Genomic DNA, 66,247 nt, shown 5'->3' with positions numbered 1-66,247 from the left:
TCACGGTGAAACTTGGAGAGGAGGCCCCAGCCACCTTCGCCGAGGTGCTCCAGAAGGCGAAGAAAGTCATCGATGGACATGAGCTCCTCCGAACCAAAACCGGCCGACCTGAACGAAAGATCGGCCGGGGCCGAAGTGGAAAAGACGAAAGGGCAGATCCCAAGTCCAAGGACAAGGGATCCTCTTCCAGCGGCCGAACTGAGTATCGAAGGGCGGAGAGCGGACCTACCAGGAGCCGACCTTACGAGCGCTTCACCCCGACCACGATTCCAATTTCTGAGATCCTAACGAACATCGAGGAGTCTAGAATGGAAAAACTACTCAAGCGTCCTGAGAAACTTCGGGGAGCCCCGGAGAGACGCAGCAAGGACAAGTATTGCCGCTTCCATCGGGAGCACGGCCACAACACGTCGGACTGCTGGGAATGAAGCGCCAAATTGTGGATCTAATTCAAGACGGCTACTTCAAGAAGTTTGTGGGAAAGCCCAGGTCTAGCTCAGCAGAGAAAAAGGAAGAGCGAAAGCGTTCAAGGATGCCACCCCGGCGCACCGACCGACCTGCGGTCATCAATACCATTTTTGGAGGGCCAAGCGGGGGTCAGTCCAGGCATAAAAGAAAGGAGTTAGCCCATGCAGCCAGGCGCGAGGTGTGCATCATCAGGGAGCGGGGGCCGACCTGCCCAATCACCTTCGGCGGTGCAGACTTGGAGGAGGTCCACCTGCCCCACAATGATGCACTTGTGATTGCTCCTTTGATTGATCATGTGGTGGTCAGGAGAGTGCTGGTAGACGGGGGCGCATCCGCTAACATCCTGTCCTTACCGACCTACCTCGCCTTGGGCTGGACGAAGTCGCAATTGAAGAGAAGCCCGACGCCGCTGTTTGGGTTCTCTGGAGAATCGGTCATCCCAGAGGGTTGCATCGACTTGCCGGTCACGCTAGGGCAGGACCAAACTCGGATCACTCAAATGGCCGAGTTCGTGGTAGTTGACGGTAGATCGGCCTATAACGCCATCTTTGGGAGACCCATCATCCACTCATTTCGGGCCATTCCTTCAACACTTCATCAAGTTTTGAAGTATCCCACCCCCAATGGCGTGGGCACGGTCCGAGGAGAACAGACCGCTTCGAGGGAGTGTTATGCCTCCGCACTCAAAGGCTCGTCGGTCTGCGCCCTCGAAACTCTCGCCGGTAGGGATGGGACGCTCGAGTTCGAGGCCGACCTGCCGAGGAAGGAGTTTGCCACACCCACTGAGGAGCTCGAGCTTGTTCCTCTGCTTAGTCCCGAGAAGCAGGTAAGCATAGGAACCAAGCTGGGGGCCACCGATAGAGAGGAGCTAATCCACTTCCTCAGATCCAACTTGGACGTCTTTGCGTGGTCCCATGAGGACATGCCTGGCATTGACCCGCGAACGCCTCAGCATAGATCCATCATTCCGACCTGTGAAACAAAAGAGAAGACCTATAAACAAGGAGAGGAGTGATGTAATTGTTGAGGAAGTTAACAAACTTTTGAAAGCTGAATACATAAGAGAAATTTCGTATCCCGAGTGGCTCTCCAATGTTGTATTAGTTAAAAAATCTAACGGCAAGTGGAGAATGTGCGTAGATTTTACGAACTTAAATAAGGCATGCCCGAAAGATTGCTTCCCACTGCCGAGGATTGATCAGCTCGTGGACGCCACAGCCGGGCACGAACTGCTCACCTTCATGGACGCCTACTCTAGGTACAACCAAATCAAGATGCATGTCCCAGATGAAGGTCATACCGCTTTCATAACGGACCAAGGTCTGTACTGCTGTAAGGTCATGCCCTTCGGGTTAAAGAACGCATGAGCGACCTACCAGAGAATGGTGAACAAAATGTTCGCCAAGCAGATCGGCCGGAATATGGAAGTGTATGTGGACGACATGCTTGTCAAGAGCAAGCAGTCTAAGTCGCATCTCTCCGACCTGGCCGAAGCCTTCGAGGTCTTGAGGACATATCAAATGAAGCTCAACCCGGCTAAATGTGCCTTTGGAGTCTCTTCGGGAAAATTCCTTGGCTTCATGGTGCACATCCGGGGAATCGAGGCCAACCCCGAAAAGATTAAAGCCGTGATCGAGATGGAGGCACCTAAAACGCTGAAGCAGCTTCAGTGCCTCAATGGCAGGATTGCGGCCCTGAACCGATTTGTTTCAAGGTCGACAGATAAGTGTCTTCCTTTCTTCAAAGTCCTACGAAAGAAAGGGCCGTTTGAATGGACAGCGGAATGCGAGCAAGCGTTTCAGCAATTGAAGAGCTACCTCTGTTCGGCGTCTTTGCTCGCCAAGCCCATGCCGGGGGACAAGCTCCAATTGTACTTAGCAGTGTCTGACAGTGCCGTCAGCTCGGCCCTAATCAGGCAAGAGGAAGCGCGGCAAAACCCGATCTACTACACAAGCAAGGCTATGGCCGAAGCCGAGACTAGATACCCTCAGTTGGAGAAGTTGGCTCTCGCTTTGGTCACCTCGGCCCGACGACTTAGACCATACTTCCAAGCCCATACGGAGGTGGTGCTCACTAACTTGCCCCTAAAAAGCATCTTCCATAAGCCAGAAGCTTCTGGACGCCTAATGAAGTGGGCAATAGAGCTAAGTGAGTACGACATCCAGTTCGAACCCAGAACTGCGTTGAAAGGACAAGCAGCGGCAGATTTCATACCCGAGCTCACACCACCTTCCGAGCTGAACGAGTCCGACCTACCTTGGACAGTCTATGTCGACGGATCCTCCAATGAGAAGGGGTGCAGAGCCGGGGTCCTCTTGCTCGGACCAGGGGGCGAGCGATTTGAGTATGCCTTGCGGTTCGGCTTCCGGACTTCTAACAACGAGGCTAAGTATGAAGCATTTATTGTCGGCCTGCGAATCGCTCGAGCATTGGGGGCCTCTTGTGTTAAGGTCTTCAGTGACTCCCAGCTGGTTGTGAGCCAGATCAAGGATGAGTACCAAGCCAAAGACACCCGAATGGAGAAGTATTTGGGCAATGTCAGATCGTACCTCGCCCAGTTTCGAACTTACGAAGTAAGCCGAATTCCGCGAGCAGAAAATTCTAACGCTGACGCCTTGGCCAAGTTAGCATCGGCGTACGAGACCGACCTGGCCAGGTCGGTCCCCGTCGAGATCCTAGATAACCCCTCGATCTTAGAGCCAGATCAGATGGAGATCAGCGCTCCAGAATCCTCATGAATGGACCCGATCGCGGACTTCATTAGGGGCAACTCACCACAAGACCCCAAGGAGAGCAGAAAGTTGGCAAGGCGGGCAGCTCGATTCGTGGTCCGAGATGGGGCACTGTACCGACGTGGCTTTTCCTGCCTCTATTGAGATGCCTAACCCCTGAAGAGGGCCTGTACGTCTTCAGAGAGATCCACGAAGGAGTGTGCGGCAATCACTCAGGCACCTGATCGCTGTCAGCCAAAGTGATCCGACAAGGATACTATTGGCCGACCCTCAGCCAGGACGCCAAGAAGTTCGTTAGAACTTGCGACAATTGCCAACGCTACGGAACCATAATCCACCAACCTCCCGAGCTGCTCACCCCCATCTCGGCCCCGTGGCCATTCGCGCAGTGGGGGTAGATATCATTGGTCCTTTCCCTTTGGGCAAGGGCCAGACCAAGTTCGCTGTGGTTGCTGTGGATTACTTCACCAAGTGGGCTGAGGCCGAAGCGCTCTCCCACATAACGGAATCCAGAGTCACGTCCTTCGTATGGACGAATATCGTATGTCGCTTTGGTATACCGCAGGCCATAGTGACAGACAATGGGAAGCAGTTTGACAACGCCAAATTCAGAGACTTTTGCAGCAAACTTGGCATAAGTCATCTCAGTTCGTCCCCCGCACATCCGCAAGCAAATGGGCAGGTGGAGGCAGTCAACAAGATCATTAAGCGGGACATCAAACTTAGACTGGACACCAAGAAAGGCAGGTGGGCCGAGGAGCTACCAGAGGTTCTATGGTCGTACCGGACCACCCAACGAGAATCGACGGGTGAGACCCCGTTCTCCCTAGCCTTCGACTCCGAAGCTGTAGTCCCGGTTGAGATCGGCATGCCATCTGACAGAGTAGAGCATTACGAGCCTACGACAAATGAGGAAGAGCTGCTCCTCAACCTCGACTTGTTGGAAGAAAGAAGAGCAATGGCCCAGCTACGCCTGGCGGAATATCAGGGCAGAATGGCCAGACATTACAATGCCCGCGTTCGACCTCGGGCCTTTCAGGTTGGACATCTGGTCTTAAGGAGGGTCCAAACGCATGTAGGTGCCCTTGATCCGGCATGGGAGGGCCCGTTTGAGATCAAAGGCATAGTCCGACCTGGGACGTACACGTTGGCCGATCTGAAAGGAGACGTCCTCGTGCACCCGTGGAACGCGGAGCACCTGAAGCGTTATTATCCTTGAGATGCCAAAAGGATTTTCAATGAATCTGTAAAGACTGTTCCAAAAGAATTATGATCGGAATAAATGTGATGATTTAATTTCATGCTTCCGAGTTCGACCAGAAATTAAATGGGGGCCGCGGACTCCCACGCGATCGCATTCCAGCAGTTGGTTCAAATTCAATCCTCCGAAGCCTAAGGGTACGAGGTGCGATGCCAAAGCCACTGACGAACTTAAAATTCAAAACCTTCAAGGCAAAGGGGCGATGTGAAAAGTTCAAAATGATCAAGCCTCCGAACTTGGGGGTACGAGGAATGATATGAAGAATAGCTACGGACTTGAAGAATAGCTACGGACTTAGGATTTTAGCCTTGTTACCTTTTTTAAGTTAAGGGTGAAATGTTAAAAATCCAGAGTTGATGCAATGCATTGAATGCTAGACAGAGATTCAAATTCAAACTTTCAAATTATTTTAATTAAAGGCGCGACCTCAAAAGTAAGAGGTGCGAGGTGACATTAGCTGCAGTTCAAAGGAAAAGCAAAGAAAAGAGGTTGCCAACAACAGAGTAGAAGCAAATGGGAGTCTCTTTATTGAATGAAGAGCAGAGCCAAGGCTTATAGACCTTGCAGCTCTGCCCTGACACTTACAAAACCAAAGAAAAGGGAGGAAGATCAGCGAAAAGCCTCGTGAAGGGTGGTCGCCTAAGAGCCCGCTTGAGGAACGCCCTCTTGAGTGGGGCCGACCTGGTCCTCTTCGGGATCGGAGTAGTCAGAGTCCAGATCTCTGATATACTGATCTACCAACGCTTGGGGGCCAGGGGTGCCGCCAGGACCAGACGCCCACTTCTCGGCATACCTTTTTTTCAGACCGCTGAGATCGATCTGAAGGTCGGGCATGTCGGAAGCAATGCCCTTCATGAGGAACTTGAAGCCCGCGTCAGAAAAGTCCTTGGCAAATCCATCGAAGTCAGGATGTTGCCTAAACGATTCCTCCAATAGGACTCCATTGCTGAGGCGCTCATTCGCCGTCTCCAGTTCGGCAGTCGCGTGCTCCAGCTCCTTGTCTTTCGCTTCAAGCACCTGGAGCATGTCGTCCTTCTCCTTCAGGAGCTAGAACTTCTCCCTCTCCAAGCCCCTGGTGATAGCGTGGGCACCTCGGAGTTGGGCCTTGCGCCTGTCCTCTTCCTTCTTCAGCAGCTCGGCCTGGGACTCCACCTCGGCCTTCAAAGCCTCCACCTCAGAGTGAGCCTTCAGCAGCTCATCCTTCATGGTGGAGGAAGCAGCCTCCAAGGCAGCGGAGAACTCCTCTTTCTCCCTTGCTGCCAGAACTTCCCTTCCATCCAGCTCGGCCTTGACAGCCAGAGCCGATTGAATGGAAGCCACGAACGCCTGAGAAATGGTACAAGGAAAAAGTTAGATCGGAATACCTGTTGGGCGAAATCAAGCAAAAATGGGGCACTAGTCTTACCTCGGCGGCGTAGTTGATGGTCCTCTGCAGAACGGACCCAGGGTCGCTCACAAATTTGGACGCCCTCCTTAGGCAGCGGTCCAAACTTGCAGCTGAGATGCGGGACACCTGGTCCCTCACCCCGGAACTTGACGGCTCAATTCTGAACCGTGCCGTCACGTCGGACGTCCCGCCCATCCTGGCCGCAGGATCGTCCACCCGATCTGCGAAACTTGCAGGTAAGACCCTGCAAGCTCCGACCTCCGAGGGGGAGATCGCCTTCTTTTTCTTCCTTCTTCGCTTCAGAGGGGCTTCCTCCCTCACCTCCTCGCCCAAAGGCGGGGCGTCCACCGCCTCGGTTTGGGCGTCCACCGTCTCGGTCTGATCCCTGGGGCGCTTCTCCCTTGAGGGACCCCCAGAAGACTCCAGCTCGATCACCGGGGCTGGATCTTCCGAGGCAGGCCCTGCCACGGCAAGGGTGGCAGGTTTCGAACTCTAGGCGGCCTCAAGAGCATGGGCTCGGCCCTTAGACTTGCGCTTCACGCCGCTTGCAAATCCGCAAACCATGGTTGCAAAATAAAAACAGGGGTCAGCACAAGGTTAGAAGAAAAAGGGGGGAGGCAAGCTCGGCATACCAAGTTCAGAGTTCGGCCTTGAGGATTCAATGGGACGAACTGCGGGGTTGTAATATAGCAGCCCGGACTCAAGCAGTAGTTCGTCGGTTACCAGGGTTCCGACCTTCCTACCCCTCGGAAAGCGCTCCTTGTAGTGTTTCAGCGTATCGAAGGAGGCTTGCGTAGGCTCGGGGACTGGTCGGATTGAAACTGCACGAGGACAAAAACCGAGTTAGACCTGAATGACAGAAGAGAAAACTACGAAAAGCAAGAACTACTCCGTACCTAGGTTCCCAAACCTAGTGGGGACGTCAAAGAAGGAACGACCTGACTCGTCCTTTGCGAGCCATTTCCCGGAAGCGTAGAACCACTTCCTCACCCATCCCTTGATGGAGGTCGGCCCCTTAACTATACCGCCTGCGCCTTTCCTTGCGCACATATAGAACCGACCAGACTTCTTAGCTATCCTTTTCGCCTCGAAGCACGCGAGGAGCTGGTCTACGTCCAACAGCTCGGCCTCCTCACTATCCCGAGCTCGTAGCCAAAAGAGGATGACCAAAGCGAAAATGCCACCCCACCCATTGGGGGCCACTTGAGCCGGAGCCAACCCAGTCCGGAAGAGAAATTCTTGGACAAAAGGGTGAAGGGGAAGTCTGAGGCCGTACTCAAACATTTTGAAGTAGAGAGTGACCCATCCCTCCGGAGGATTGTCAGCTCTCTCCCCCTCCTCCGGAAGCCTGAGGAGGATGTTCTCAGGGATAGCGAACGCCCTACGAAGGGATCCGAGGTAGTGCTCAGGTATCCTAGAAGGGTATTCCAAACCCTGACCTGAAGTGGAGGCGTCACTATCCTCCCCGTCATCGGAGATTCTAAAGTTTTCTATCTCCTCGAGCTCGGACTCTAACCTAAGAGCTAAATCGGATCCCAGGTTGCTGCTAATAGAGGACGACATGGCGATTACGTTCGAAAGAGAGAGGGAAGAGACCGACCTACCAAGGGTTCGAGCTGCCTTCAGATCGAACTCCAAGAATTCAAGGAACGTAAGGTATGATCTGAAGGATTGGGGGCATTTATAGCCCGTCGGAAGAATTTCCCCACCGTACACGTGTAATCAACGAGCGGCTAGGATCCTCTCTGAGATCCGAAGCGTCGGAATATTTGAATATTCCGACGATAAATCTTCCGCGACGGTTGTATTTTCCCACGAATAGGAAGTCGCCACGTGTCCAAAGCAGGTCGAATGAACTTCTCTGCCAGGTCGAGATCGGACCAGACAGAGAGGGGGCCAATGTTTGGGGAAGGGAATACCCTGGACACGTGGAGGACCCCTATTGGTGCTCCAAGATGGCTCATGAGTCATGCCCAGCTCGGATAGCCGAGATGGCCGCCACCAACGCCGACAAATGCTAAGTATGAGGGCCGAGGTGAACCAGGCCCAGGTCTGACCTACCGGGGAGCTCGGTAGGGGCCGATGTGAGCAACTGTCTACGGCGTGATTATCGGGCGTAACCGTCGGTCCCGAGATTACCGAATGTAACCGTCACTAGATTAGCGGGACCACCACCCATAAGTAGAGGACCTCACTCCCCGATCAGGTACGATGATTTCTGGCCTCGAACTAAACTCGGAATCCGACCTATACTGACTTGATCGTCGGAGTACTCACCTTTTTGTGCAGGTCCGCCCAAGTGTTCAGGTCGATCCGGAGGCCGAGTTCGAGCTACAATCAGGAACACAATGTTGTGCATATCCTTGCACAAACAAACTATATTTGTTGTCTGTATGCTTTAATCTTGTAATTAATTTAGGGAGGTGATCAAAGCATTAGTATTTCCACTTAAAATTATAATTTAAATACTTTAAAAAATAAATAATAAATAAATAACATTTTTTAACTATTTAGTTCTTGTGTATTTAAAAGTTATATTGTGGGTATTTATTCTATAATTAAAATTGGGGTTAAGATATGAGTGTCATTTTAATTTCAGTTTTTGTTCATTGATCATGGTCCTTTTAAGATATTTATTTTAGTCAATATACTTTTAATTTAATTTATTTTAGTCCGGACTCTTTTAAGTGGTTGTTTTGGTCCCTATAATTATAAAAAGTAGTCATTTTTGTCTCTTGGTTTATTTTTTAATCTCATTTTTTACTATCACAATTTCACCATGGCGTTACACTCAATATTTTTTTTGAAATGTAACCATAACTTTATACTATAAGTCATAAGATTTCCGTTACGTGTAGCATTTGTGTTAAAATTTTGAAGATATGAATCAAAATGGTCACTTCTAAAAAAGTATATGGACTGAAAAGAACATTTTGAAAGTACATGGCCAAAATATAACAAAATTATAAGTACATGGATTAAAATAACTATTTTGAAAGTACAATGACCCGAATGAATCAAACCTGAACCAAAGTATTTTAACTCTAAAATTAATTTACTACTGTTTTTATTGTGAACGAGAAGTAATTTAGTGTGATAAATTATTTGTGAGTGATTCCAGATGTATATATATATATATATATATATTGGACTTTGACTATTGACCAGCCAAAACAATTCGTCACATTGAATTTTTACCATTTTAGTTCTTCCGTTTGAATAGGTGCATTAAACTTCATGCACTTATTAAAAAACCTTAAAAGTTAGGCACCAAATTTTTTTTTCTTTTGTTAATTAAACAATTATAAGGAATGAATGATCAAACCGTTGAATTTAAAATAGTAATATATATGTCAAAACTAACCTAACTAAACGATAATTGACATATATCTTAAACCAAGAGATTGTGAGTTTGATCCCACCCCACATGTTGTATTAAAAAAGAAAAAAAGAAAAAAAAAATGGTAGTACATGTCGTATCTATCTACAGGTGTTGATGTAGAAATTTGGTCCCCTGAGATCTCGCCAAATTGACACCAGTCTTTTAAGTATGGAAGGGATCGATGTGACCTGCAAAACAGAATAGCACTAGAACTGGTGTGGCTTTGGGCACACGGGCTCTGATGCTTAAGTTAGCATTGGGGAAGTCGAGTGAGGAGAAGAGTAGGAGGTTTCAACATACCTTTTAGGTGTGACCCCTTTCCTTATTTACAGTTTTTCCTCCCTCCTAGGGTTTAATTATTCGAACCTTAGGTCATTCACATCATCGGGCTTCTTGGGTTGTGAGATGCTTCGTTGTTGTGGGCTCCAACATCGGAACTGGGTCGAGGTTTTACAAACACAAGTTGACCGAGCAGGGACCGAGAGAGAAGTCGAGAGGTGTTCTCGACCCGTAGCCGAAAACACCTCGGCGCCTCAACACCGAGGTCGGGTCGGCCGTTGAGTGGGTTGGCCCTTAGGTTTTGGGTCGACCCCAGTTGGTAGTTGTTTCGGGGTTCTTCCTTCTTCTTCCCGGTCCGATTCTCATTCTCGTTTGGACTGTTTTACTTCCGATAACAATAGCTTCAACTCTCAAAATAGAAGCTGATGAGCGTAAGTAAAATGTTAAGACTTCTATATTTGAGAGTACTTGTTGCTCAGTCGTTCCATGAGTGACTGTTTTTGTGGAACAGCCCCTCGTACCATCTCGTCTGGGTTAATTGTCGTTTCATGGGTTGGCCTTTTTAGCCCTCATACCCTTTTTGTCATAGTCTGTCATGGTCAAGCCTCTTGGGCTTTGTCATACAATTAATTTTAACTGTTTAGGTCTTTTAGGATACAACTTTTAGCTGGGCTAGCTGTACCCCATTGAGTTAACCTGTTTGGATTTTGCCTAAGGTTTTATATCTAGGGTTCACTCTTGGGTTTCTAACCTATTTGGTTTTTGTTAATCGCTTCATACCCTGAGTCCAGTCGATATCATTTTGTCACTGTCAATTATCGTTTTTTGGGCTGGCTGTCATAGCCCCTATTCTCTTTCATTGTAATCGGTTGCAATCAAATCTCTTAGGCACTGCTATACGGTTAGTTTCTACCGTTTAGATTTTGGCATTGGGATCTAACTTCTCAGCAGGGCTAGTAGTACTCCATTTGGATTTCTAACCTGTTTAGCTTTTGCCCATGCCTTATACCCCAGGGTTCACTCTCGAGTTTCTAACCTATTTGGCTTTTGCCAATGATTTTTATACCCTGAGTTTAGTTGACACCCTTGGGTGTCTTAACATATTTGGCTTCTGCCGGTTTTTAACTCAAGTTCAATCAACACCCTCGGGTTTCTAACTTATTATGGCTTTTGCCAAATGGTTTTCTACCCGTGGGTTTCATTAACCGGTTTAGGCTTGCCTGCTTTTTGTTTTGACCTTGCTGGGCAGTATGCCTACCTTTTTCAGCACCTTAGGATTTTCTTCCCTGGTTTCACTGATTGGCTTCTAGCTTATCTACCTGCTTCTAGGTCTATCCCAGCTCGAGTTCCTTGACCATTGTTACTCACTAGCCCCCACTTGAGGAGGTTTTGTTTAAAGTATCAAATGAAAACTTTTTCAAGTACCTCAAGCCTTGTTGTTCTCTCCTGTGTTGCTTTCTTCTAACTACTCGTGTAGACTAAGTGACTTCTCCTTGCCAGCACAAATTTTTGGAAACCGGGTCGGCTTTCCAGGCAGTTCTTGTACTACGTGCTACTGACTTTTACTGTCGTGTAGTTATCTGGATCTGGTCAGCGGAAGAGACATAGTCGGTAGAAGATGCCTGATCGGTGGAATAGGTCTGGTCAACAGAATAAGCCTGGTCGATAGAAGATACCTGGTCGATAACAGAGACTTAGTTGGCAAAAGACATCTAGTCGGTAGAGACTTGCTCGGCCGAGACCTGGTCATGCCTTGGAACCGATCGTGCCCTAGAGTCTGGTCATGACCAGTTATATAGTTCGCTTGTTAGGTCTTTACAGTGGCTTTGTTCTTCCACGGACCTCAGACAGGCATAGGTTGCCTTTTCTTTTGTTGCTTGAGTTTTTAAAAATGAGGGTTGTGTTCTTGACACACTCCCTTGACTTTTCACAACAGCCAGTTTGTCTTTTGGATGCCTTAGAACTTCATCAAGTTGCTTTCTCCATTATGGGATTTGTTGATCGTTTCTCCCGAAACCTATTTTAGAATCCATCGATTTGCCTCATCCAGGATCTGTCTTGAAACTCGTCGATTTGCTTGCTCTGGGTCCTGCCCCAGAACTTGTAGACTTGCTTTGCCCTAGACTTCATCGGGTCTGAGCAGTCATTCTCTTCTTCTTCTTCTTCTGATGGGTTGACTTATCTTATCCAGGATCTGTCCTGGAATTTGTTGATTCGTTAGTTCTAGGTCCTATCCAGAACTTGTTGATTTACTTTTCCCTCGACTATCTCAAAAAAGGGCAGCCCCCATAATCCATGTCGATTTGTTTAACCCAAGATTTCCTCGGATCCGAGGTGTTCTGGGCTAATTCGTTGCTCTTCGGATGTTTAAAGGGATCGATTATGATTCTCCAGCAGGTTTTCCCTAACTCGGGTGGATGATTCCATGTGATGACTAGGGCTCGGGTCGGCCTTTTCATCGCAGTCGATTGTGTCGTTATCTGTCGAGGGTATCAAACTAGTTGCGTGATCTAATCTCATGGTGTGACTTGTTCCCATTCTTCTGGTGGTTAAGTGGTCACCTTGTTGACCTACCAGCATGATATATTCTCATTTTACAGTCAAGACCTAGTCGTTCATCTCGTTAATCTGATTAGGGTTCTGGGCATGTTGCTTTTCCTATCTTGAAACTCGTGGGCTTATCTCTTTCGAAATTTCATCGCATAGGACCTGCCCTCGCTCATCCCTCTTCTCGGATGACAATCGTAGTCGGAACATCGTTGATCTCTCCAGAGTTCATATTGTTGGCTTTTAGACCTTATTCGAGGCAAGGGAAAAGGGTCTTTTGGTCGAGCCTTATTTAGGTCGGTAAAGTCGATGCTCATTTTCCATTTGCCATTTGGCTTCTTTACCAGCACCGTGTCAGATATCCCTTAGGGATAATGCACTTCTCGAATGAAGCTTGCTTTCTATAGCTCATCTACCTATTCAGCTATAATCTCGTTCCTTTCTTGGTTGAATGCACGGGGCTTCTGTTTCTCTAGTTTACAGCTCCCGTCGACTAGTCGGTGTACCATGACTCATCGATTGATTTCTGGCATATCTTCATGCGACCACGCGAACACGCATTGCTTATGAGGAAGTCTATAGGTCTCTTTCTTTCTTCAATTCCCAATTGTTGATTCGTCGATCCTCGGACGTCAAATGAATAGATTCCATCTCCTCAGCTGGTTCTTCCCTATCAAAGGTGGTTGAATTTAGTCGATGACCAGTGCTCGAATTTGCTTCCCTCGGGTGGTCGGCAACCTCGTTTGGGCTTTTCTTTCCGAAACATTGTCGTCTTCCACCAGGGATTGTGTCGACTTGCTCCATGTTACCCTCATCGGATTAGGATTTCGTCTCGGCTCCCTCATTGGATTAGGATTTCGTCTAGGCTCCCTCCTCGGATTAGGATTTTGTCTCGGCTAAGTTTGCTCGAACTGCATCGTCCCCACAGACGACGTCAATTGTTGATGCATAAATTTGGCCTCCTAAGATCTCACCAAATTTGCACCAATTTTCTAAGTATGGAATGGATCGATGCGACCTGCAAAACAGAATAGCACTAGGACCGATGGCTTTGGCCACACGGGCTCCGATGCTTAAATTAGCATCGGGGAAGTCGAGTGAGGAGAGTAGGAGAAGAGTAGGAGGTTTCAACGTACCTTTTAGGTGTGACCCCTTTCCTTATTTATAGGTTTTCCTCCCTCCTAGGATTTAATTATTCAAACCCTAGGTCATTCACATCATCGGGCTTCTTGGGCCGTGAAATGCTTCGTTGTTACGGGCTCCAACATCAGAATTGGCTCGAGGTTCTACAAACACAAGTCGATCGAGAGAGAAGTCGAGAGGTGTTCTTGACTCGTAGCCAAGAACAACTCGGTGCCTCGGCGTCGAGCATAGCACCTCGACGCCGAGGCGGTCGGCCCCGGTTGGTAGTTGTTTCGGGGTTTTTCCTTCTTCTTCCCGGTTCGATTCTCATTTTCGTTTGGACTGTTTTACTTCCTATAACAACATATATGATTTGATTCTCGATACCAAACTTACAATTTAACCCATAAACAATAATGAAATGCTGAGAAGTATAACCTTTTTTTTCTCCAACTTCGTCAAACGTTCTTAATGAGATGTCCAATTGTCCATGTGTCGAATTCAATGTTTTTCATCTTTGCTAATCTAAGCTGGTTTAGGCCATCTAGATATTTTTCTTGGAAAAAATTTGGCTCGAGGAAATTCTCCAACACAATTAAACTCGTGACTTTTTTAATCTTTAATTTATTGTTTTTTCTATTGAAGCATTTCTCTGTCTGTCGAATATTTAATGACGTTAGCCAAGTATTTCCCTTTCTAAAAAAGTGCTCTTTTTCATATTTCCAGAAGTACCCTTTCATTTCACAATCCAAAAACCACAATATTTTGGAAGCAACTTTTTAAAATTACCCTAATACGCCAAAAACCAGTGGTATCTCGAGGCTCGCCAATGTCTTCTCATGAATGTCAATAATTCTAGTTTGAGAAAATATTATACTGTTCTTCGGAACAGAAGATTCATTAGATCAATTCCAGAAAGTAATCCTCCATCCCATTCGCTTTCGAAAGCCCGTTGATCAATCGAAGCAAAGAGGGAAAGAAAGCTTCACACATCGCCGCCGACCATTTTCCGATGCATCGCCGCCGGTGCGTGTCGTCGAGAGCCGTTTCGGACACGGAGAGCGAGTCCGACCACGACGTGATGAAGTGCTTGTCGTGCCTGGAGGATTACCGGTCACGCGACGCCGGGACCTGCAAGGAGTGCTACGAGGAAGCTAACGAGACTGAGGAAGAGCTCAAGCGGGAGATCGAAGACTTGAAAGCGAAGGTCGCTTTCCTCAGGTTCTGGTCCCCTCTCGATCATCTTCACAATAGGTCGAATGCTCCTTGCTTTACGGATGTTGTTTTGATCGCCTCCGGTGATGGGCCTGAGAGATACGCCGTGCCCCTGCCGGCTCATAAAGCTGTCTTGGTTAGTACGAATTTTACAGGCTTAACTTGGTTATCCACTCATGTTACTCTATTTTGTTGTTTTGATTTGATCTCGGTCTGGCTTTGTGTAGCTGTAAATTCCCAGTTGTTTTTTAGAATCCAAGTGGCCATCTATTTTAGCTATAAATTGCTTATAAGTAAGATTTAACTGTCAAATCCATCAACATCGGTGTAGTGAGCTTGAAATTTGGCGTACAAATATGATCCTCGAGCTAAAAGGGTCACATGTATATATATTAAAAAAGAAAAAGAAACCAAGCTTTTCTTTGGTTAAAATGGAAGAATACACGTATTGGAATCATCTACAGTTTGCAGATGACACGCTCATTTTCTCAAAAGATGATAACTTGCTCCTTTCGAACCTGAAGGAAATGGTGTGTTGTTTTGAAGATATCTCAGGCTTCAAAATCAACATGGCCAAGTCTCAAGTGGCTGGTGTGAATATTCCAGATGAGCTGCTTGCTTTTATTGCAAACAGCTGGGTGTGAAGTAGGAAAATGGCCTCTGTTCTATTTGGGCATGCCTCTGGGAGGGAATCACAGAAGGAAGGCGTTTTGGCAACCTATTGAAGAGAAAGTGGAAAGACGTTTGGCCAAGTGGAAGTCTCTTTGTCTCTCGAGGGGGGGCAGACTTACTATGGTAAATTTGGTGCTCACTAGCATTCCGCATTACCACTTTTCGATGTTTAAATGCCCGAGGCAAACTATTATGCATCTTGAGCAGCTCATTCGAAACTTCTTCTGGAAAGCGAATGATGAGGGGGCTGGCCCTAACCTGATTCGTTGGGAGTTGGTCACTGAATCTGAACCAAAAGGAGGTCTGGGCATTGGTAAGTTAGCAAACAAAAACCATCCCTTGCTTGCTAAGTGGGGCTGGAGATTCATGACGGAGACAGAGGCCCTTTGGAGAAGGATGATTGCGAGTAAATACCAACTCCATGATAAAGAATGGTGGCTAGATCTGACGGGAGCGATGGAGTTCAAGGGCCCGTGGGTTGATATTACCGTTTCTTGTAAAAAAGCTGATGGGCTTTACACGCTGAAGGTGGGAAAAGGGGATAGAACTCTCTTTTGGAAGGATCCATGGTTGATAAGCGAGCCCAAGTTCAAAGCCTATCCAAGACTGTATCGAGTGACTGCCTCAAAGGAGTTGTCTGTTGACCAATGCTGGGTTGAAGAGAGTAATGGATGGGACCTAGTCTTTAGAAGGAACCTTTCAGACCCGAAAATTAAAGCATAGGCTGATTTATCTAATGCCTTGGCTAGCTTTCATCCCTCTACCGTATGTGATAGGAAGGTTTGGTCTCTTGATAATAGTGGAATGTTCTCGATCAAGTCATTCATGGTTATCCTCTCACAAGAGACCTCAAGGGCGGATTACTTTAAAGGAAACTTTATATGGAAGCTCGAGGTCCCTAAGAAGGTCAAGATTCGCTTGTGGTTGAATGCATGAAAGGCTAAAAACTTGCTCTAGAGTTCAAAAGGTGATGTCGAATATGTGCCTTTCCCCCAGTTGGTGTGTGTTGTGCAAGAATAGTGAAGAAGATCAATGGCACCTGGTCCTCAACTGCCCCTTTGCCTCAACCTATTGGATAGATCTCTTCCAGATGTTTAACATGAGTTGGTGCTTCCCCAACAATGTCGCTGATACATTTCTGCAGTTGTTTAAAGTAACGTTCTTTAAAGGAAAAGCGAGTCTCCTCTGGTCGTTTGGTATATTGCTGGGTTGGTTTGGAAACTTTGGTTCGAAAGGAATAGAAGATGCTTTTTGGGGTAAGAGACCGAGAGAGGGATTTTCTGGGAGAATGTTAGAATTTGTCTCTTCGTGGGCTGCTAGTCATAAAGCCTTTTGTAATTATGGTGTCTCTCAAATTTTTGCCAATTGGGAAGGTTTTTTTGTAATTCCTTGGCAAGTGGGGATAGCTCATCTCCCCCCCTTTTTTTGTAAATCTCCTTTGATAATGAAAGTCTAGTTTCTTATAAAAAAAAAAAAAGGAAGAATACATGAGAGACATACAAAAAAAAACGAACTTGACAAAAAGGGGACCAATTTGTAAGAAGGGACTCAAATCCAAAAGAATAACACTTAACTTATAATTGCAAAAAACCTTCGTAACCAGTATCACATAGAGGTATTTTTATTTATTTTTTGATAAGAAACAAGGGACAGAGATATTAAATCTAACAATCTCCTAAATATTCTCTGAAGACCTCTCTACAGTCAAACCTCCTTAAAAATTCTATTGTTCCTCTCAAGTCACATACCCCACAAAATAACAAAAGGATAAGCTTGCCACAAAAGAATTCCTCCATCCTTAAAAAAAGGGGACAACACCTCCTTCATCATCGCCCTACACTCCCTATTACAAGTCGAGAAAACCCCAAAATCCTCCTGAAATCGACCCTGGATAAACTGAACGAACTGGTCTCTCCATAGAATCTGGACAAGGTCTTTAGAGACTTTTTTTTTTTGGAAGAGAAACGATTTCATTAATGTAATGAAATGATAAAGATATAATAGAGGGGAGAAATTCCAAACCAAAGGTGTTACAAAAAGGCTCTCCAATTGGTTAAAAGAGGGACAAAGCTATAGTGTTTAAAGATAGGGAACATTTGCACCAAGATACTCAAAATTTTCTCTAGCTAGTAGACAAATTTGATTTCAAGCCTTCCCTTTTATGAAGTTCAAATATTTTCTTTCATTCCTTCTCTGATGGTATTTTGATAATCAAGTATGACTAAGTTAACAAAGAGGAGGTTTTCATTAATGTTTATGGTTTTGTATGCATTTTATAATACCTATATCCTGGAAACATGTGGAAGGGATCGGGAGTCTTTAGAAGCTTCTGCGTTACTAGTTCTTTTGTCAGAGGTGTCTGTCCATTATGGGAGGCAGGATGTGTGGGTGTGGACCCCCAACCCCTCGAAAGGTTTTTCTTGCAGCTCTTATTTCAATATCTTGATTTCCCCTTTTTCTTCTTCCCCTTCGACCCATTGGTTTAACTCTCTTTGGAAGATTTAGATTTCGACGAAGATCAAGTTCTTTGGGTGACAAGTTTTACTTGAGAAAGTCAGTACTTTAGATCGCATTCAGAGGATTTCCTCCTTTTGTATGGGCCCGCAATGGTGCGTTCTTTGTAGAAATGCTTCGGAAGATTTGGAGCATTTGTTGTGGACTTGTCAGTTTGCGCAGGATGTTTGGCTCCGTTTCTTGAAATGCTTTGGGATGTCTTGGGTCAGCTCAAGGGAGTGCAGGGCGATGATGGAGGAAGTACTGTCACACCCCCCTTTCGAGACAGGGGTCACTTTTTGTGGCAGGCTTGTTTCATGGCTACTATTTGGGGCATTTGGATAGAGAGAAATCATAGAATGTTTAGGGGTGTGGAGAAATCTGTAGATTATGTTTCGGATCTCATTAGATTTAATACTTCTTTATGGGGTTCAGTTTCTAAGGCCTTTTGTAATTATCCGTTAGGTCTCATTCTTTTGGATTGAAGTTCTTTTCTTTAAGGGGCTCTTTCTCTCAGGGCTGTTTTTGTTCTTCTGGTATCTCTTTTCATTTTTCTCAATGAAAGTGTTGTTTCTTATAAAAAAAGAAACATGTGGAAGGGATGAAACTATGAACTCTTGCTTGAATATAGTTGAATTCTTCTGCTAGTTTACTATAAAATCTATTTTTATTGCTAATCAGTGATGAGGTTGTGGAGTAGCTTAGATGTTGAAGAAATAGAAATTTCCGTTGAAAAGGGTTGGAAATAAAGGGAGTAGGACCCTTTGTTGATTAGGCTACAATTTTTATGGCATGGGAGTTGGTGGCCAGTGGCCATGGTCTTGGAAATCTAAGGATAAAGAACATAGTCCTCACGTGAAATGACTTTGGGTTTCTAGGGAGTCTTTTTTATCATTCCTAGTAAGTACGGGTTGATTGCAATAGATAAAGCATTTGAGTGGTGGAGAGAGCTTGCAATTAAAGCTCTCGGATTTTCAACTCTAGAATGGTTTATCAATTAAATCCTTCGGTAACCTAAATTTGGGTAATGGTGAAATAATCATGCCTTGTAAAGCCACATGGTTGGGGGATTTTGTGCTGGTTTTTTAGTTCTATTGTGTAATGTTCTAGCATCTCTTTGACTATTAGATACAACACATCTGTTTGAAAGCAAATCTGAAATTTAGAAGAAATATAAATGATTGGGATGCAGAGGATGGGCCTCAATACTTTTTTTCTTTGAGGGAAATATCTACCATTTCCAACTCTGATACTAACCTACAACATTCTCTTGGAAACTTTTACCTAGAGAAACTTTTGAGGGCTAACAAACAAAGTTGCCCCCACCTCCTTTATGTTCCCGATTGTGATGATAATAGTTCCATGGGAAATTTGATTCTCTATCCCTATTTTCTTTTTTAGTACAAGAAATGTGGGAGTGTGGAGATTAGGTCGGCTTCTCTACCCCCGTTAAAAATTCAATACTTGTGGGTGATTTGATAGGCATACAATTCAGTATATGCATTTCTTGACTACATTCTCACTTTCATGACTGTAGGCCCCACCATGGTCCTTTGTTCCTCGTCACCCACCAAGGATGTGACTCGTTAGCCATCAAGGATAGTGGCCAAATGAGGAATAAAGAATCATGGAAGGGCCTACAATTGCGAAATCCAGAATGTGGTTAAGAAATAGGTGACAGCTGATGAGCGATGTTGCATGGGAGGTGAGGAAATAGTGGGCAGTTGGGGATGGTGCTATTTTTTTTCTTGTATTCAGAAGAGTAGTGTTCTGAATTTTAGGAAATCATTTTGATGCATTTGGTGAAATTTGGAAAAAGTGATAAGAGAATCAAAGTGGGGCCAATGATTTTTTTGTTGGTAGGAGGAGATTGACTTTGGTTTGATCAATTTTGAGCAGTATACCACTTATTCTTGTAGTTCATTTTTCTCTCTTTTGTGTGGTTTTTCCTGCCCCTTGCCTTGGAAGGTTAGACTCTTTAAGAAGGTTAAATTCTTCATTTGGTTAGTCATGCACGAGAGGATTAACACTATTGACCATATTCAAGGGTTCTCTTCTTTGCTTCGGGGTCTTAATGGTATATTAATGGTAAGGATAGTCGGAGGATATGGAGCATGTTTTGTGGGGTTATAGTTTGCTATATTTTTTAGAGGCTTTTGGGTGTAGTTGGTTCAACATTGATCATGCTGGTCTATGGAGGAGGAGGTGTTTCACCCTTCATTATGAGACAAGGGGAGTGCCCTTTGGCGTGATATTTGGCTTGAGAGGAATAGTAGAGTTTTTAGAGACTTGAGGAGGTTTGTGCCTTGGTTAGGTTCAATGGCTCTCTTTGGGTTTCTAACCTAAGAATTTTGGAATTATCTTTCTCCCTTATTCTCAATAATTGTAGTACTTTTTATAACTTTCTGTTTGTTGCCTACTCCTCTGAAAGGTGGATGTATGTCTTGGTTAGTACTGTTAGTGGGGAGTTGATTTGTAGCCCTATCTTTGGAGGAGGCTTGGGTGTTGGTAACCATGTCAAAAGCAAAATTAATTTAATAAGAAAATAATTATTGATTGACTTTTGTCTTTTCAGTTTCTTTTGCCATTTGATCACTGGAAAAAAAAAGTGTTAAGTGACATTAGGTGAGGTTCCAGTCTTACTTTGTAGGGGCTCCCACGTGATTCCTTGAAAAATTATGTCTTGCGGTTTGTTTTGATTTTCTAACTTCATCTCCTCTGGTCTGTTGACCGAGTTGAAAATATAGGTTGTTCGGTGATAGGTGAGTTTCTCTCTTGTTCTTGCCCCTTTTTTTAATGTCTTTATCATTTCTTCTAGTATCATTAAATATTTTTCTCTCTCTTTCTGTTGATTACTCCTATTAATGTTTAGCATTTTAACTTCCTTAGGAATTTTGGTGATAGGGAATTCTTTACTCTCAGTTTAACTCATCCTTTATCTCCTTTAGTGGGGCTTTTTCTTTTTCTTTTTTCTTTCATCGAAGAAAGACCCTTAGGGTAATCGAGCATATCTCATTAATTGTTTGCTTTCCTCTATAGAGGTTTTGGATTTCGCTCCAGTTAGAACAAATTGTCTGGCAAGAGTCCCTAGAGAAGTTCTAATTTTTCTTTTCCTTTTCCAGGGACTGCACATCTATTTTTCATGCGGTTGAAGTAGGAAGGATATAGTTAATTGTTTTGCAATTGTCATTTTCCTAAACACGTTTGAAATAAATTGTTGTGTCATTTTTTAATCTACCTTTTTGTCGAAGCAATTGGTTTTGTTTTGTCATAGAATAAGAGAGAGAGCTCTTTTTATTGTTGTACTTTGGTGTATTTGGATGGGAAGAAATAACAGGAGTTCTGAGATAAAATAAAGAAGAGAAGACGTGTGTGGGGCTGAAAACTTAGTTTTTGACCTATGTGTGGCATTTTTTTATTAGTATTATTTTGATGAAATCCCTCTATTTCTAATTTTTGAGAACTAGATGTCCTGCTTTAGTTTGTAATTTTGTGTTTTATTTTGTCACGCTAAAGTTCATGGTTGTATTAGTTTGTAAATGAACATTTGTAAATAATTTACTTTCCATGCTACCTGAAGACTCGGTTTTCTCAGAACCAAAAGGCTTGAAACAAGGCAACAAAGTGATACTTCATATAAAATTTGAAATTGCATTGATTATTTTGTTATTGTGGCCAAGGTCAATACATCTTCCACTTCTGATATTGCTAGACTTCTTTGTCTAGATATCTTTTGCTTTGTGGGAATCTGGAGCGAGGAAAAAATATCTATCACCCTCAGTGGCTGAAATTATTTTTCCATGCAAAGTAACTGCACATTAAATCTTATATTCTTTTGTTTGTTTTTCATTTCATCTTTTCTCTTCTGTCTATCTTTTTTTCCCCTCCCAAGCAGAGACCGTTTCCTTCTTAGACATAATGTAGACCATTATCTACAATGGAAAACGATTATATTTTCTTTTGGACGTATATAATTTAACCTTTTGAAATTAAATATTCTGAGCAACATTTTGATTTCATCGAGTGGGAACATTGGGATGACACGTTACATATGCGCTCGTGCCTGTACATCCCTGAACGTGACTTTCTCATCTGTATGTGATATACTTTACTTTCTTTTTAACCTTAGAACTCTTTTATTAAAATTTTGGAAGTGACGTGTTCTATTGCCATATAGCTTATGCTTCATTGAATCAGTTGAGTTTTATTATCTTAACCACATCAACATATTACACTAGCAACTTAAAATTCGTAAATGCGGGATTATCAGTTTCACGAATCAAATTTCCCTTTTCACCCCCTAAGAAATGGTTTTATATTATGAGGCATCTTTCACTCAAATTACCTATTTAGATGTCTCTCCCTATCTGCTCGAAGGCATTCTAACTGAGAGATGAGAGGCCCTCAGAATCTCAGATCCTCTCTTTCTGACTGCAGATCAAACACAAGCGAGAGAAAACAGAAGGTCGGAAGATTTACAGATGAAAATCTTAACATGATTGCAAAATTTGGTGTGATTACTAGATGGCAGAAAACAGGGAATGGGATAGGAGCATATTAATATTAACAACTTGGTTTGTGATTAGGCACTAAGAACTTAGTTAGGAGACGTGTTATCACTTTCATTTACTCCGAATCACGTTTTTTCTTTTTCATTGCAAATGTGAAAGTGGATACTGTTTCAGCTGAGTTCCACATACATTTGCGTATAAGTTTGCCTAGCTACTCGGGTTGTTAGTTTGGAGTATTGTTTTAGTATGGAGACAGGAGCCTGCCATCCCTTTTTTCCTTTCCATCATAAATCAATGTTCTCGTTTATTCTTCAGGTGAGTCGCTCCCCAGTTTTCAAAGCTATGCTCGAGAACGAAATGGAGGAAAGCCGAAGCGGTACCATAAAGATCAGTGACGTTTCGTTTGATGCCCTCCGTGCCTTTGTCAACTATTTGTACACAGCAGAAGCCTGTCTAGATGAGCAAATGGCTTATGACCTTTTAGTTTTGGCTGAAAAGTACCAAGTAAAGCATCTCAAGGCACATTGTGAGAAGTTCCTAATTTCAAGACTGAACTGGGACAACTCAATTATGAACTACACCTTTGCCCACCAGCACAATGGCCAGCATATGATCGACGCAGCACTGTCGGTGATTATCGACAACATGGACAAGCTTACCAAAAGGGAGGAGTACATGGAGCTTGTCGAGAAGGATCCACGGCTCGTCGTGGAAATCTATGAAGCGTACATGTCTAAACAGGTAAATACTGCTGCTTGCAAGGATTGTTCTGTGAAATAAAACTCAAGTAAGGTCATTATGATATTTGTTTTGTGTGCTAGCTAGAAAGGACTTTTTGGTAATTTGGCTATAAGAAGAGCATTCAGTTCAATCATTCCCAGAATGTATCTTGTTAAAAGAAAACTTGAACGTAAACAGAATTTAATTCAATGATGTAAAGGTACTTTGTTTGGCTGAGAATTTTTGTCCCCATATTTCCTACATCAATCTACATGCTCTATGCCTGTGCTTTTAGGGGCTGCTTGTCAGTTTTAGAGTGAAAATTCTTTGTGTTTCTCAAGATATAAAAAAAATTAGTGAAAGTATGTTTCACTCTTTCTATTTATTTATTTTCTTAGTTTGTTCTTAGTGATGTGCTAGAAGCCTAGAACAATAAAGGGGTTCTAGATCTAATCAAACTTGACTTTTCTTGAGTTAAATTTTTTTCTTTCAATTTCTACAAATGTTTGGTATAATAATAATGAAAAAAGTCTATATTCTTATTTACTGTTTTAATATAGTAAACAATGAATTTGAGCCAAATTTGATGTAGTATAGCGCAATTGAAGGTAGTTCTGAAAGCCAAAATTAATTCAATTCTATACGAGTTAGTTTAGTTGCATCTAAATCAAAACTAGTCAACCTAAAGAACCTATTAATTCTATCATATCTAAAGGGGTTTATTTTTTCACTAAGATTTAAAAAGAGTTTTGAACAAAGTGAAGCACCTAAATTTGCTTTCTAGAAAATAATTTATGGGTGGTGCGAAAAAACAAAATGTAACAGATGAGGTGTTATTTTAGTCCAACAATGATAAGATAGGGAATCGAACCATGGATGTTAATATGCATCTTATCTAATTTCTCTCACTAATTATCTACATTCATATAGTTTTATTTAGGGAAAGATACATTTTTTGTCACTGAGATATGAGATTAGTATCTACTTCAAAACGAACACTTTGTCTCTTTAGAGTAAGTGTCTATTTGGTGCCTAAAGTTTTTCATTGTTCCAAATCCGTCTCCCTTTCAATCAATCTTGTAATTCAAGGTATATATATAAAAAAAAAAATTGAATGCTGAGCTAAAGAAAATAAGAGATAAGGGAAGAGAGATGAAGAAGAGAATTATACTCTATTTTCATAGAACTTTATTCAAACTTTATCCAAGTATGTTTGACAAGTACACATTTTTAGTTTATCTACTAATGGTATCCCGAAAGGATGATATTGGCCATTCCACATCACAATGATGGTGCAAACACAAGTTCTACAAATATAAGTGCATTTAATGACTACAAATATATAATTATATGTTGTTTTATTTAAACATCAAAACTTCTCAAATTCATAACAAATTATTTGGAAAGAATTAAAATCATACAAAAAATGCAAAATTAAGAGGAAAACCACAATGATATAAGGATATTTTGAATATGCAAAGACAAAGAATTTTAGGTACTCAAGAGTAAACCCCCAAAATCCAAAAAGATACAAAAACCAATAAACTAAGTTTAAAATCCACAAAACTTAAAGAAAATGACCTTTAAAATGACTTTTAATGAGGTGATTTTTTTTCTAAACCCCTTCGAAGATACCTCTTATCTCGGAAACAATGAGGTAGACCCTTTTACGTCAGGATTACGTGGCATTTAACGAGTGAAATGGATACAAAAGGGCTCCATTCAAGTGATACAAACTCAAATATACTATTCAAACTAAATTTAGAGAAAATAGTAGATACAAACTCAATTTCTATGAGTGAAATGGATATATATATGAAATCATTAACTTGCAAAAGTTGTAAAGAGCTTAGTGATTTCCACCACATTAAACCAAAAAGTACTCAAAAGTTGTAGAAGCTGAATCCCAAGTGGGTTCAATAGAACAAAAGGGCTCCAATAACAAGTTGTGTCCTTCTCTTTTATATTTCGTCGCTGAATGCTAATAATATTACTTTACTTCTTAAATTTCCGTAAATTTATTTAAAAAATTCCACATCTTAATAAATAAAACCATATTTTGAATAAAGATTACAATTTTGAATTTCAAAAAAATTTATCAAATCTATTTTGAAATTCAAAATTGATTTTTTAGGTCATAACCATTTTGTTTTTAGTTTTTAGTTTTTAAAAAATAAGGTGGTTTGATAACCAATTCAATTTTTTATTTTTTGTTTTTAATAATCATTTTGAAATTCTATATAAATTTCAAAAACAAAAAAAAATAGTTTTAAAAAACAGGTTCCTATTTTTCAAAATTTGATTTTTTACTTCTAATACTCAATTTTTTTCTTTCTCATATTTATCTCAAAAAATTTATTTCTCTCTAACAGTTTTTTTTCTTAAATTTCTCTCTACAAAATTTATTTTTTCTCTCTCTAAAATTTTCATATTTTGAATATTTATTATTATTTGTATCTCTTCAAAATTTTTTGTATTTTTATTTTGTATTTTTCTTTTCTAACACATCAATCTCATTTCTCTCTAAAATTTTAATATTTTTCATAATTTTTTTCTCTCTAAAATTTCATGTTTTATAACTTTTCCATATTTTATCGTTCAATTTTCATTCATTATAACTTTTATTTATCTCTGTATTTATTTATTTTTAAAAAAAATTATATTTTGAATCTGGTTTTTTTTTCTAAATTTGTTTCCACTATAATTTTTCTTTTTCTTTATAATTTCTCTTTTTTGCTTTCACATATCTTTTCCTCTCTTTCTCTAAAATTTTAATTTTCTTTCACTAACTTGTATTTTCATGTCTATACAGATCACAAAAATTTCTGCATGGTCGGCCCGAAAAATAGGAAATTCATATCCTGATCCGTCTCCGATTCTAATTTTTAAATAATTAATATATATTTATTACACCTTTTATACTTAAATTCTAAAAATAATTAAAAACAATTATAAAACCGATAATTTTCTCGAGAACATCTCTCAATAAAAATTTTTAGAATGGGGATAGCATCCCCACTCGCACCTTACATCATTGTCATCTTTAATTTACATAGAATTTTCTTTCTCTAATATATATTTTCAAGTTGCTAACATTTTAAAAACAAAAAACTAAAAAAATGCACTTACCACAAACATGTTTGGAAAAGTAAAAACTAAAAACTAAAAACAAGAAAAACCAAAACCAAAAACCGAAATGATTATGAAACGGGCCCTTAAATATTGAATCATTCCCCTTTTTTTTTTTTATTTCAAACGAGTGATTAAAAGTTAAAAGTTTTTTTTAAGCTGTTAAATCCAAAATTTCTATCCAAGTTAGTTACTAGTTAGAATTAGGATTTATAGATCTGGATTTTATGCCCAGCAACTTCCCTACATACCAAAATAAAAAATCTAATACCGTATACCTGGTTCTAAATATCAATCGACATTTCTATCATAGTATAAAAAAATCGACAAAATATGAAAAATATCAACAAAATGTCACTAATATATAAATAAGAAATTATTTTTTAATATATTTAGAAATATGAAAATGTTTATTTGTTAATTTAAATATTTTTTACATTTTTTAATTTCTATAACTTTTACAAAAATATCTATCGACATTGACATTTGTATTGATATTTCCATGAAATTGAGATCTCGACATTTCCATCGACATCGACATTTAAAATCTTAATCGTGTATAAATGTTAGTCTGTCGCATCGCTCCGAAGTTGAATTTGATCGTTTTTTTTCACCCGTGTACTAATATACTTCACCCCAAAATTAGTGTCTTTAAATTTGTAGGATTTTTTATTTATTTATTTTAAGTTTGACAATTACGAAAGTGTGGAATAAATTGTCAATTTTTTTTTCCTAGAAGAAGAAATAGACTTGAACTATGGACTTAAAAAGGATGGTAGGTAAAAGATAGGTAAAAAGTGTTGTATCCACCTAGCAAATTTGCAATTGGAAAATTTTGTAAGAATTTAATTTGATAAAAAAGAAAGAAATTAAAATACTACGGCCTAAATTCTTGTAAATTTGTTAAAAAATTCCACATCTAATTAATAAATAAAGAAATGAGAAAAGAAGTTGCATTAAATAGGGATATAAATCTTATATTTGAATAAAGAAAGACCACTGCTCTACTACCATACCAGTTCTTGTTTTCGTTTTGGTAATTAATCAGCAAGATAAGTAAAAAAGAAAAATAAAATTAGAATGAAGATGATGAGTGTTTTGGAAGAGTAATATTATTATTCAAAATGGGAGGTGAATATACAAATTTTGATTATTCATACCAGAAATGGATTTTTAATTATTTTCCTTTTCTTTTCATTTTATTGCATTTTCATTCATTTTCTTCCTGATTTTTAATAAAAAGATATATATATATATATATATATATATATAATTATGAAAAGTATTATTATTATTATTTTAATTTTAAAAAATTCTTTAGTCAACTACTTCAACAATGTTTTTGTTTCTCCTGTCTTTATCATTTAACTTGGTTTTCACGTTAGTCACCTATTCTAGTCCCTTTTTAATTAAAAAAAAAATCATATTTTTGCATGCACCATTTCATAAGTCCATATTCATAAAATTTCAACATTTTCCCCAATTTAGAATTCAATGTTGCATAACATCATATCATACATCAATTTCTATTTTGTTAAAAAAAAAAATTTGTTCTGCATTATTCACTGCATCATCAATATCTTGGGAATATATAACTCAACAACTACATATTTATGTAAGATATGTTGAATTCTGCTAACCTTCAAAAGGAGAGAGATAGAAGAAGAATTTTATTCAAACTCTAGACTTGCCGAACTACGTTTGAAAAATTTTAGTCCATAAATACCTTTTTTAATAAATTTTAGATTCAAATTCCCAAAACATAATCGCCACCACAATTATCATAAATTTCAGTTACAAATAATTATGTTTAAGGTTTATATATTATATATATGTATATACGTAACAAATAGGGGACACAAAGAACATGTTAGGCCGGGCTTTAACCAGTTATGTTAAAATATAAAGTAATAATAAAAATGAATAAAATTTATGAACATGAATTTAGTTTAGCCGTTAAAACATCACACACTATATCTCTAGATGTCGGATTTTCAATTTCTAATTTTGACATTTATACTAAAAAAAAATAAAGTAAAACCAAATTTATAACCACCCATGATACCGGAAAATCTTCTTTTTATCAAGAACTCTAATCTACCATAAATTAGAAAAATTTTATCCATAAAGAATTATACTCTTCTTCATGTATAACTTCAACCATCTTTTCAAAGCAGTTAGTTCTCATTCTTCACTTTATCGGTATTGAAGAACCACATCCCAACTTGACGACAAATCTCGAACTTTTTGGCCGATTATGCATATACTTTGCATTTAAAGACTTCTATCATTCGAAAGTTGTATTTAAATTTCCTTATCTACGAGCCATAGACCTCATCGAGATTAATGTTCTTTGTTCAGAACTTCAATTTTAACTATAGATAAATCAAAGTAAAAGAAAACAAAAAATGATAAGTATCAAAAGAGTATTCCAATTACATACCTCAAGATCAATCTTATTCGTTCCAATAAAGAAATCTAAAATTAATATTCAAATTTTATAATCTTAAAGAATGTTAGGTCGATTGATTTGAACTCTTCAACTTAGAAAAAGAAAAAAAAAGTCAAAGGTACATTCTTCTAGCCTCTCCAACACATTCTCAACCTCCTCGCAACAAATAAATTCATTGCGATTTCCATCCAACACTTGCAAACGTATTCAAAAAATCGCTCTCAATTTTCTCTTTCATGTCTTTGGCTATTTTTCTTCCCTAAACGTTTTGCTGCTCATAATTGTGTCATTCAGAATCATGATTCTTTAATCTTTGATGGTACTAATTTTAAGAACATCTATATGAGTTCCTATTTTGATCCTTGCACTTTTCTTCACATGTGGCTGATAGGTTTTAGTGTTGAAGGAATAATTGGAAATCGATAGATGATTCTAGGTACGTATGTCTTCTTTCTTTTCCAGAAGAAAATAAAATTTTGGGTCTCCTATCACTTCTGTCCGATGTCATGAGCAATGACTGCACTACATAGTTGTAGATACAAACCCCGTGTAAATAGTTTCACATACGGGGTGTAAGCGCATCCGACCTTAAATATATGGACAAGTACTATATGTTTATCTTTATCTACTCAATCTTGTATTGTGTGTTTTTCAATATTAATATTTATAACCTACCCTATTGGGTGAGTAATATTGTCACGGTATTGATTGTTACTCCATCCATATTTTCATTCTAATTTTTCTATATAATTTCAATCACATTACTGCAACTTAATTTAGTTTTGATAGTTGTTTATATATATATATATATATGTTTTTTCTATTTTCAGAGTCTACAGAACTAATTTTATAAGTTTGATTTTTTTTCCAAATCTCGAAGTTCAAAGAATGTAATCCTCTAGTTTTTTATCCTTAAATCTACAAATTTCAAATAATAAAAAATTAAATTCTGTAAGGTTATTGGTATATTTGTCACAAAGAATAAAGGCAATTATAAGATAACATTTCCAATTTATTTTAAGGGTATTTTTGTCCAATTTAAATGGTAGGATTAAACGACAAGGACGAGTTAGTCATTTTTAGATAATTTTGGCTATTTTTCAAATCACTCTATTATATACGTAACCAATACCCATATTTATATTAAAAAATAAAATAAAATTTATGAGCAACGATGACAATAATGACAATTTCTTTTTATCAAAAACTCTACTATCATAAATTCAAAATTTTCAGAATTAAGTATAACTTAGATTAATCTTGTTGATCAAGAACTTGGATTAGTAACTAAAGATAAATTAAAGTAAAAGAATACATACTTCAAGATCAATTTTCAGAACTTACATCCCAATAAAGAATGAATATTCAGATTTTACAATCTTAAACAATGTATAGTACATTGATTTGAACTCTCAAATTAAATACATGGAGAATTGGAAGCAGAGAGCATTATGTTCTTGAACTCCTGAAAATCAAGCCGTCCATCGAAATTTGTATCGAATGCGCCAATCATGCTGCTGCAATCGCGGCCGCAGCGCTCATCCCACAGCCCTAGCCTCGCCAGCACATTCCGAAGCTCCTCGCAACAAATAAATCCATCGCGATTTTGATCGAACACTTGGAACGCATTCAAAAGATCGCTCTCAATTTCCTCTTCCGCGCCTGCTCTGTTTCTCTCCGATATGGATTTGTATAGAGACAAGAATTCTTCAAAATCAAGCTTGCATTTGCCGATCAACGACTCGAGATCGTCGCAGATTTGGCCATCCCCGATGCTGTCGAGCAGGCGATTGAGCTCCTCCACGCTCAAGAATCCGTCGCCATTACTGTCGAGCGTCTCGAAGATCCTCTGCAAATCGGAGGCGGTTAATGGAGACATCGCCTCAGGATTCAACATCGACGGTAGAGCTTTTGTACGTGGAAATGTGTTGTTTATATAATTCCAGTTGGGTGGATTTATACTCAAATTGGAGAACGCAGAGAGAGATGTAGGTACGGAATGTGGAAGCTCGTAAGAAAGTTCGGCTATGGCGGTTTGCGATAATTTAAGTTTCCATTGAACCTTCGCACGTAAATACGGTACTCCTAGCTTTTGACGTTGATGAAAATGTTGAGATTTCAAATTTCACGGAAATATGGATATAAAAGTTAGAAAAATTTTAAAATAGTAAAAAATAAATAAATTAACAAATACACATTTTTCTATTTCTAAATGAGTTTAAAATAATCAATGTTAACATTATGTATATATTAGTGACATTTTGTTGATATTTTTCATAATTGTTAGTTATTTTGTACTACGGATGAAAATATCGATTTATCCTTCATGTTAATATCGAACACATAGAAACATGTATATCGATGGAAATATCAACATGTCAATGTATATTTAGAACCATGGTTTCATCTTTTTATATATATATAGAAAAATCTTTAGCATTAAAAATGATTTTAATTTTTTTATTTTGTCCGAGAATGATTTGAAATTAATTAATTAAATATTTGTTAGAAATGAAAAGGTTAAAAATTTTATGCATATGACAACGTTAAATAGGTAACTTTAGATTATGCAAAATTTGGCCATTTTAATCCGGAAATTTTTTTTTTATGTAAAAACAAGAATTGAAATCAAGTAAGATTTCAAATCATTAAAAATCCGGTGGCACCAAAGAGCATAATCCATTTTAAATCCATTATGATTTTGAAATCCTTCGTATTCCAAACAGAGTATTAAATTTACTAGTTCCATTCATATTTCGGTACATTATTAATTAATATATTATTTTATTTAATAGGATCTACATTATTATTAAATACTATTTTTATGACCAACAATGAATGAAAGTAGTAAGTGACAACAATATTTGACAAGTCATTATTTTTTAAAAAATTATATGTTTTTACATTCCTCTCCCTCTTTAATTGTGAAAGATTCAATGATGATCAACATAAGATAGATCTTTATTGATAAGGGCCTAAGTATTTTTCCATGTTATGTAATTTCAAAATGTGAACTCTAATCCATTTTGTTTCTGTACTAGAACAGCTACCATTTCCCTATGGGATTTTTTTATTTGAAGGTGAATTTTTATTAGTTTTTTAAAATGATAAAATAAATTTTGGTTTGAAAAAATATTTAGGTTCCGATTAGTGAAGACCTATTTTTATGTCGACCACCCCACTAATAAATTGATAGTTCGTTGTTTTTTTTTTTTAATTCTCAACTTTTGCATTTTTATCTTTTAGTTGTAAAACATTTAATAGTGGAGATAGATATTTGTCAATAACGATTTGAGTATTTCTTTTCCATCTCGAGTTTGATATAGATGAAGAGATTTGCTATTTATTTATTCATTTTATGACTACAACAATATATATGGGGTTATCTTTTGACAAAGATATATGCTTCCCAACAACTATACAATTCGAATCGGCTACCACTATAAAGACCACTCGAGTTCTTGAGACCGAGGAGGGGCACCTCGAGTGCTGGGCCAATTGACATATCTCTCATTTTTCACAATGTGTACCTACTACTTCTAATTGACACCCTTTTGAATGTGACTAAAACAAAATTCTATTTTATAACTCACCACCCCGTCATATGAACTTTCTTTTGTTGGGAATGACAAAGAAAAAGTATGTTTTAAATAGCAAATTGGTTATTTTGAAGACTACATTTTGTGATTTAACAACAATTATTTTTAATTAAACATTTTGTTTTCGTGACATTAATTTATAACTGTTATAAATAAATGAATTGAGTCAACTAATAACGATTAATTCTTTTTATAACAGTTTTCTTCTCACCCATGTATATGAGTTTGTTGGTTTTGAAGAAGAGAAATATATATAATTACAAAAGGTTATTTCCAGACGATGGCTAATGTTTTTTACTCTCTTAGTTCTTTACAAAAATTTTGAGCTAGTTTTCAATTCCCATCCGCTCTGATGAGTGCATATCCGAGTTGGATGTTGTGTTAACTTTGGAGAGCAACCGACGTACCTACGATTTAGTACCGTGATCATGCGGTAATTGTTTTCAAGACAGTGATTCAACCATGATACAACAATCATTTCTTTTAGTCTTCTCTTCTAGTACCAACACCTTCTAAATGAAAAAGTTAATGAAATTCTTGTTAATGGAACTTTTGAAATAATGACATAATTATAATTTATCTAAAAGTTCAAGGCATAATTGAAACTAATTATATCCACGTGTACATCATTTTCTTACAATGCACCGCTATGTCACATTTTCCTCTTCTTTTTTTATTTCTTTAATAAAACAGTTGAGAGAAGGATATTCAACTTTAAAGATGGAGATGGAGAGTAGAATAAATTAAACTTTTGAAATGATCTATAATTAAAGTCAAAGCGAATGAGAAAAAGACAAATCAATTTAAAATGTATTAAGTTGGAAAGCTCCATCCAATTTTTGTCACACCTACCTTTATAGTACACGGTTGACCCTACCTTCTATTGTGCGAAATCACCATTTATTAGTATAATTCAAACATATAAAAATTAAATTGTTTTTTCAAAAGTTTATATTAAATTACAAATTTCAATTTTTAAAAGTTTTAAGTTGTGTTTAATAGATTTTAAAACTTTTAAAAATATCTAATAAATCGGATGTTGTCTAATAGATTTAATAAACTTTAAAATATGTCTAACAAACTTCTGAATTCTCAAATTTTTATCTCATAGATATTTGAATTTCAAAAATTGTCTTATGTGTATAATAAATTCTTAAGTTTTAGATACAAAATTGAAAGTTCAGAAACTTAATAGATACAACATCCAAAATATTCAAGGGACACATTAAACATTTTTCTAAAGTTCAAAGACGTTAAACATAACTCTAAAAGTTTAGAACCGAACTCTAAGTGTCCGTTTGGTAACGTTCCTGTTTTTTGTTTCCATTTCTTTTATTTTTAATGAAGAAAAATGTATTGCATGTTCAACCTCTAAGAATTCAAGTATGTTAGAACGATCTTTTTATTTATATTTTGGAACAAATTGAAAATGAGAATAAAAAAAGAGAAATTTGTTTTGGTTGTTTCTAAGGTTTAGAATTCTATACAAGAAATTAAAAGTTATAAACAAGAAACAAGAACGTTATCCAATGGACCTTAAATTTAACTTGAAATTTACGTCCTATTCAAAATTTTAAATATAGTGCTGATGTCTCAGTTTTGTGAAAGATATCACTAAAAATACGAATAAAATGAAATAGTTCATAAAAAGTATTTAAATTAAGAAAGAATCTTCACCCTTTTTTTAATAAATTAAAAATTCGTATTATTAATATTACATCTATTTCTTATTATATTTTTTACATTTCGTTCTTACTTTTTTTTTTAATTAGTACGAAAGTCATTCTTTATAATTGTCGGACAATTTATAGGTAGAGGGGGTGGTTGGAGTTTGTTAGTTTTATAATGAATGCAAAGAAATGACGAAAACTTTATGACGCAATTTTGATGACGCTACGCTGAAAGTCATATCCATTAATCAATTTTTTGGCTGATGGCTTTTCCAAAAGAAATAATGTTTATAATATTTGTAGAAAGAATCGAATCGAAAATTGCAAATTAACGGTGAGCATTTTGACGTTCAAGTTAGTTTTAGGCAGATCTATTTGTATATAAATTTTAACTAGATTCACGCGTATACTTAAGAGTAGAACACCTCTTATATTTATAAGTGTTGCACGGTCATAATCGCTTTTCATCATGTTGCACGTTGTGTAAAAGTATAGAGGGAATCTCGTACTAATTGGTAGTAGGAAGTTGAGGTAACCAATTCTTCGATTATTCTCGACCTTTGATTCATCAGTAGCTTGATCCTCGATTAGAGCCCTTGATCGGTATTTATGGTAAAATTTTATTTAATTTAGACACTTAGGAGGCATTAAGAGATATTTTGACACGTGGCGTGTTATTATTTTGCCCTCAAACAATTTTGATGTGTTAAATACAATTTAATTCCTATAAACTTTAGTATATACAATTTAGTTTTTATAATTTTAAATTTATAGTCGCTTAATCATTTGATAATATGCCAAAACGACAAAAGAAAATTACGATGGTATGAGTTCGAATTCATGACCTCTTGATTAAAGATACGTGTCATGACCACTTTGAGGTATGCTCGATTTAAGAAAGGTGAGAAGGCAGAAGTCTTTCCTTCGATGAGAGAGGTGGAGAATAAACGAAGAAAGGTAAAAGAAGAAACGGGTAGAAAAATTATTTCAAAGGGTACTTTATGCTAGGAAGGTTAGAAAAACAAGTTTTTAAAAAATAAAAGGAAAAACTTTAAAGTACAAAAATTGTCATTTCTTATTTGTTGGTTATTTTTTTTTTGTCACTACAAGACAACAAAGAGTTTTTTTTCTCTCTCTCTTTTTTACTTTTTTTTTTTTTACGATTTCACACTATTTTTAAATGCTACTAACCTAGTTAACAATGAATATTAGAATATTTTTTTTAGTATAAATGGGAAAACTTTCACACTATTGTAATACTATAATTTTCATGTATAAAAATTTTATACATCATAGTCATTTCAGATTACTACTTGTTATTTCTCCAAAATCCAGTTGGATTTTGGAACAACATGTTGAATTTGATTCCCTTCAAGCTGTGGAGATGATCAATGGAAACCATTCATCGATGTTTGAAGCTGGGACTTGGGTTGAGGATATCAGAGTTTTGGTCGGAAATTTTGAGAAAATCCAATTTGTACATGCTAGTCGGAGATCAAATCAAGTTGATCACAACCTTGCCACGAATGCTTGCCAATCAGGAGAGAATTTTCTTTAGAATCAAAATTTTGCCCCCTAGATTTTAGATGATGTCCGAAAGGACCTCTGTAATCTCCTCCACACATGGAGGCTCCTAATTCTCGTTAAAATTGAGAAAAAAAATTTACTACTTGTTATTTCAATCAGTGAGTTAAATCCACATGTAAAACAACGATAAAGATTTGTTAAAATAAAAATGAAATTTAAATTTGATTTTGTATACCATATTTATTATGTATTTTAAAATTAAAAAATGATAAAATAATAGGTTTTGAAAAAAATAAAAATAGAAAAAGAAAACTACAAATTTAATTTCATTGTTTCCGAATTTCTACCCAATTTTTAATTTTCATTCTTAAAAATTTAAAACGAAAAATAGAGGTAGATATTAAAAAAAAAGGGAATATTTGTATTAGTCGCAAATTTCCCACAAAGCCCCTATATATAATTTAGCAGTAGCCAGTAGGGGCAAACGGCAAAGTGGCGGGAGCAGAGGAAGAACATCGTGAAGCGGAACAGACACCCGAATCGCGGAAGACGAAGGTGATTAGGGCACAAATCTGAAACAAAGATTCCACTGGGAAACGCCGAACGGACTTCTCTGCGCCGAGGAGGAAGAAGATTGCGAGCCGAAGACATCTAATGGGTACGATAGTTGTTCTATCTTCTTTGAAATCTCCAAGTTAGTGGGAGAATCAAGAATGTATGTTCTGTAGGGACGAGGAAACGAAGCTATATCGTTTTCTTAGGCGATCATTCTGCTGTAAAAGAGAGTCCTTTGGGTTTTTGATACAATGGTTGGCAAGATTACTGCTGTTCATTCACTCGATGCGCGGTTGGATAGGCGATTGAAGAGAAGGGTAGTTGCCAATCAACGATGTAAGAGATCTTGTCGCAAAATTGCGAAGAAGCATGTGAAGGAGGGAGGTTGTGGTCTGGAGGATGAGGATTATTGGGAATTCTTGAATAGTTTGCCAGAGTTTGTGGAGGACAGTGGTGGGATTGTTGAGGCCAAAGTTGTGGATTTTGGGCGTAATAATAATGATAATGGCACGCTTTCACGGTGTGAATGGTTGGATGGAGATGTTGATCCTGTTTATAAGATGTTCTTTGAACATTTGACAAAAGAGGGAAAATCTTATAAGCTCGAAGTTCCATCAGTTAATGGGATGGAAGTGTGTGTTAAGTATGAGGAAGAAGAACATCTGTCTGATGGCCCACAATCGAGTTTGAAAAATTATCAGAAGGGGCAAAAAACTGGAACTATCAGAGTATTGAGGAGTGCTTCGAGGAAATCGAAAATAGAGAGCACAGAAAAATCATGCGAGGTTTTTGGACATGAAAAGAAACCTAAGGGTTTAAATGCATTTTCAAGGGCAATCGAAGATAGCCCTTTAAGTGATAGTCCAGCTAAAGAAAGCATGGTTCCTTTGGTTGAGGAAAAGTTCAATCTGGATTGTGCAAAGCCTATTTCTCCTGGGCTGAATAGTTCATCAAACACAATGACTGTTACAGGGCTTCTTCGTTCAGCTAAGTGTCCTTCCCTATTGGATTCTAAGTCAGATGTGATAGACGAAGACTACAAGATATTTTTGACAGATTTTCTTTATGATGATTATGATCATAGATTGGTATATACACCAGTAGATGGTAGGTCAGTTGTATACGAGGATGAAGAGAGTACATCTGATTCGGAAGTGGTGATGATGGACACTAATCCATGTAAGCCAGGCCATGCTTCATTTAGGGGAAAATCATTTCATACTGCTGTGAGTATCTATTTCTGGGGCCGTAATCTCTCTGTAGTTTCTGTTTTATGTCCATGTTAGTTGTTCTATGTTGTATATCGATAGATTTCTTTACTTTGCAGATGGATGTAGATAGTGGGAAGTGTCTTCAGTGTCCCGGTACATGTAAAAGTTCCAATTTCAGGGAGAGACTCATGAAATATCTTAGAAGACCATATGACCAGAATGAGTACAATTGTTTACTCGAGGAAGCAAGTTTCTGTAGGGAACGTCTCCGCTGGAGAGAGTTACGTAATGGAGTACTAAAATCATATTCATTGGGCTCTCGCACAAAATCATATCTGGATCTCTACGATGGTGAGTATGTTCAATCCCAGTGTAATTTTATATTAGAACTACATTGATTGGATATTTGTTATCGTTCTTCTTCAACTAAGAGATTCCTCCGCGAATACCACTTCCTGGAAGGTTCATCTTAAGAGAGAATCTTCTAACCCCAATCTGATATTTTATCAGATTCTTATTTCACAAAGTGCCCCAATTTTATTTCTTAAGATATTCATATATCACTGTTCTGTTTTTTCAAAGAACTAACTAATAAGTGTTAAAGGAACCTTTGGACATTTAAGTGTTGTTTGTGAAATTTTTTTGCAAGTAAGTTGCCTTTTTCTGTGCCATTACTTTCTTCGCTTAGATTTTCAAATTTATTTGCATGATGCTTCTTATTATCAGCAAGATTCTATATATTGAGTATATCTTCTCTGTTTTATTATTATTATTATTCTTTTCTTTTCAGAGCTTGCTATGAAAATTGGCGACACACCATATGATTGCCCCAGAATTTTGAACCTACTGCGTGGCTTCTTCTACTGGTTGCAGGTAGCTTTTATATTATTTGTGGAACATTTTTCTTCAATAGACATCTTCGGCAATTATGATTAGCTCAATTAATGCCTTAATGATCATTATTCAAATTATTTAGATTGCAGAAACAGTTTTGGATGATAATAAATAATTCTGGTAGTTGATTGTGTGCATGCATCATCATGAACTTTCACATTCTAAGTTGACTTATCAATCCTGTTTGATTTTTAAGGGTGTGCAAAAGAAATTATAAAATGATTTTCATCTCTCTCTTTCCCCTGGTCAATGCTATAACTGTTATTGAATAGGAACTTAATGAAATTGTGTGAAAAAAAAAGTGGTAAATATATTATTGAGTTATAATAATGGAACTAAATAACCCAGGTAAAAGGAAATAAAATTCTCCCCTCTACTACTCTTTGTTGAAAGCTCCTGAAGGGGTTATCAAAATTATGGTAAAGTATGTTAGAGATTTCTTCTGGGACGAAGGTTGTTTCTACCCTTGTAGCCACTTAGTTAAATGGGAGTGGACTTCTCTCCCTCTCACGCTTGGGTTTAGGTATTGGTTCTTTCAAACAACAAAACAACACACTCCTCTTAAAGTGGCTTTGGAGATTTTCTCAAGAGGAAAAAGCCCTCTGGCGCTGAATTATGGAAGATCCAACCTCACGGTTGGACGACTGCTATCCCTAAAGGTGCAGCCAAAGGTCGGCCGTGGTATGATATTGCTAAAAATACCAGACCTTTTCCTCAACTTTCTGTCTTTCAAAGCTAATAATGGGTAGCAAATAAGGTTCTGGAAGGACTTGTGGATAGGGGATTAACCTTTGGAGAAGGCTTTCCCTGATCTCTACAAGAAAGGAGGACACGTTGACAGTTGCTGGACAAGGACCAACAAGACTGGGATTTGGAATTCAAAAGGGGCCTTTTTGACAGAGAATTCAACAGTTGGTTGGGGCGGATAAAACAGTTAGATATGGTGTGGCTGGGGGACTCCAAAGACTGGGTGAAGTGGAGTTTGATGCTTCCGGAGTCTTTATGACAAAATCCACTTTTGTGAGATTGTTAAAGCCCTGCCAAGTGATCCAAACTCCTCTGTCTCTCCTTTGACCTTTTCTGCCATCTGGAAGTTTAGATTCCAAAGAAGATAAAAATCTTCCTTTGGTCATTGGCTCACAGAGGCATAAACACCCACAATCGCCTACAGAAGAAGTGCAAAAGTTGGTCTCTTTCCCCCTCATCTGCTCCCTCTGCACAAGTGAAGCGGAGTCTCTAAATCAGCTTTCCTCCACTATCCTCTTGCATACAATTGCTGGTCACAAGTTTTTGGCATCTTTGACATTAACCTCTGCATCCCTAAGAATATCGATGACTGGTTAACCCAAGGCCTAGTTGGTGGCTATTTCAATGTTCAAAAAAGCGAAAAAAAACCTGTGGAACTTTGCTATGGCTGCGGTTTTGTGGAATTTATGGTTAGAAAGAAGTCGCAGAAGCCAGAACTTTTGAGGATGCTTCTTTTGATCTACCTATTTTGTAGAGTAATGTACAGTTTACTACTACTAGTTGGTGCTACACTTCCAACAAATTCTTTTGTAACTATTTTCCTTTGCTTGATCCTTCACAATTGGGAGGCGTTCATGACTTATTTCCTTGGGGAGGGGTTTCTTCTAAGTTTCCTATTAAAAAAATAAGGTTAACAAAAAGAGAGGCAACGTTGGGAAACAAATAAATGAAAAAATATGTTCAAAATTTTCCCATTCAAGACGCTCATGACTTATTTCCTTGGGGAGGGGTTTCCTCTAACTTTCCTGTAAAAAAAGGTTAACAAAAAGATAGGCAACATAGGGAAACAAATAAATGAAAAAATATGTTTAAAATTTTCCCATTCGAGTCGAGATTACTATTGATTTCTCATACTTTACTGTAGTGAGTTTAAAGATAAATGTTATTTCTAACCTCGTAATAATAGGTTGGAAGTTTTCTTACTGAGAATGTTTCCAGTAGTCTATTGCAGATTTTGAGGGTTTTCATTTTTGGTCACTCTCTAGCATTTTCTTCCCGGAAGGGGATAAATGACATATTTGGATGTATCATGTCACATTGGATGTGAATGATGGTTACTTTGTACCCCTAATAGACTGCCTTTTGTAGTTCCTTTGCATTATATTCTCAAGAGCCCCAAGAAGTGTTCCCTCGTGGTTATGATATCCCTACCTCTTCTCAGAGGTTGGAGGTTCAAGTATTTACCTCGTATTTGTGATGTGATATCCTCAAAAAGCGAAAGAAAGAGCATGCTTCATGCTTTAGATGTCTGGACTCGTTGAGCATGCGCTTCTTGCTACGACACTTTTTTTTAAACTATGGTTAAATTTAGTTAAGTAGAGATAAAAAAACTAAACTCTGAGAGGAAAATATGGAGGACTACGAGTATAATGGAGATGACAAAAACCTATTCAACAATGATGGGTTGTAGCTATTAGGTCTTTGCGACGTGATTTTGTAGTTCTATTTAATGATTTTGTAGACTCCTGGGACTTCAACTTTACTCATAATTAATAGTTAGTTCTTTATCTTATGTTTTTTATTTTTAAGTACACGCTCAGGCTCATATTTTATGTTGATTATTAATATTATATGTACATTTTATATATCGTGCACCTCACCTCACTGATGCTCTCACTTTACACCTTGCCCTTAGACCGTTTACCTCTACACCGAACCCTTCAGCCCTGAAAGGCTATTGTATCTTGGTGCACTTCATGCTTTTAAGAAAACTGTTCCCTTGCCATATTGAGTTCATTCATTTGAACTTTTTGTTGCACAGATTTTGGGTGACAGTGAGTTTTTTTAGCTTTTCTAAGAATAATTTTGTAAAACTGCTCATCTTTGAGAAAGATTCTGCGATCCAAGATATTTTTTGTTGTTTTTTTGGTCAGAATCTGTCACATGAGGATTCCTTTCAGCCTTGGATGGACCCATCATGCCTGAGGGTTCTGCCACAAGCATAACTTGGAAATTTAGGTCACTGTATTTGCAGATGAATGGATCAGATAAAATAGTATACTGGTATTTTGTTGGTAGTAACATGGTTTACATGTTCTGTAATTATGGTAGGAAGTAGTAGGTGTTATCCATTTTGTTAATTTCGCTTTTCTTTCTAGCATGATACTGAAGTCTAGAAGAAAAAACACATTCCTGGCAGGCATATATGTAGGATTTCCCCTTCTCCTTTTCCTCCTTTATCAATATAATTATCAGGGAAAGAAACCAGCATAAATTATAAGGATGGTAACATTTATGGCTCGTTCTTAGTCTTTAGTTTCTGAAAATTATGTTTGTTTGTTCACCGTTTCTTTAATATATTTTTACTTTTTTTTTTTGTTCGAATCCAATGATGGCCATCTACTTTAGGAATTAGTAATTTCTATATGTTTTCCGACACCAAATGTTGTAGGGTTAGGCGATTCTCCCGTGAGATTAGTTGAGGTATGCATAAGCTGGTCCGAATACCCATGGATATAAAAAAAAACACATCTGTATTTTTTGCCAAGTAAATTACAAACGTGAAAAGTATTTATGTTAGTTTTCAAAGTTTGACTTATATTTCAAAAGTATGTAATATAATAAATAAATACATAGGTGAAAGTAGTGTTTTTACAAATCATCTCGACTGTGCTGCAACATGGAGGTCTGATGGAGGGGCTTGGATTGGGGTGGGGTAACTTGTGGGGAACAGGTTTCCTAGGGAATTATTACTCACTGTTTATTATTATTTCTTTAGTTCAACGGTTTATTGTTTTTTAAAAGTACTCTCAACTAAATCTTAATTTTCAGGAATATGTCAGATGGTTCTCCACGGAGAATCTCTATTTATAAAGAAAAATTCTTAAATTTTTTAAGGTCCCATAACTCATAAAAAATAATAATAAATAAAAAAAAAATTTAATTTTACACTTGAAATTATCACTCGGTAATATATAATAAAACTAGAAAATGGGGCGGGATGTCCCTATTTAGATCACCTGCAAAGTGTAGGAGGAGCCATCAATGGTGGTTGTGAAAACACGAAATTGTTGAATTTTGGTAAAATATTATAATAATAAATTATCCCACATCGAAAAGTAAGAAGGGGGTATGCTTCAACCGCTATAAAAAGGGCTCATGTCTTTAGATTTTATCTCAATTGAAGCACTTTGCTAACTCTAGTTAACTAAGAGTGTTTTGTATAATAGAAGTCGGGGAGAGAAATATGTATTCTTGTGTTTTCTTTATATCGTGCTTTCTTTTAAAACATAATTATCTACGTTGATATGAAGTTTTTGGGTGAAACAAAAAACAAAGCCATTTGAGGGTTGTGCTAGAAACAGACAATATTATACCATTGTGAGGTACCGTTGTTCTTAAATTGTTTCGTGGATCCTTACACAAATTGGAACAGTAGGGCGGTTTTGGCCACCTCTTGAAACGTTGGATATTATATACAAAATAATAGTCATACAAATAAAATCTCATCTTAGTTTAGTGTCGCACATTTGTTTTAGTTTATTTGTTGTTGGATTTATCTTTTCAATTTATAAGTTGCCGTTATATATGTGTAATATTTTTTTTTATAAATTATTGTACCAATATTTTTTTTCTTCTCTGTAAATTATTAAATTTTTAAGGTTTGATTGTTTTTCTATTATATAATTTTTAATTTGGATTTTGTAGAGTTTTAAAAAAGTCTTAAATTGCCAAAGCGAGCATATTTGACATATATCTCAAATCAAGAAGGTGTGAGTTCGATCCTCACCCCCACATATTGTATTAAAAAAAAAAGTCTTAAATTGTGTACATTTTTTTTCTTGAACTTTACCTCATATGTGCTATGAATTTGAGGTTACTTTGATTACTTTGTCCATTTTCATAGTATTCACAAATTTTAACAAAATATAGAAAAGTTCACTAATATGGACACGATATTAAAATTAATAAATTTTATTTTAATAAAAAACAGTGAAATGCTTATTTGTAACAAATTTTTTATTTTAATAATTTTTCAGAAATATTTATCGACATCAATATTTTATTAATATTTTCATCGATATTCCATAAAATTGAGGTACATTTAAAATTACAATTATCAACTAGATTAGAGCTTTTTGTGTAATAGAGTTTGAGAGCTATGACTATGTTACAATTCATTCATAATTGTTCGCAAAAAAAAAAAAAAAAAAAAAAAAATGAGGAAATACAAATTAAAACAGCACCAAGAATTGATTCAAGCCAATTTTTAAGAGAGTCTGTATTCAGAAAAACATTCTCAAATGGGATGTCTACATATTCATGCCTTTGCAATCTCTAAGTTGGACATCAACACCAGGAGTTACATTTTCATAGTATTGCAAAAAAAATAGACAAAATATGAAAATATCATTAAAATATATTATATTAATATCAATTATTTTAGACTTATTTAGAAAAGTTAAAATATCTATGGGTTAATTTAAATATTTTTTTATGAATTTTCTTATTTTTATAACCTTTTTACGAAATATCATCGGAGCTGGAAGGACGATCTCTCTTGCACTCCCGAAGAACCTGCAAAACAAGGTTAGCACTCCGACGAGCAAGTCAGTCACAGTCCGATCGGGTTGTCCGAATAAAGTGATAAATAGCAGTTGACTCGCACCTCTATCGGGTTGTTCGAATAAAGTGATAAATAGCACGTGACACCGAGCTGGTGGGACTCACGATAATCACATTTATTCAAGTAAAACGATCCTCCATTGTTAGACAAAGTGGCAGGGGATGAATAGCCTCCAACAATAGACATCAACATTAATATTTTCACAAGACATTCTCATCGACAATGACAAACTACCAGTAAGTAAATAAATAAATAAATAAATAAATAAATAATTGGACGTGTATGTTATTCGTTCTTGACAATAACATACACGATTCCAAGCAAGACCAGATCTAAAAGTAGGATTTTGCAAAGGATCAATTTTATAGAGGTTTCGGCCTGTTTTAGGGTTTTCAAGATCCAATCTTTTCTTCAAGAAAGCTTGTACAAACTTAAATCCATGTAGCAAAACAGACAAATCAAATGTGTAACTAAGCACTCAATAATCTGATTTGATTGTAGTAAATTAATCACTCTCTGTTTTCTCTAATTTCCATATCTGATTTGTAGGGAGAGACAAGAATATTGTTTGGAATAATTCTTCGACTCGCCATCGACGGCTATTAATGGCGTCGGCCTGATCTCAGACAATCGCAGTCGTAGATGGCGACTCGAAAAATTATTCCAAACAATTCTTGTGAAACTTAGGGCTACCAAAGTGAAAAATATCACTCTCTTTTTCTTTATATATTGTTCAAAGTTTCCATCCAACCGTCCCACCTAATCATGTATTTGGGTCGTTAATTAAAAAAGGAATTTGAATTTTGCAATTGATTTTCAGTTAAGATTTTTTTTTTCTTTAAAAGATAAGTTAAAGTTTTGAAACTGAATTTCAATTTTTTTTTTTTTTGTTTAAAATCCATATTTTGAAAAAGGATCACAAATTGAATTTCGAAGTACATTTTTTTTCAGAAAATTGGAAGATAAAAATCTCCATTTAAAGAGGGTACTTTCAATATGACCCATTTCTTCTTGGTTTAGTTACAGTTAGTTTGAAATATGTTGGTTAGATTAGATTTGTTAAATTTGAGTTTGTTTAGTATTTTTTTATTTTGTTAAATTGGATTTATTAAACTTGTATTGATTGGTTGAGTTTTAATTTTCTTTAAAAATATATATATATATAATTTATAAACTATTTATTTAATTAAAATAATTTAAATTATTTTACAAAAACCAATTTTTTTATGAAATTAAGAAATACTATTTGAATATTTATTTTAAAAATTAATCATGGGAGAAAAATTGGATTCAAGGATTAATTTTTAAAATAAATATTTAATTATCTATGAAAATACTTTTCAAGTAAAGCATAAACAAGGGGTAATTGGGCTGAGTAGCCTTTCTCAAACGGCAATTATGAAATGTGACATCATCCAATAAATTTTTACTTTCACCCCTCTTTTTCTCTTTTTCATTTGAATATGATTTTCTCTCCCATTCTCTTTCTTCGTCTTGTTCTCTCCCTCAAACTTTCTCTATCTTCAACGAAGAAATGAAAAAACCGCCTTGTTTTTCCTGCCATTCGAAGAACATTGCAAGCATAAAGTATATCTTGTTCATAATCCATGATTGAAAAAGAAAAACTGAAAAAAAAACAAAAAAAAAGAAATCAAAGAAAATTCTCTCTCCCTCTCACTTTTCTCTCTCGTTCTCTTTCCCCTCTCAAAGAAAATTCTTAGCCAAAATTTGGTAAAATCAAAGAAATCCTTCTATAAATAGATCTCCTCTCAAAGAATATATATATATATTTTACATTTTTTCGAAGCACGTTTACCTTCTTAGCCAAATTACAAATTCCAAAAACTAGTTTATAAAAATCTGATGAAATACATAGATGAAAGTAGCCTTTACGAGCCCTCGATTTCCAAAGACAGAAGCGGGCTGCCTTATTTATTTAGTTAACTTATAAAAGCTACCTTAGATCTTATGAACTGCTGAAGACTGCACTACAGCATCAGAATGAAACAGAATTGTGATTGTATTTAGAACACAACACATTGAATATTATTATGTAACACATATAATTTTGCATTAGTTAACTATATATAATTTATTGATTTGGCTGAGGCAGATCATTGTTATTGAACATAATTCTGGGCTTTCCCATGCTGAAGTTGAGAACCTTTGCATTCATATTGTACTTGATTTCTCCATCATAAAGCATCTTTCTTATGTAGTGTTCTATGTCTGAACCGATTAGCCGAAGTGTATATTCTGTCAATGGAGCCCCCTGATTTCCAAGTGTAACATGCTCAATCAGAACCAAATTCAAATACTATTAACGTAAACACCAAGCAAGCAAAAAGAAAAGAAAAAGAACCATTTTCTTTTAACTTCGTCGAACTCAACTATTTAGGAAAATACTTGGCTACTCAACGAGGATGTCCTCTTACTATTGAATATTTGACAATTCATTATTATTTAAAAAAAATTCTTTATATTTGTATTTCTCTCCCTTGTCAGGACAACAAAACTCCTCCTCATTGTTGAGAGGAGACAAGTATTTTTCAAACATTTAGATTACTCGCCACCCTCCATCTTTGAACCAAAAATGTAGAAAAAGAGAATTTTTTATTGATAATGAACCTAGAGATGTATGGCCGTCAAAGTGGACATAGCACCATGTTAATTGACATATTCGTTACACCAATATAACCCCCACTCTCCATCACTACTTTCAACCTTAACAGCTCTCTCCGATCACATTAACATGCAATTATCAACCGCATCTAATCCATCGTCTAGAATCACGCATCAACAATTTCAAACCCGAATTTAAACCACTCTCAAAACCCACTAAAATAATCAAATTTAAAAGAGAGAAGGAAAAAAACAAAAACAAAATCAAAAAGTACCTCATAGTGATCAACAAGTTCTTGGAAGTAAGCATAGACTTTATTGCAAGTTTGGGGATTCCAAAGAAACTCATTACTGGGATCCAAAATGAGCGTAAGTTTATCCATTTGGGTCTGATCGAACTCACAAGTAATTGGGTCTATGTAAGCTGCATAGATTCTCACATGCCGAGTCACGCTGCTCAGCCACTGCCCTCCATATTCTCTGCTCATGTTCTTGCTCTTCACGTTCTGCTGCACTTCCACCGGCCGCAGCGGTGGCGGCGGCGGCGGCGGTGCCTGCTCGTTTTCTCCCACTTTCAGTTGCTCTGCCGCTTCATTGGCCTGAGCAGAGATGGGGACTCTGTTTCTGGTTGTGGGTTTTGAGTGCCCTTTGGGTTCTCTCCAACCCACCATGGGAGAGACCATGTAAGAAGAAGCTGCTGCCATGGCGGAAAATTGAGGGAAATGGTGATGTTTTATCTCGAGAAATGGTTGGTTTTTGTTGCTCTGTTTTATAGTTTCTGATTTCTTTTTGTTGTGTTCGAGTAGATGAGCTTTTATTTTTAATCAGATCCAATTATGTGTGGATAAGATTTTTCTGGTTTTGTTCCACCTTTGGTGTGCATTTAAATTATTGGTTATTTCTTTCTTTCCTTTTTTTTTTCTCTTTATTAGACTAAAAAAATATATTATGATGTCTTGGGCGATAATCTTTCTAAGTTGTTGTAGCGAAATTTTTAGTTGGGGAGTTGATTGAGTTGAACTAATTAATCCGATATCTACATTTTCATTGTCAAACACTTTTTAAGTTAGTTTGAGCCAGGACTTTTGTATTTTAATAGTGGTAATGAGCATCTTATTTACATGGAGTGGAACAATAATTCTCCTTTATGTATGATAATTGAGGGAAAAAAGATTGTTTAACAAAAGGATTAGCAATTTTTTAAAAATGTTGTATGTTGGAATGTTTATCCTTTCATTTTAAATTGCAATGTATTCTCTAAAAATGGGAGAAAAAAACTTCGTTCATAATTTAGTTATTTAAATATTTTAAAATAAAAATCCATTGACTAGTTTGCATTACTTATTTCAATGAATTAAGTAACTGGGTCTATGATTTTAAGTAATATTATTAACTCTTTATTTTACTTTATCAATGAATAAAAAAATGCTAAAATTGAAGGCTAAAACTTTATCCTTATACTTTAGGATACTGTTGAATACCCAACATGAAAAGACTTCATTATTATACTTCTTCAAAATATAAAGGCTAAATTATTACAAATAGAAGTATGAGAGCTAAAATGTATAATGCAAGAACCAGTAAATTTTAACCAAAATTCAATCCCCTAATATTTTCTAGCACTCTATCACACAGTTCATTCATTTCCAAGCATAGGTGTTCACAAAACGTGGTACGAAACATCTGTTGACGGCGAGAGTTTGACATCCAAGAGATTAGACCAATTAAATTCATCCTGATATGATCCAATCCGAATGGATCTTGTTGAACGAATACAAGAACGAATTGATCCAAAATGACGCCGTACTTCCTTCGATGACTTCTAATATTCTAGACACTAATCTAAAGTTCAAATGGAAGGTTTTAATAGTAGCCCTTCTCAAGTATTGAAAACTATGTGGGTAACTGGGTATTGCATTCAACTCTCTTGCTCAAAGATAGAGGAAAAAGCATACTACAATCACACCTGAATAGGTAGTATACATGAGACTAAACCAAAATAAAATTAAAAAGAAAATTGTAGCCTATCATACATCCACCATGCTCTCATAAAATCATTTCATTCCTTTCAAATTAAAATGTTGATTTACAGTAATGGCAGAAGTGGAGTTTTCCAGAACTCTGCACTAAGAAGAAAAACTAAAACTAAAAACTAAAAACTAAAAACTAAAACTAAACCTAAGCTGTGATAATGTGTTACAGACGTTAGCAGAGCAGGTGTACACCATACTAAACTCTAATGGTGAGAGATTGGACAAACCTGGCACAGAATGAGGAGCAGGCAGCTCAGCTTCCCAACGATTGCATTATCAGGTTCTCATCCATTATCCGAATCGGTTTGATCAGCTCGTCGGGATCATCTAACAGTAACTCTGGAAGGTAACCTTCACAAAAGGATGTTCTCTGGCTTGTTGAGTAGTCCTGGCTTTCTGCAGTCTCTTCATCGCTACTGACATCAAGGCTGATATAATCTGCCAGATCCCCTTCAGGATAAGGGTCACTTAACTTAACAGGATGCTTCTCAGTCACCACCATTCTACTAGACCCAGCAGCATTGATACGCTTGGAACCAAAGTATCGTCCTTGATCGTTATTCTTCTCTTCTGATCGTTTCCTTTTTCTTCCTTTAGTTTGTCTTTTAGGGTGGTGAAGTTTGCACTTGGGTCTTTCAGGACATGTTCCTGTCGCTTCGAACAAGGGGCACACATAACTGTGCTTCTTACGGCACTGAACAATTACGTCCTCAGTTTCATTAGATTTGCAATTACAAAAATTGGAGGTAATGTGGAGATCACACTACGCGTTGAGTAGAAAACTTAAGAAAGAACAAAATGTTTAGAAGTAGGATAAGTTAACAGCTTCCAAAAATAACAGAAAACTAAGGCAAAAACAAGCAAACAGTTCTTGAAATAAGAGACGAACAGAAACTGGAATGAAGTACTTGACATGGCTAAGTAGTCTACACTTTCAAGTTCTTTTTTTAATTATACCAATTTGTGACTAATTGTAATTAGAGCCACTTTTCATCAATGAGAGACCTAGACATAAGATTATAGCTTCTAGAGATCTTAGACAAGGGGATCCACTCTCACCCTTTCTCTTCATTATGGTGGTTGATTGCCTTAGCCGTCTTCTATCACAAGCTGCTGCCTCCAACTTGATTAAAGGTTTTGAATTGGGGAGTCATTGCATATCCATCATCTCCAATTTGCAGATGCTACCATCCTTTTTCTTGAGGATGATGCAATCCGGAACCTCAATTTGCAGATGATACCATCCTTTTCCTCAAGGATGATGCAATCCGGAACCTCTTCAATATCATAAAGACATTTGAAGAGGCATCAGGTTTAAACATCAATTTACATAAATCTGAGATTGTTGGCATCAGTATGGAAGAGGATTTCATGGATACCATTGCTGAAAATTATGGCTGGAAGCTTGGTAGATGGCCAAGTTCATACCTTGGTCTCCCCCTTCATGGTAATCCTAATTCCACAGCATTTTGGGCTCCAGTGGTTGAGAAAATTGAGAGAAGGTTTCATTCATGGATGGCAATATTCCTATATTTCTAAAGGGGGCAGACACCTACTCATCCAAGCCGCTCTATCAAACATTACCATTTACTATCTTGCATTGCCTAACAAGGTGGCTTCTGATATTGAGAGGATTTTCAGAAATTTCCTCTGGAGGGGCAGCACCGATTCATCAGCCATTCACCTTGTTAAATGGGATAAAGTCCTTCTCCCCATTGAATAAGGTGGACTCGGTCTACATAGTTTGCAGGACAAGAATCATGCTTTACTTGCAAATGGATTTGGCGCTACTGTGAGGAAAAAACAGCTTTATGGAGAGTTATTGATGCTAAATACACAATCGATTCTCATGACACAAACCCGGCTCCAAATCCATAAAGTTTGCTCGTGGCCCATGGAAGAGCATTCATAAGCAACGTCACGTTATTCATGATCGCATACCCTCTCAGGTTAGTGGGGCTTCTACTTCCTTTTGGTCTGATGTTTGGTTACATGGATCCCCCTTGGCTTCCTTTTCCCTCATCTCCACTCTATCTCCCAATATAAGACAGCATCAGTGAAAGAGTTATGGAATGACGAATTTGGCTTTTGGGACTTGGGTTTTAGGCGATATCTCAAGCATGTCGAAATTGAAGAATGGACTGCACTATCCAACCAGCTATCATCTATCCACCTCAACAACGATGAAGACTCGTGGATTTGGCCTCTTGACAAAAAGGGTCTCTTCTCTACTAAGTCTCTCCTTATTGATATGGGAACAAAGGAGTCACACATCCACCCCCCTCTTGCAAAATCTATCTAGGGTGATTTCTACCCAAAAAAGAACAAATTCTTCATATGGGAGCTTGCACAAAATGCCATCAATTCCCATGACAGACTACAGCGACGGCTTCCTTTTATCACTATCTCTCCTCATTGGTGCATCCTCTGTAAAGGAGAAGGGGGATCACAACCTCACATCTTCCACACATGCATTGCATCAAAATTTTGGGACGAGATTCTCCTAGCATTTAATTGGAAAGTTGCTTTACCTTTTCACATCAAGACCTTACTCTCATTTGTCTTGGTGGGCCACCCCTTCAAGAAAGAAAAGGAGATCCTCTGGAAGCACATCAGAAGAGCCTTTTTTAGATCATTTGGAACAAAAGAAACCATAGGCTCTTCATCGAGAAAGAACTTCCCTTTGCTAGAATCTTTGACAATATCATATCATATTTCTTGCTACGACTTGGTGTAAGACATCTACCCTTTCTCATTCATATAGCATGGATTCACTTTTGACCAATTGAAGAAGTTTCCAAATAGCAACCATGAGAAGTAAATCGCATTCCCACTATAAAGCTTTCTAAAAAATGTAAGATTTACAGTTCAATCCAATAGAAAACGAAGGCAAGATATCAATTCTAATGGTGTTTGACCAGGATCTGAAAGGTCTCGGTTTCTTATCAGAAAAAAAGTTTGACCAGAAAATTTGCCCGATATTGTTTAGAGTTCAAATTGCCTAAATAATGTAAAGTCCTTCGAGAAACCAGAAAATAAAATTTTATGAGAGTGGAAATTACCTCGTTGCCGAGAGCACAATAGCCCCTTAGAAAAGCCTCGCAAGTAGGGGCCTTTGAGTTCACATTTACATGTCTGTAGGCACAGTTTTTGCTGCTGCATAAACCTGTCAAGAAGTCCATCATAAACCTGCAGTCCTATAAATTTTTTGAAAAGACGAAGTTTAAAAAGTACCCTGTAAAAAGTATGAACAATCAGGCATCCTTTCTGGAATGACCTGTTGAGGGCAGAAAATTGAGTTGAAAGGTTATCAATGAAAAGCAAAATCAAAGTTTGAAGAACAAAGGTCCGCCAAGGAATCAATGATGAACCTTATGAGTCAATTTGCAGCTTGCATTAGAACATAAACCATTAAGAAATTTTGTGCAGACTGCAATCTTGGAAGTGTCATGAATATAAGGGCACTTGCCACCTTCTCTGTCACATTTACCAAATCTTGTGAAAAATTGACAGTACTTCCGCTTCTTCGCCAGACGCTGTCTTGCAGTGTGCAAACTCCATCGAATTTTCTCATTTGCCAATATGCGTGCTCGTCTTTTTGGATTTCTGACCAATTGATTTCCATTTCCAATCTTAACATATCTACCAGTTTATCAGAGAGTCAACCACAGGAAAGTTAGCTCAATTGTCTTAGAACTAGTAGGTAAAGGAAACTGAACTACTAAAATCTGCATTTTTTGTTTCCACAGTATAAACAAAAATGATGTTGATACTACTCCAGTATACTGTTCATCTAATGAGCGTGCAGATGAGTAACCATGTACTGTAGTTTAAATAAGTCACATACTCGTCATTTCCAATCATTAGTCTTCGTGGAACATAAAACTTCTTAGCACTTTTTTTTGGTTGGAGAGTGGTAGAACCGGATGCTTGGTCATCTGCAGGACATGAAAGATGAATAATAACAGTAAACTAGAGGAGGATGTCTATACATATAAAGTTGTGCATGCAAGTAATATCTGGATAGCTACAGTTTTGTTTCAAAAAAATAAAAGTTAGATTTAAACAAGTTCCTGTATTTGACTTCTATAATCAACTGAATCATAATGAACTGCACTTCAAACTACTACACTTACAAAGAGAAGTTATAGAGTCAAGCATTTTATATTTAGTACTAAATAGTTATCTGTATAATTTTTTTAATCCATTCTTCACCATTTTAAAACGATGAAATTTTATGATTTAACTCCACTTTTGGTTCTCAAACTTTCAAAATTTCATGTTTATTCTATTTTGGTCTTATAACTTTCAAATATTCCATTTTAGTCCTAAACCTTGCATAAAAAAAACCATCCAGTCCTTACTATTAATCTTTTTGTAAATTATTTAACAGAAGTCTAACATAGACCTGTGTTTTATACATTTACCAGATAAGTTTTACATTTACGTAAACAAGTATTAATCCTAGGTCAAATACCGGTTTCAAAATAAATTCAAATTGATGTTAAACAATTAATAAAAAATTAACACTGACTAAAATAATTTTTTATGCAAACTCTAAAGGAAGACCAAAAGGGAATAACTATGATAATAAAATTTAATTTCACAAAGGGAAACCAAATACTCCTTCCCCAAGCAAGAGGTCACCATGTTATCTGCAAATTAGAGAATAAGATGGAATGATGACTTCTTTGTTCTACCAAGAAACCATCCATCAATCAAGTTCTTATATTCACCACTCTCTTAAAGACAATCAACCACAAAAGCAAATATAACAACTAGCTGAGAGGTATCACAATCATGAACATAATGGCCTGGAAAAAATGCCACTACCCTCTGTCGTAGAAAAAAGATAGACTTTTTCCCACAGACATGAGTTAACTAAGTATCACCATTCTTTACTATAACCGTCCAAACTCATATCACTTCATTAAAAGAAACACTGCAGATCAATTGGCCACACCAGGAAAATTAAAAGTCTTTTCACAGAAATTGCAAATATCTAACGAACTTACAGGAAAACTGACTTCCAGCCTCAGCATCAGGGGAAACAGAAGCATCCAAATTACGTTCTCTTTTCTTCCTTTCTGCATCAGCAACTGCCCTTGTAGCTTCCTATGTTAAAGAAGAAAAAGAAAAAAGCTATTTTCTAAAAACAAATTATACAAGAAAAGGTCAAAGATCACTCTTGCCTCCACAAATGCCCATAAAAAAAATAAATAGAAGACTGTAAAGGAAGTCAAAATGGCAGCCTACGTATATATCACTATCCAACTTCCAACAGACCTCATTAGCTTTCTTTGAGTGCCTTTCAATGGATTTTGACCACTTCAAACTAGATCTGCCCATACTTAGTACCTTGGATTTTCGAAGTGAAAATCCATGTTTTGATCTTTTGTAAACTGTGTTCCTGTTCCTCAACAGCATCAATTTTCTGGTGAAAAAACATTGGAATTACCACTTGTTCAGCCAAACAGCAACCTTTGGTTGGAAATGAAACAAGCAGAAATAAGAATTGAAATAGTTCATGTGCCACGTGCCTGACTATAGAGGAAGAACTATTTTTATGAGTATAAGTGTTTGGCTTGACGGTCTTCCAATATGGTCTTTTCCAAGGAAAAAGACGAGGAACAATTTTATGATTCTGCAAATTACCATCACCATTTCGTGGAGCATCTGAACTGCGAAGTGTCCACACCAAAGAGGACTTTGAAGGCCCATGTGTTTTCACTACAACTGTAAATAAAGTCTCAATTTAGTTTTGTTAAGACTACAATTCATTCTAAAACAAAGCCATGGTGAATTTCAGGAAAACTAAATCCACACCTACACCAAATGATGCATGGAAGAAACTTACATATCATCTTAATCATAAATGACAGCTATTAGGGATACTAACCACACTTGGGCAAGAATCATGGAAAAAGACAAATCAGTTGAATGACTTGTGACAACAAAATCCAGCAATAACTTAACAAAACTCTTCTCTTAAATGAAAGATAATAGTTTTAAATAGTTACGATCAGTTTTTTTCCATCAAGGTGACCTCAGAGGACAGACAAAACAATAATTGGAAACAAGAAAGAAAGTACATAAAAAAGATATATATCTCAAGCATTTTTGGACAATCAAGTACGACCTATTAATCCAGAAAACACTTATCTCAATTATTTATTTTTTAACATTATATCACCTATCACATGAATCGACAGTTGATTTTACAACCAAGAAAAGCAAGTTCCAAGAAAAATTACAAGCAGTTTCAAAGCTATAAACTCCCTTTAAGGAAAATGGAAAAAGGAGAAAACTACAGAGCTGGTAGCTAAAGCTACCACCAATTAAATATATAATTATATGCATTAATAGGATAAATGGTTTTGGGAATAAGAGATTTACACAGAACTGCAAGCACTGAAAAGTATGCCATGCAGACATAAGGGATAAAAAGATGGAAGAATCCTGTAAAACTGCCTCCTCTGTGATGTATGTTATCATAGCTTTGGTTCATTGTATAACAGTAAAATGAAATATAAAATTTTAAGATCTCTCCCTACGTGAGACTGGTCCTAAGATACTAATTCAATGGAAACATTCACAAGGCTATGGAAGCAAGCTATTTTTTAGCTATTATACCTTTACATTGTTGCCTCTTATTGAAACTTCTAGCATCTCCATCTCCATCTCCATAAGAGCTTTGGGCTCCTGGGTCTGAAACATCTTCAGTGGGGAGTAAAGTCTGTTTCATGTGACATTCGGATGTAGCCCTGATCAGCTGATTTTTTTTCCTCTTGTAATAGCCATCAGAGGCCAAGGAACGAGTTGTGTCCACATTCCTTGTTGATAAATCACAGGGATTTGACGTTGCGACCAACTGATTTGATTTCCGCTTTACATACACTATCCTTTTTAGAACTGAAGATACAGAATTCTTGTCTTTTGTTTCAGTCGGATTTTCTTTCTTATCAGCAGTACCAACCTGACTTTTAGAAGCTAACAATATCTTTGATGAATCCCCAACAGATTTTGACAGATCACTAACATGTTTAGACTTCATGAGATGTGATTCAGTTTCATGGCAAGGAGATGGTGCAAAATCACCCATGGAAATTGAATAATTAGGCGACCTGGACCCACTAGACAGTGGGGGAGGATAGGGCTTATCAGCAGGAGCGTCAATTTTCCTTGCTTTGGAGTGGAAAGAAGAATTAGTAATATCAACCTTACTATTAGCTTTTATGCTAGACCTGAAATCAAGCTGATCTGATGAGCTCGAACTCAAATCATGAGAGCCCCAAACTCGGGCAGCAACTGGAGAAGGCTTTCGAACTAGACTGTTACCTTTACGAATGTACGAAGTACCCTGAGCCACTCCATCTCCTCCATGTAACTGCCCTTGGGGAGGAATAGTGCTTGAAAAAACCTTATTTCCAGGAGGTGGAACCTGAGAATTTACATTCCGATGCCAACTTCGTGGTTTTGTACTATAGGCTGCAGATGCTAACTTCTTTGAAGTAGTGTATGTGGAAAAAGATTTACCAGGAAAAGTCCGAGATTTGTAATAACCCATATTCTGTTTTTTCTTGCATGAATTAGCAGAAGTATCATCAGCCTGAAGTCCACTTTTTAATTCTTCCAATGCCTGTGGTAATACTTTTTCAGTGGATAAATTGTTGCCAGCATTGGAGCGACCAAATTTCTGACTAATGGTGATAGACTGTGGAAATGGAGTGTCAGTCAATGCCCTTCCATTTTCAACATTGGATTTCTCCTTCAAATTTTTGTCGTCAGTAATTTCACTAAGCGATGCCTCACAATTTAATTTATGAGTCTCTGGAACATTGAAGATTTTTGGAGAACCCAAATCCCCTCGTGTATCAGACATGCTACCCACAATTTCATTATCAGAATTGGCAGTGGCGCATCTTTTCCCATCAGCAAATATTTCTATATGATCTAAACTATCTTTGCCAAGATTACTTGAAGCTCTAACTGTTACTGGATGTAAACAATCTAAGGTTTGAGAAGATGAAACTTCAGAAGGACCATCCAACCGTGCAGTCTTATTATAAACCATAGATTCCTCTTCTGCAGCATGAATATCTAATTCTTTTCTCCTACCAATAACTACGCCCATATGATCTCTTTGATTTGTGTCCATTATGGGAGTACCGCTGTCTTTTTTCTCATTTACCAATGCTGATGGAGAAAGTGACTGACATTTTGAAACAATCAACTCCTCGATTGAACAAGAGTTCTTTTCAGGTTGCTCATATTTCAAGTGACACTCAAAGGGACCAACATTATTGATTTTGTTAGCAGATTCTTTTATTGATATATCATCGAGCATCATGCTGATTCCCTTTGAACAATCTGTAGAAACAGGACTAGCTGTGCAAAGAGCATCCACATTAGATGCTGCAACCTCCTCAGCTTCCATTAATTCACCATTAGAAGTCAACTGATCACTTAAACTAGAGATGAATGTAATTGCAGCCCCTTCATTAGATTCAGCACTAGGGCAAGGCAAAACAGGACCAGCAGTGCATACTTTTTGCTTCTTCTGAGACTTGGGTGATATCTCATTTCCTCCATTATTAACATCACAGGCCATCGAGATTTTATTTTTTGATGACTTACCTAATAACTTGTAACCAGCCACTGCACAATCTCCAGTGGTGGTAGCATTTACATCCAATACCATGCTTCCAAGACCAGAAAAATCCTGATCTGAAGCACAACGGTTTTTAGAATTAAAACTTGTACGTGGATTCTCTGAATTGCTCTCTTGATTGATATCACCAGAACCTGAAAAATCCAAACAATCTCTAATTTCATTCGTCTTAGACAATGGTTCCTCACCTTTTACACCTTTGATTGAAACCTTAGCCTTGGGAGATCTTCCTATAGAACTAACACCTAGTGATACAGAACTCAGATCCACAGACTCCTCATCTATCGTATTACCAATCATCTCAGAGTTAAGAACCTCATTCACTCGTATATTAGTACATTGACAACAATCATCTGAATCCTGATTAGTATATTGGTCACTGTTATAGTCCTGCAAACTTATGGAATCCATCTCCATTCCAGCTGCTTCTGAATGCATAGCCACCAAAGAATTGCTAACTTTTTCAGCAGGTACTCCTATAATATCAGTCTCAGGAGGACCACAAGGATGCTTGCAAATTTCATCAACAAAACAAGTTTCAGAAAGTGGAGTATTATCTTGAAACTGAGTTACCTCATTGACTAAATCTATGGGAGTATCTACATCACCAACCAAACTACTTCCATAAACAAGATCATCATGTGGATTAGGATCATTAGAACCCAATAATACAGACTGACTGTCTCCTAGTGAAAACATGGTAGCTTTAGACTCTTTGCCTGATACATTCTCAACCAACGTATCTTTAATCCCAGAAAGTCTAGCTTTGCTCGACTCACCTTCAAAATCAAACTCATTAGGTCCATTTGGTAATGTAAGATCCTTATTAGAATTTAAAAGAGGTGGCAAGGCAATGAAAGAACCGTTTCTCTCAAGATGATTACTATTTCCTGTTCCATCTTTAATCAAGGAATTTAAAGGAGAATCTAAGCTATTTTTACTACTCTTATCTGCATATTTCATGCCCATATCAGTCTTGGCTTGACATTCTTCTGAAACTATAGGCAGGACAGATCGATCTGCTTTTCTATTTTCTGGTAATCTAGACATATCATGCTGAGAAGCCTTAAACACAAAATTATGGTCTGAGTTCGTTCCAGATGTGGAAGTCTTGTTTTCTGAAACTCCTAACCCCTTATCCGACTCTGTAACAACTGATGGAATATTTATCAAACTACCTACTTTCACAGGGTCATCATCACTTTTTCTTGTCTGTGAACACATTTGAGGACTTACTGCCTTCTTCACTACTTTCCTCACAACCTTTTTCTTCTTCATGGCCCTCATAGGAGATGCTTTTCCAGGAACATTCTTCCCTTCTATATCTGACACCTTGCCCTGTGAAGGCCTTTCAACATTAGTTTTTCCAAGTGAATGATTGCTCATAACTGAAGAAGCATCTGCTGAATTATTAGATCCATTATCAGCCAACAGACCTGTAGCCTTCTCTTTTGATTCCTTCAGCTCATCTTTCGAGCCTGAGGAACAAGTGGTAAGATTTGTAACACCATCTGTGACTACATCACCCTTGTTATGTCTGGTTAAATGTGAGTCAGTAGAGTCATGGTAGGAAACCAAAACATTCATATTTATATCATTTCCGGGCATTATAGCCAAATCTGAGATAGAGGCAGATTGTGTTGGTGCCATGATTGCCTTGGCCACCAACGAATTGGATTTGAAAGAAACATCAAGTTCCATGGGACTTCCCTCTCTCTTCTTCCCTGCATCCATTCTGTAGCCTAGAGATCTAGCCTGATTTTTTCCTCCAAGGGAACCGTTGTTCTTCTCATCAAAATAATCAGTATCACAAAACTGCTCACTCTCTCTGTTACTGTGGCAAGGATTTGCCATTTGAATTCTGAGAAAAGCACTCTTTTTCTGTACTTGCTTCCGTGGAGTGGATGTGTACTCATTATAACCTTCTGTACTACCATTATTGTCATTGTAATATTTTCCAAATTCTGAATTTGAATGCCCATGCTTTCCGGATATAATTCGAAAATCACTACGGTCACCATGTCCTCTATCATTACTTCCTGTTTCTAAGTACGAACTGTGCATGTTTCTAAAAATTTTTTTGCTGTGAACCCATCTCTGATTTTTACCCACCACATTGCTACCCCTACGGCTCCTAAAAGATTCTTTTTCATAAGGCGAGCCATAGCGGTGTTTATCAAAACTGCCTGAAGTAAATTGGTTGTCCCTAGACAATGGACTCTGCACAACCGTGGCTCCAGATTCCATAAAAGAAATATTGGAATCCGCTTTAAGCTGATCATGGTGATAATAATTCTCCTCACCTCGTCCTCGTAGCACCTCTTCTCTTGGATCTGTCTGAAAACTCTCATTGTACTCCGCTCCCCGCCTAGAACTATTACCTGAACTATACCTAAACATATCATGGGGCGGATATGGCAGGGCAGGCCTGCGGTCAATATCTCGGTGGCCCGTTCCACGCTCAAAATCAATAGGAGAATGCGGGATTGGTGGTCGATTATCCACCGAGACTCTGGATGGATCCGAAATATCCCGCCGGCCATCATGGTACGCATGGTTGAGGTCAACAAAATCACGATGAAATCCTCCATCGAAAGAGATTCTACTCGAAACTGGAGGGGATCGGGCAAATTCGCGAAGAGGGTGCGCAGACCTCAATTGGTCGTCGTGATTAGACGAAGAGACAACAAATTGGGGCTGAGCAGGATTGTAACCGGGCGGCGGCGCCGGTGATGGGGGTGGATGAATCGGAAGATGGCGGTGGTACGACGGCGGCGGCGGCCGGGGAAGAGGGTAGTCAATCCCTTTATCGGGAACGACGTGGTGGTGATTTGGGGGGAAGTGGAAATTGGGATCGTCCGGGAAAAAAGGGCGAGGAAGAGGGGCGGAGGAAGGAGGAGATATATACCTGGATTGATCGCGTTGATGGTAGAGAAACTGAGGTAAATCCATGGCGGAGATGTGATCGGATTCGCGGCCACTGTGTTATCGGCGTTCTTGGTTGGAATTCATCGCCCTACGCCATACTCGCGGGTTTGGTTTGGTGGTATTTGAATTGAATTTGAGGCGACAAATCGTATGGAAGAAAAAGGGTAAACCGCGTTGCTGTGGGAATTTGCTTATTACATACACGAAATCGAGGAGTCGCAGAATTATTATCTCTACGTTAAATAAAAAAGTTCCAAATTGTGTTTTATTTTTATTCCCCCTTCGATAACCTACACCGACCCGGGTTTAAATATGAGTGTGGTCGGTGGTGGAAATGTTGAGATCTCGATTTCATGTTGATTAATATCGATGTCGATAGATATTTTAAAAAAAAAATTATATAAATAAAAGTTTTCTAAAACAAGTATTTCATCATTTCTAAATAAATTAAAAATAATTTATATTAATATTATATTTATATAAGTGAGATTTTATTGATAATTTTCATATTTTGTCGATTTTTTGTAATATTATGAAAATGTTAATTTATCTTTTGACGTTGAACCTATGGATACATGAAAACAAGGTTTTAAATGTCGATATAGATGCAAATCTCAATGCCTCAATTTCATAGAAATGTCGATATCGATGGATATTTCTATAAAAGATAGAGAAATTTAAAAAATTAACAAATAAACACTTTTCTATTTCTAAATAAGTTTTAAATTACTAATATTAAATTTACGTATATATTAGTGACATTTTGTTGATACTTTTCGTATTTTGTCGATTTTTTATTTTTATCTTTTTTTTGTAATATGATAAAAATGTCAATATATACCTTATATCGATACATGTACATGTCGATGAAAATGTCGACGTGTTGACGGATATTTAATACCATACATGAAAATGTCTACATGTCTATAATTTTTTAAATAAAAAACTATAACACAAATTAAAATTTTTGAAATCACATATCAACTAAAGTGAAACTTTTAAAATGCTAGAATGACAAAATTTGTATGACCATTATAATGGTCATTTTTATGCCCTTATAAATTATAATGGTCATTATTCATGCTAAAATATTTTCACCCACTACGAGTTTCATCGCTTCTAAGTCACGTGGTTGCAACTTCGTCTATGATGAATAAAACTCACCTCCCTTAATTTCTTTGCCATCTCGAGGGGACCAACTAGATCAAGACTAGGAGAGATGATCTAGAGAATTCAATTTCACCGGGTCCATGTCGGAGACAGCCCATATTCACAATATCTTGTACAATCAATCCTAATTGTGAAAGATTTTCCTTATTGGATTGAATCAAAGAACAAACACTAATAGAATTTGTCTTAACAATTAGTTGATTGAAGTTCATCTCAATAACCACAGTCATGACTTTGGCTTCTTCAACTTCGAGCAAGCCTCTATAACTTTATAAAAATGTTAAATAAACCTCTCATTTATCTCTTTTAATTTCACTGCCTGTTGCCAAATCGCTGGCATCTAGTATTTAAGTTCCTTCATTAACTATATCAATTTTAACTTCAATTTTTTAATTGAACTAAAGATTTTTTTTATTTCATCGTTAGGCTACATCATATACTTGCAGATTATCTATTCGTATTGACACGAATTTAGACATAAAGTACAATGACACGCTAAAGTCACATGTGATATGATAATATAAATTTATAATGTGACATATCCAATCTCATGTTTTATTTTGAAGGTTCCCGATATAAACCACTTACGCTTGTTGATTTAAAGTCTCACTTAATTGAGCTTCGACTTCTTATTGACGTTTACCTAGTTGGGTTTTATGATCCACCTAGTTCTTACTATTAGTTTCACCACTCGATTATTTATAGTTTCCCAGTTGGACTATGACCACATGGAGACTTTGTTGTTTTCACCTCGAATACAATCTATTGGGTTATTTCTCTCGTCTAGTTGGACTACGACTCGCCTAATGACTTTTGGTTAAACTTGGATTATTATCTATCAAGCGATTTTTCATCAACTCACTCGGTGAATTTGTTTTACTTAAGCCATGATTTACCAAGTGACTTTTAGTTTAACCTAATTTAACTTTAACCCACATATATGGTCTCATATAGTCTAATGTTCACAACCCATCTTGAGGCTTTTGGTTTAGTTTTTAGTTTATATTTTTAATTTTCTAGTCAAAGTTATTTCTCTTCCCTCTATATGGAAGGGAATTGGTCTTCTCTCTTTATTTATTTTGTTTTTTAGCATTTCTAAGTTAGTTTGTTTTAGTGGCAAGATTTTAGAACTTATTAGTGAGCAAGTTTAGCTATAAGATAGTTTGAGTTGCTGCTGTATTTTTCAAAATGTGTAAAGAAATAAACATCATTTTTCTCTCTTTCGTATCATTGTAGCTTTCTTCTCTTTCTTTTGTTTTATGGTATCAGGGCGAGGTTCAAGTATTTTTTACTAAATTTTCTTTCTTATTGTGTATCAAGTGTTGTTTGTCTTGTTGGGAAGATTGAAAGTCGTATTTTCTTTCTTCTTGCAAGTGTTATTTGTCTCGTTGGAGAAGATTGAAAGTTGTGGAAAGAGTTGGAGCTAGCAACTAGAGGATACAGTTTGAATACATATTACAATGTCAATAAGCTTGTAGGAACAAAACTACAAGAATCATAGAATGTGTATGGAGACATATCTTCAAGGTCAATATCATTTAATTGCAGGTATAGTGACAACATTCTTACAAACACTCCAGAAAATTTAGAACCACGTAAAATGGAAGTTTAAATGTGGTAAAGATCTCTTTGCTTTGAGAACTTAATTAGCAAAGAGTTCATAGATCATGTTCGGGACATCAACTCACCAAAAGGAAGTGTGTGAGACTCTTGAGAGGCTATTTTCCAAAAAGAATACAGCAAGGCTGCAATTGCTTGAAAATGAGTTGGCATCATCAACATAAGGAGTATGTCTATTTTTGAATATTTTTTACGAGTTAAAAGTCTATACTGAAATTTCATAACTAGATGCGAATGAGAATATCAGTGAGGCTAGATTATGCGATATCACATTCGAGGATTGAAGGAGGTACATTCCTTTTGTTACCTCAATTCAAGGGTGGGTAAAACAACCTTCCGTCGAACCGTATCAAAATTTGCTTTCTAATCAAGAGGTCTTAGCAAAGCAAATGACTAAGAGTTCATATACGAATTCTATCTTCTCAAAGGGGTAACATTACAAGAGAAATACATATGCATGGAATAAAAATAGTGAAAAGAGGTTGTACAGAAAAAAGTTTTTGACCCCAAAATAACAACCCTATTGAGCGCAATAGGTGTGGTAAAACTTGGCATATATAAAGAATTATAGAGTGAAGTTCTCCAAAGCAGCATATAAAAATGAAGGACAAGATCAACTTAAATGGGAGCACCCAAGCTCCCCTAAGCCATGTGATATGAATCAAGGAACTCCCTTTGTCATGCCTCATTGACTGAGTACAAGATCAAGAGCTAGCAAACTTCAACAATTCATATTTCTAAGTGTTTTTAAGGTAAGTTAAAGTCAACTTGATCAAGGTCAAAGTCAACTCCATCAAGACAAGTCAAAGTCAACTCATTCAATTCAAAAACCAAGTCAAACACTCGCATCCCTCATTATGGACGGGATTACACTTATTTTGGTTGGCTTTCCACGTTCTTAACCTTTTCATTTGCTTGTCTTTCCATTTATTGAAGTTATGTCTTTTCATTTGCAAGCATTTTCATTTTTGGTAAGTTATGTCTTTTCATTGACAAGTCTTTTCATTTCTTGTAAGTTACAAGTCTTTTCATTTGCTTAAGACTTTTCATATGGCTTGCTATGATGACTATTATATAGTCTTGAGATGTCTTGTTGTAAACACAATTGGAAGTTTAATGAAAAGTAAATTTTCTCAATAGTTTGGTTGAGAGCTTTATCTCCCATTTCTTGTGCAATTTTTTATGGAGTGATTCAAATCACAAGTTTAGAAACGAGTTTTCTCTACTCTTGATATTGATCATCAAGGTAATCTGTTCTTAAACTTTTCTTTGGGTTGATTCCATACTTGTTTTCGGAGTTTTTGAGATTTAATTCTATGGATCTTGTTCGTTAGCAAGATTCTTAGATCCAACTCTCAAGGGTTTTTTAACTGTAACCAGATTAGAGAAAATCAACTCCATGAAATAGATTGCAATGAAAATAGAAGATTCAAAGTGAGGAGTGAGTTGCATTGATGTATTCAAGCAAGTGGAACAAATAAAACGAAAAGAATTAATTAAAATCAATTGGTTGTAGAGTTGTACGAGTAGAGGTGGGTTTTGGGGAACAAAAAATCGCAGGAGATCGAAAAAGAGAAAGAGAGGGAGAGAGATTTTGTTGAGGGCTTTGGTTTGATTTGTTTTAAAGGAAGAACGAAAAAGAAAAATAGAAGTTGAGAGCGGGGAAACTTAACGAAATATTGGACTCCCAGTAGCAGGTCCTTCGGTAAAAACTGGCGCCAACGAGATTGGGTCTACAGTGACTCTTCTAATAGGGTGCAAAAATGGCTGGACAAGTGGAGGCGAAGATGAGTAAAGGCAGAAACGATAAGCGCGATAAAACGAACTGAGCGGCAAAGCCGAGCGGCACATATGGAGAGGCGAAGGCTTCATAGAGAAACGAGAGAGAGAGAAGCGAGAAGTGAACATTAACGGGAAAGAGAGAAGAGAAATGAGAGGAAAGGAGAAAAAAAAGGGATTTGGGCTTTCACGATTTTGCAAATTGTGTGGGGTAGAGAGGTGACGCTAAATTTTTCAGGCGGAATTTCAAATTTTCAGTCACGCGCGGCTATTTGTTTTTTAACTAGATTTGTCCGTCTTTTCATTTCATAGCCCATTTTTTTAAACGCTATATCAAGAAGCTATCAATGGTGAAATCTCTTGCAGTGAAACCAGCAACAATGGATTCATATCAACATAAAACAAATATTTCCAAGTAAGAGCTACTTACAACCAAGAAACCTAACGTTCCTAAGCCGCGTATCGTCGTTTGTCATAGGTGCAGTCGTTGTGCTTCTCCAAGTTTGTCGGATTTGAAGCGAAATTGTTCGGCTGTGCTCGCAACTCACCGAAGAACAGGTTGTCGTTGCAAAAAACGAACACTGCAAGCTGGAAATCGAAGGAAACACTGCTGGTTCTTGGGTTGCACTACCGTCGACTGCCACTGGAATGATATGCCGCCTCTACTCGCGCCGCTCGTGTTTCATGTCCTACCCCCGGAGGTCTGAGATTGCCGAAGAGTGGGTGAGATTGGACGGAAAAATGGAAGAGAGAGGAGAGATTACGAAGAGGAAGAGAAGATGGGGGGTGGCGGCACACGTGAAAAGAGGAAGGTTTGATTTTTGTTTTGTTTCTTTTTTTTTTTAACATTATTTACCTAAATTGAATTTCTATTAATATATTTAGAAAGTAAGTCTTAGTCGCAAAAAAGCTTTGTTGATTGGTTGGCTTCAAGTTCTAGTTCTAATATTTAGTCGTGGGTTTAATTTGTGATTTATGCATTTTTAAAAGATTTTTTTTTGTTAATTTGTAATTTTCCTACTTTTCACGACATTTTATAAACGTTATGAAAAGCCAAAAGAAATATTGACCTTAACTTTTTGTGACAATTCTTAAAAGTCACAATATCTAAGCTTTTGCGATGTTTTTTTAACGTCAAGAAAAGCCAGAAATCCGAAGTACTTCGTCTTTTCCAGCAAAAAACGCACTGTGTCTTTTTCGTGTTGCTTATTAAACGTCACAAAAAACATACGTAATTTCTACTTTTTGGTGACGGTTAGAAGAAATGTCACGAAAGGTAAAAAATCCAGAACATTCCGTCATTTCCCGAAAAAAATGCACCTCACTTTTTGTGACGTTTAAAAAACGTCACAAAAAGTTTTTTAAAACCTCCGTCACAAAATGTCAAAATTTTGAAAACCTCCGTTTTTTCCCTCCAGAAATCCGCTTTTTTCCTTTCGTGAAGTTTTTTTTTTTATCTTTGAACAGTATTTCACTATTCATGAGTGTCACGAAAAACTAACATTCTAGTAGCGAAAGTTGAATGACGCCTTCTATACTCTAGGTTTGAAGAGAAATTTAATTTTTTTCCTCAAATTACATATTTTGAAAAATAGGTTTTATTTGGGCCAAAAATTATTAATAATATGAAAAATATATCTACTGATGTTATTACCTCTAATGAGAAGAAATATTCCTTATTTGTCATGAAGCAGGAGATGCCTCGTGTAAAGAAGACTAGCTAGACTAAAATTGTAAAATTTGGCATGCTTTGTTGGATCATTTAGGCTGTTGCAAAAGATTTCCAAGAAGAATTTGGTGGATGGTATGCCATCTTTGCGAAATGTTCATGAAGATGTAATTTGTCAAATGTGTTAATTTTGCAAGTCACATCGTCTTCCGTTCTCGAAGTCATCAAATGTAAATCTTCCATGCTTGAATTTATCCATACATATCTAATGGGACCAACAAAAACACCAAGTTTCAACGAGTGTCGCTATACCATGGTATTAGTAGATGATTTTTT

At 37.3% G+C, this 66,247-nt stretch overlaps 4 protein-coding genes and 1 pseudogene across 4 annotated transcripts; 2 read left to right on the top strand and 3 right to left on the bottom strand.

Moving 5' to 3' along the window:
* Window positions 1–13,965: 13,965 nt before the first annotated feature.
* On the top strand, window positions 13,966–23,029 carry LOC111010480 (BTB/POZ domain-containing protein). The gene is made up of 2 exons (XM_022283932.2): window positions 13,966–14,529; window positions 22,385–23,029. Exons 1-2 carry the CDS (start codon window positions 14,191–14,193, stop codon window positions 22,847–22,849), a joined length of 804 nt encoding a protein of 267 aa, XP_022139624.1. The 5' UTR covers window positions 13,966–14,190; the 3' UTR covers window positions 22,850–23,029.
* A 6,639-nt stretch (window positions 23,030–29,668) lies between these two features.
* On the bottom strand, window positions 29,669–30,309 carry LOC111010552 (putative calcium-binding protein CML44 pseudogene; annotated as a pseudogene).
* A 5,329-nt stretch (window positions 30,310–35,638) lies between these two features.
* Window positions 35,639–41,094, top strand: LOC111010549 (uncharacterized). The gene is made up of 4 exons (XM_022284010.2): window positions 35,639–36,947; window positions 37,049–37,283; window positions 37,723–37,805; window positions 40,727–41,094. Exons 1-4 carry the CDS (start codon window positions 35,973–35,975, stop codon window positions 40,796–40,798), a joined length of 1,365 nt encoding a protein of 454 aa, XP_022139702.1. The 5' UTR covers window positions 35,639–35,972; the 3' UTR covers window positions 40,799–41,094.
* A 4,327-nt stretch (window positions 41,095–45,421) lies between these two features.
* NDHM (subunit NDH-M of NAD(P)H:plastoquinone dehydrogenase complex) lies at window positions 45,422–46,832 on the bottom strand. Its single transcript, XM_022283926.2, has 2 exons — window positions 46,317–46,832; window positions 45,422–45,691 (listed from the first exon to the last, which is right to left on the bottom strand). Exons 1-2 carry the CDS (start codon window positions 46,743–46,745, stop codon window positions 45,512–45,514), a joined length of 609 nt encoding a protein of 202 aa, XP_022139618.1. The 5' UTR covers window positions 46,746–46,832; the 3' UTR covers window positions 45,422–45,511.
* Window positions 46,833–48,082: 1,250 nt separating this feature from the next.
* On the bottom strand, window positions 48,083–59,851 carry LOC111010404 (Zinc finger C-x8-C-x5-C-x3-H type family protein). Its single transcript, XM_022283798.2, has 9 exons — window positions 54,708–59,851; window positions 53,615–53,810; window positions 53,361–53,508; window positions 53,090–53,189; window positions 51,922–52,012; window positions 51,446–51,716; window positions 51,309–51,351; window positions 51,137–51,240; window positions 48,083–48,768 (listed from the first exon to the last, which is right to left on the bottom strand). Exons 1-9 carry the CDS (start codon window positions 59,695–59,697, stop codon window positions 48,328–48,330), a joined length of 6,384 nt encoding a protein of 2,127 aa, XP_022139490.1. The 5' UTR covers window positions 59,698–59,851; the 3' UTR covers window positions 48,083–48,327.
* Window positions 59,852–66,247: the final 6,396 nt, after the last annotated feature.

This window comes from Momordica charantia (genome assembly GCF_013281855.1).
Source record: "Momordica charantia cultivar OHB3-1 chromosome 11 unlocalized genomic scaffold, Mcharantia_2.0 BLBB01000011.1, whole genome shotgun sequence".
NCBI classification, from domain to species: domain Eukaryota; kingdom Viridiplantae; phylum Streptophyta; class Magnoliopsida; order Cucurbitales; family Cucurbitaceae; genus Momordica; species Momordica charantia.
This window is presented reverse-complemented; position numbering and strand designations above follow the sequence as displayed.

What these genes read in the sequence shown, in the direction of transcription:
- LOC111010549 (XM_022284010.2), top strand. Translation starts at nt 35,973, where the DNA reads ATGGTTGGCAAGATTACTGCTGTTCATTCACTCGATGCGCGGTTGGAT. An exon ending in ATATCTGGATCTCTACGATG is followed by an intron (nt 37,284 to 37,722) that starts GTGAGTATGTTC and finishes TTTTCTTTTCAG; the next exon opens with AGCTTGCTATGAAAATTGGC. An exon ending in GCTTCTTCTACTGGTTGCAG is followed by an intron (nt 37,806 to 40,726) that starts GTAGCTTTTATA and finishes TTTTTTGGTCAG; the next exon opens with AATCTGTCACATGAGGATTC.
- NDHM (XM_022283926.2), bottom strand. Translation starts at nt 46,745, where the DNA reads ATGGCAGCAGCTTCTTCTTACATGGTCTCTCCCATGGTGGGTTGGAGA. An exon ending in AACTTGTTGATCACTATGAG is followed by an intron (nt 45,692 to 46,316) that starts GTACTTTTTGAT and finishes CTTGGAAATCAG; the next exon opens with GGGGCTCCATTGACAGAATA.
- LOC111010404 (XM_022283798.2), bottom strand. Translation starts at nt 59,697, where the DNA reads ATGGATTTACCTCAGTTTCTCTACCATCAACGCGATCAATCCAGGTAT. An exon ending in GGCTGGAAGTCAGTTTTCCT is followed by an intron (nt 52,013 to 53,089) that starts GTAAGTTCGTTA and finishes CATGTCCTGCAG; the next exon opens with ATGACCAAGCATCCGGTTCT. An exon ending in GCTGCAAATTGACTCATAAG is followed by an intron (nt 51,352 to 51,445) that starts GTTCATCATTGA and finishes TGCCCTCAACAG; the next exon opens with GTCATTCCAGAAAGGATGCC.
- LOC111010480 (XM_022283932.2), top strand. Translation starts at nt 14,191, where the DNA reads ATGCATCGCCGCCGGTGCGTGTCGTCGAGAGCCGTTTCGGACACGGAG. An exon ending in CGGCTCATAAAGCTGTCTTG is followed by an intron (nt 14,530 to 22,384) that starts GTTAGTACGAAT and finishes TTTATTCTTCAG; the next exon opens with GTGAGTCGCTCCCCAGTTTT.